We start from the raw sequence: 72,089 nt of genomic DNA on the forward strand, positions 1-72,089 counted from the left end.
AAATGATGGTTCAGCAAGGAGTCCAGCCCATACCATGGGAGGGTCCCCTCCCCCCCCCCCCAATGCCATGCACCTGGCCACCAAGGAGTTCCACTCAAATTGTCTATCAGCACGTTAATCTAATACCATGCTCTGGTCTGTAACTGCACAGAACCCCTGATGGGTGACAAGTTTAGGTAGGGACCGCGTCCCCACCCCCACCAATCTAGTATGAAGCAGCTACTGAACACAAGACCTCCACCCAAACGCAAAGATTTGTCATCGTCCATTGTCAGGGGGGAATGGAGGCCAATTTTAGGCAACAGACTTGAGCAATGGAAGCCTGAGTTAAGTAAAAGGGCCCACACTGACCACCAGGCTGAACGCAAATAGGCCCATTAGATGACCCACCTCGAAATATCCACAAGCCCTAGCTGATCAATGGGCTACTTACAACCAGACACAGGTACCAAAAAAGGAAAATTCCATATGTTCCCATACTTCTTCACCTTCCCCCCTTAAGTACAGCACCCGCCTCCCCACCATTGTCTCCTGGAAGAGTCTCTTTTGCTGCCCTGCCCACTGCTCCCTTGCATCTCCTTAAATAAAAAAAGGTGAAGCCTCAGAGGCTCTCCTGGTGGCCTAGAAGAAGGCAAAATGCCATGTTATCTGAGGAAGCAGCCACATGGCAAATACCTGAGAAAGGTCTCCAGGTGGGCGTCTCTAGCTGACAGCCAGTAAGAAGATAGGGCCCTGTCATACAGCCACAGGGTGATTAATTCTGCCAACAACCTGTGAGCTTGGAAGTGGACCCTGAGCCTCAGAAGAGACCCACCTCTGCCCATCCACTGCTTTTCAGGCTGGTGGCACTGAGGACCCAGCTAACCTGTACCCAGACTCCTGCCCTATGGACACTGCAAGACAATAAATATGAGTAGTTTCAAGCTACTAAGTTGGTGGTAATTTGTTATATAACAATAGGAAACTAATATAACCACGTATCAACAGGCCCTTAAAAATCTGGACAAAGGGGGTGCCTGGTGGCCCAGTCAGTTGGGTGTATGACTTTGGCTCAGGTCACAATCTCATGGCTTATGAGTTTGAGCCCCGTGTTGGGCTTTGTGCTGACAGCTTGGAGCCTGGAGCCTGCTTCGGATTCTGCGTCTCCCTCTCTCTCTGCCCTTCCCCCGCTCATATTCTTTCTCTCTCTCTCTCTCAAAAATAAACATTAAAAAAAATCTGGACAAAGGCTTCAGCCTGGTTCTTGTCTTCACTCATACAACAGCTCAGACAGACCTGCTTTGCTCCCAAGGCATTTAAAAAAATCACAGGGGCGCCTGGGTGGCGCAGTTGGTTAAGCGTCCGACTTCAGCCGGGTCACGATCTCGCGGTCCGGGAGTTCGAGCCCCGCGTCAGGCTCTGGGCTGATGGCTCAGAGCCTGGAGCCTGTTTCCGATTCTGTGTCTCCCTCTCTCTCTGCCCCTCCCCCGTTCATGCTCTGTCTCTCTCTGTCCCAAAAATAAATAAACGTTGAAAAAAAAAAATAAATAAAACAAAAATCACAGACTTAAGTGGAAAATAAAAATATATTTAGCAAACTATAGAAAAAATAGTATTAGAAGTTTCAGTCTAGTAAACATTTTTATCCAAAATCCATATGGGATAAATCAGTGTTGATCATTATACCCCAAATTTCCTACTGTAATGCCAGAAAGTATACCTCATTGGACCTCCTTTCCAAATATTATCCTAGCCTACTAATTTATGGCCTGAAGATAAGCATACGTTTGGCCAAAGTGATATACTTTTATTTGTAAAATTCACAACATGAATTTTCTTTACACTCCTAATAGTAGAAATCACTTTTGTCATTTTTTATTGAGTAATAATTAGGAATATTTGAAACCAGCTTTAAAACTTGTTGCTCAAAGCAGAAAAAGATTAGAAATGACCTAAACTGTCAGTAAGATCTGATGAATTAAGGCAAATCTATACTCCAGAATGATGTGTAATCATTAAAAAGGAGGCAGTAATATGTTTGACTTTAAAATCATTTTCAAGATACAATGAAAAGCCTACCTAAAGAGGCAGAACAGTGTTCACAGGATGTGACTGTCTGAGCATAAGTCTATATACATTTGCGTATGGATAAACATCTATACAAATATCTGTGAGAAACCATTACTAAGAAACAGAAATGGGACAACTACTTTTTACTGTTTACTTTTTGATTTTTTGAATTTTGTATTGTGTATATGTATCATCTATTTTGTAAAACACTAATTTTTAAAAAAGAATAAACCAACATCAGAAAAATCCGTTTTTAAGAAATATACAAACTATCTTCAAAACCTTAACACAAGTTACTGTTCTAATCTTTTTCTACTAAATTATTTATATCCCTATAAGAAAATAAAAAGTCTTTCCCCTGTAGATGCTAGTGATTCATCCCACAACTCTGTCTCCAGAAAGACAGATGTATATTTGTCTCTTATGTATATTTATGTGCAAAGGAGGGCTCAGACGCCCCTCAGGAAGTCTCTTGAAGGCCAGCAGAGAGCAGAGAGCTTGGTGACTAACACTAGCTTCATTTGAGGGCAGACTCCCAGGACAAGACTTGATGGCTCCATAGGGATGAGTTTCTTAACCTCCTATCCCTCTACAACTTGGTATATGGCCACCAACCAGGGCCTCCACCTTGCCCCATGTCACCCACTTGGCAGGGCAGGACACTAAATGTCAATAGAGCAAGCCAGAGAACTCCCAGCCAGATGTAAGCCTTCCCAGTATGCAGGAAAAGACCTACAGGTCTGTTCCCACGTGTCATCTAAGGAGATGCCTTGAGGTAAAGGGGAAAAGGTTTCTTTTTAAAGCTGTGGAAGGGAAAAAAAAAAAAACATGCATAGGGTACAGCCAACATAGAGACACACGAGGAATGATGGCCATGTGACAACAGAGGCAGAGACGGGAGCGGTGCTTCTACAAGCCGAAGAACACCAAAGATCCCTGGCAAACGCCAAGAGCTAGAAGAATCAGGAAAGGGTTCCCCCGGACAGGTTTCAGTAGGAAGCAAGGCCTGGCTGACACTTTGATGATGTCACACTTCTAGCCTCCAGAACTGTGGGACAATTTCTGTTGTTTTAAGCCACCCTGTTTATGGCACTTTGTTACTACAGGTGGTGCTCAGAAACACAGAGAAAAAAAGCCTTTCTAAGTCTTCACTAGCCTGTTCCCGAAACATAAACAGTGAAAAAGAAAAAGGTGCTCCACGTCCTTAGTCATCAAGGAAACACAAACTAAAACAAAAATGACAAACATTTCATGCTCGTGGAAAGACTGACGGGACCAAAAGCAAGGCAGGGTGTGGAGACACCAGAGCTCTCAGACACTGCTGCCAGCTTTATCAAATGGTGGTGCCACTTTGGCAATTCTTATTAAATTCAACAATTCTGTCCCTAGGTATTTACCCAAGAGAAATGAAAATGTATGTCTACAAAAGGACCTGAATAAGCAATCTTATAATAGCCAAAACCTGGAAAAAACCCCAAAGTCTATCATCAGGGGAACGGATAGCCTGTGGTATATCCATACGATGACCTTCCCTATAGCAACAAAAAGGAACAATCTATGCACTCAGGCAACAATAAGGGTGAACTTCTACAGCATTCTATGAAGCAAAATAAGATAGTCTCCATAAAATATATACTGCAGGATTCCACTTAAAAACATTTTTTTTAATGTTTATTTATTTTTGAGACAGAGACAGAGTGTGAGTGGGGGAGGAGCAGAGAGAGAGGGAGACACAGATCCAAAGCAGGCTCCAGGCTCTGAGCCGTCAGTACAGAGCCCGATGTGGGGCTCAAACCCACGAACCATGAGATCATGACCTGAGCCGAAGTTGGACGCTTCCGACTGAGCCACCCAGGTGCTCTCCCCCCGTTTTTTAAAAAATTTTTTAATGTTTATTTATTTTTGAGAGAGAGACAGAGTGTGAGTGGGGGAGGAACAGAGAGAGGGAGACACAGAATCCGAAGCAGTGGATTCCACTTTTTAAAAGTAAACATGCATTAAAAATTTTATTTAAATCACTATTAAAGAGGCAACCAGTAAAGTGTCACAACCAGTTTAAAGAACAATGCAAGCAAAGTCACACTTTTATTTTTATTTTATTTTTTAAGTAATCTCTCCACCCAACATGGGGCTTGAACTCACAAACACAAGATCAAGAGGCATACACTCCACCAACTGAGCCAGCTAGGCGCCCCCAAAGTCACATTTTTAAATCAGAAGTATTGAAATGAATGTACAAATCAAAACAAAACTGAATTCTTCTATACTGGAGAAGGGAAGTCAATAAAACCTCCACTGAAAAGAGTTTATTTGCATATCTATAAAAATTATCTTTAATCTTTTTTGTTGTTGAGGTATAAAGCACATACATTATTATTTGTTTCAGGTGTACAACACAATTGAGTATTTGTATATATTGTGAAATGATCACCACAATAAATATATACAATTCCATTTACATAACCTATAAAAACAGACAAAACTAAGGTGATAGAAGTCAGAAAGGGCTGGCGGGAGGAAGGGGAATGCCTGGAATATTCTGAAGTGACAGAAATGTCCATACCTTCTTTTGGGCGCTGGAACTTTGGTTTGTACAATTTTTTAAAATTCAGTAAACTGAACACTTAAGATGTTATACTTCAATTAAAAAGAAGGGACGGAGTTCCTGGGTGGCTCAGTTGGTTAAGCATCTGACTTCGGCTCAGGTCATGATCTCGTGGTTCGTGAGTTCAAGCCCCATGTCGGGGTCTCTGCTGTCAGCATGGAGCCCACCTCGGATCCTCTGTCTCCCTCTCCCCCCCCTCTCTCTCAAAATAAACTTAAAAAAAAGGGGGGGGAGGGCCCAATATAATAATTGAATCAGGCAAGAATCATCAGTGGACACTAAAACAATTAGGTCAAAGTTGTTGGGGAACAGGTATCTGCTCGATGCCAAAGTATCAAGCCTCAAGGGAGAAACCTACCTGCTCCAAGGCAGTAACCACCTCACCTTAAGGGACCAAGCACAGCAGCATTCCCAGCAGGACAACTGTTACGTGCCTTCTGATGCAATGCAATAGGAATTAGCACCATCTGTGAAATATCCTTGCCAAAATATAGGACTTGAATCTAATCAAGCCTCTAGACCAAACTTCTAGGATACAGAAAATATAAGGAATAGAAGAACAGTTACATGATGCCCTGAAGAAACAATCAGACAAATGCAGAAAAAGGTAAGTGGCTTAGATTCAAAGTCAGTATCACTGGAGGCGGGGGTGGGGGGGTGTATTCTAGATTAAAATAAACTAAGCACACATAAAAACCAAATGCAGGAGGCGCCTGGGTGGCTCAGTTAAGCATCCCATGATTCTTGAATTTGGCTCAGGTCATGATCTCAGGGATCAAGTCCTGGTATCAGGCTGTGCACTGAGGATGGAGCCTGCTTCAGATTCTCTCTCTCCCTCTCTCTGTGCCCTGCTTCCCCCTCCCCACCCCCCACAGCTCACGTAGTCTCTCTCAAAAATAAAAACTAAAATAAAATAAAAACGAAATGCGGCGCCTGGATGGGTCAGTCGATAAAGCAGGAGACTCTTGGAATCATGAGTTCAAGCCGCACATTGGGCATAAAGCTTGCTTAATTTTTAAAAAGGCGGAGAGAGGGGTGCCTGGGTGGCTCAGTCATTTAGGTGTCTGACTTCAGCTCAGGTCATGATCTCACAGTTTGTGAGTTCAAGCCCTGCATCAGGCTCTCTGTCAGTGTGGAGCCTGCTTTGGATCCTCTGTCCCCCTTTCTCTCTGACCCGCCCCACTTGCGCTCTCTATCTCTCTCTCAAAAAGTAAACTTCAAAAAAAAATAAAATAAAATTGGGGGCAGATTATTTAAAAAAATGCAATATACAAACCAATTAAATCCTGGCTTTTAAAAAAGGCCACGAAAGGGGTGCCTGGCTGGCTCAGTCAATGGAGTGTACATCTCTTAATCTCAGGGTTATAGGTTTCAGCCCCACATTGGGTAAAATAAAATCTTAAAAAAAAAAAAAGTCATAAAAGCTTCTGGGGGACAAATGAGAAAATTCAAATCAGGAAACCAGATATTAGATATTATAGAATTATTATTAATTTTTAAGGTGTGAAACTTTATCATAATTATATAGGAGAACATTCCCAGTTTTAGAGATGCATGCTACAGGCTTAAGTATTTAAAGGTAGGGTGTCATGAACTCTGCAACTTACTTTCACGGTTGAGAAAAAAAATTTATTTACACAGACATATGCACAACTTAAGAAATGGCAGAATGTTAACAATTCTTGATACAGAGTATATGGGTGTTCATTGTACTCGTCATTCAAATTTTCTATACATTTAAATGTTTCATAAAAAAAAAAACTGGAACATAATAAAGTTAAGGAGTATAAATGCAATGTGGTACCCAAAATAGTTCCTGAAACAGAAAAATGACATTAGCTGAAAAGCTGCTAAAACAAAAGTCTATAATACAGTTAACATTATTGTACTAATGCAAATTTCCCAGTAAAGGTACCATGGTTATATAAGATGCTAACATTAGGGGAAACTGGATAAAGGGAACTCACTGTACTATCTTCGGGAATTTTCTGTAAATCTAAAATTATTCCAAAATAACAAGTCCTTAAAAAGTGGCAACCAGTATGTAAAAGCTAGAAGTTTTCATTATATTTTAATATGTATATAATCAAACAACTTTGAGATCCAGTATCTGTAACAATGATCTTCCACAAACCTCCAGTTTGGAACAAAGAACCTCCAAACATGAAACACGTTGCCAGGGACCGTGTACTAGACAGAAGGGAAACACGTTCGCACCCACTGCCTGGACACCAGGATCAGACAGGGACCCGGTCCTCCAAGGAGGGCGAAGCTGCCATCTGGGCCGCAGCCACCTTGTTTTCCTAGCCCCAGGGAGCTTTCCTTAGTTCAGCAAAGACGTGGATTGAGCTGCCTGCCTGAGCAGCACTGACTGGAGATCTATAAAGAGGAGGGACATGACAGCATCAGTATGTGTCCCTCTTCCTGGTCTGCAGAGCCCCCAGGTGACTGACGCCTTCCAGCCACACCCACCTCTGCAGGAGGAGTCTGACCTAGCTGCAGCCCCAGCAGACAGACATATGTGTAATTCTTGGGGCGTCTTAAAAGCTGTTCATTAGGGGCGCCTGGGTGGCTCAGTCAGTTAAGCATCCAACTTCTGCTCAGGTTATGACCTCCCAATTCGTGAGTTTAAGCCCCGTGTCAGGCTCTGTGCTGACAGCTCAGAGCTTGCAGCCTACTTCCTATTCTGTCTCCCTCTCTCTGCCCTTCCCCCACCTTAAAAAATAAATAAACATTAAAAAAAAAAAAAAAAGCTGTTCATTCATATTATCTCATTTAATCCTGGCACCTGGTGCTAGCCCTCATCTTACAAAGGGCTAGAGGACACCTAGTCCCATCCCCACCTGTGCTGTCATAAACACTTCACCCAAAGGTCCCTCTCGATCAGCAGGAGAACTGGGTGCCTCTCCCTTTCAGGTACCCTAATACCTGACTTCCGCCAAGGCTGCCCCACATTGACCACAGCCACTCTTTCCTCAAAATCTCTGCAGCCCTTACACTGTGACTAGAAGGATGTGGTTGAAATCCAAGCAAAAGTCTACGACTTTTTGGATCGTGTGGTGAGTGAAAACACAGAGTGTGGAGCTTCACGGCTGGTGTGCAGTCGCCACTCCATCACGTACCACTATGTGACCTCATCCAGGCTAATCACCCTCTGAGCCTTGGGTGACTCATGTAGAAAACAGATAATCTCACTATTAGCCCACAAGGTTACTTGAAGACTAAATGAAATTACCTCAACGCCTGGGACACAACAGGAATTCAATACATGGTAACTATTACGGTTATACCTTGCAATGGCATGCTTCCTGTTTTCCTTTTTGTTTTTTTAAAAACTTTTTCTCCAGGGCACCTGGGTGGCTCAGTCGGTTAAAGCAGCTGACTTCAGCTCAGGTCATAATTTCACGGTTCATGAGTTCAAGCCCCCGAATCCGGTTCTCTGCTGTCAGCGTGCAGCCTGCTTTGGATTCTCTGTCCCCCACCCCCCACCTCTCTCTGCCCCTCCCCTGCTCGCTCTCAAATAAATAAGCATTAAAAAATATATACATTAAAAAAATGTTTTCTCTAACTATTAGTCCTGGAATTTGGGGATGAGCCGGCCTTCAGAAGCCAAAGAGGGCCATCTTAGGGGTAAGGAAAATTCTCGAAATTTCCTAAATGTGGTCTGTCAGATGAGGAACTTCAGAATTAGACACATTGTCTGGGTTCCCAGAAGGGTGGAAATCACTGACCTATGTCTATTCCATGTCTTGCCACCATTTTATAAAGATCTACCCTTTATACCACAACCACACCAATGTATATCTTGCAGAGCCACGTTTGACTAAAACACAGAGGACTGAAACTTATTTTTTTTTAAGTATACTCTACCCCCAACATGGGGCTCAAACTCACAACCCTGAGTTCAAGAGTCCCATGCTCTATCAACTGAAACAGCCAGGTGACCCAAGGATTAAAACTTTAAAATGGCAGGGGCACTGGGTGACTCAGTCGGTTGAGAGTCCACCTTCGGCTCAGGTCACAACCTCATGGTTCGTGAGTTGGAGCCCTGCACTGGGATCTGTGCTGACAGCTGAGAGCCTGGAGCCTGCTTTAGATTCTGTGTCTCCCTCTCTCTCTGCCCTTCCCCTGCTTCTCCTCTCTTTCTCTCTCTCTTAAAAACAAATGTGAAAAAAAATTTTTTAAATGGCAGTACGTTTCAAGAAAAATGTTTCTTGCAGGGCGCCTGGGTGGCTCAGTTGGTTAAGCATCTGACTCTTGATCTTGGCTCAGGTCATGATATCAGTCTGTGAGTTCGAGCCCGGTGTCGGGCTCTGCACTGGCAGCAGGGAGCCTTCTTGGGATTCTGTCTCTCCTCCTCTCTGCCCCTCCCCTGCTCATGCTGTCTCTCTCTCAAAATAAATAAATAAACTTAAAAAAAAAGGGGGGGAAAGAAAAATGTCTCTTGTATAAAGAACAAAGAGGGACAAAGGCTTGTTTTCCTAAGACCTGGGGCTTCAGCACCAAATCTCAGGAGAGAACTCAAACATAACAGTGAACTAAGAGGAACTCTGGGCAGCGCCTTTACTTAGGCTTGGTAAGCCTGAATGACTAGAAATGAAGTCAGCAAAATGCCTCCTTGGCTGCCTTCCACCTAAGCCAGAGTGCATCTCAGCTCTTACCACCACCTTTGGGCCTTAGTGGGGTTGGGGGCAACTTGAGGGCCTCTGGCCTCATGTCTCCCAGCCATACAGGAGGGAAGGCAGCATCAGAGAAGAGCTGGCCAGACCTGCACTGAGAAGGAAGACAGAGAAAAAGCCGTTCTTCCCGTGCAGCCTCTGGGCTGGGTATCAATCAGTCAGTACCTTAAATATGACCGGTCAGGTTCCTGTCCTTCTGCCAGGCAGCAGAGAGGCTGTGGGTCTCCTTGAGCCAAGCAGAAACAAAGCGCACACCTCTGAACGATGTCAGGGATACTCAGGCGCACAATTACACGACACTCAACCTCATTAGAAGATACTCCCTTTGCCAGCTTCTTGAAATCCTTCTGAATAGTCATAGTCAAGGACAGTTTCTAGTAGTGCTGGTGTCCCATTAACACCTCTCTGACCCTTAGTAATCTCCTTTCTTAATGTTTATTTATTTTTGACAGAGAGAGAGAGAGAGAGAGAGAGAGAGAGAGAGAGAGAGAGAGATGGAACATGAGCAGGGGAGGGGCAGAGAGAGACGGAGACCAGAACCAGAAACAGGCTCCAGGCTCTGAGCTGTCAGCACAGAGCCCGACGCGGGGCTCGAACTCACAGACCACGAGACCATGACCTGAGCCAGAGTCGGACGCTCAACCGACTGAGCCACCCAGGCGCCCCAAGTAATCTCCTTTCTTTTTTTTTTTTTTTTAAATTTTTTTTTTAAACGTTTTTATTTATTTTTGGGACAGACAGAGCATGAATTGGGGAGGGGCAGAGAGAGAGGGAGACACAGAATCGGAAACAGGCTCCAGGCTCCGAGCCATCAGCCCAGAGCCCGACGCGGGGCTCGAACCCACGGACCGCGAGATCGTGACCTGGCTGAAGTCGGACGCTTAACCGACTGCGCCACCCAGGCGCCCCAAGTAATCTCCTTTCTTAACCACAGAGCAAGTCTTAAGCGTAGAGACTGAGACAGGCATTAGTTTCTAGCAGGAATTTAGTGACACTCTTTTGCCTCTTGACATGTCCAATAGCCTAGAACTATTCTGACCATTACAGTAGCCACTAGCCGCATGTGACTACTATGTAATTATACATGACTACAGTCATTTAAATTAATTAAAATCAAACAAAATTAAAAATTCAGTTCCTCAGTCTTACCAGCCACACTTCAATAGCCACATGTGGCCACACGGCTGTAGAACATTTCCTCTGTCGCAGAAAGTTCCCACCGGACAGCATGACCCCAGAATGCCACTCACAGCTCACCTGCCTACTCACCTGGCGGTGGTGCTAGAAGGCCTGGCTTTTCCCCAAGTAGTGGGCGCTTCGCACGCTTGGGATGGGGGCATGGCAAAGGAACAGGTCTCCTGGAGGGGGCTGCTGGAAGCAGGGGAGGGACAAACAGACCTTTGGGGTTGACCAATCCTGCAGAGCACAGACACCAAAATATAAACAGGAAGATACAGGGTGAACCTGGTTCCAGCTGCTCTTCCCACAGGGACTTTTCCTTAATCATTAGAAAGGGCCGGAGGACGGAGCACCTGCCACACACACAAACCTCAGCTCCTCCGAGCTCTACCAAGTCCTCTCTGGGACCAGACTGTGCCTCAGTGGTTGTGCAGGGGTCAGCAAACTAGTGTCTGGGGGCCAAATCCAGCCTGCTGTATGTTTTGGTACAAACTGTGAGCTGAGATAGTTTTCTCATTTTTAAATGGTTATATAAGTATGTACATAATATCCTTGATTTTTGCTTCTTGGCCTGCACTAAATATAACCTATAACACTAAAAATAACCTATTTCTATCTGGCCCTTTAAGATGTTTGCAAACCGGGGGCGCCTGGGTGGCTCAGTCGGTTAAGCGACCGACTTCAGCTCAGGTCGTGATCTCCCAGTCCATGAGTTCAAGTCCCACATCGGGCTCTGTGCTGACAGCTCAGAGCCTGGAGCCTGCTTCGGATTCTGTGTCTCCCTCTCTCTCTGCCCCTCCCCTGCTCATGCTCTGTCTCTCTCTGTCTCAAAAATAAATAAAAACATTAAAAAAAAATAAAGAAAGAAGTTTGCAGACCCGTAGTCTAGTCCACGCGTGTCTTGACATCCTGGTCCTCTACCCTCACCTTTTCACAAGTGGGTTTAGTTTCAAATGTTCTGTTTTGACACTTGGAATATATTTTCTCAAACATCCGAAGCAGTGAGGTTCACAGGTCATAAAGGCAGATCTATAACGTACCTGAAGCACTCTGTTCCTGAGGATCGAACATCCATCCGCCCAGAACACTGGCCCGGACACAGTCACAGGGATCTAACATATGGTCTAGCACCCTGTCTCTTCTCTCTTGGGCAGTTGGTCTGCCTTGCCCAGTCCTCACCCTGTCAAACAGGGCTTTTTTTCCCACAGTTCACACCAAACCATTTCTGAGGGTCTGAAAGAATTTTGTTTTGAAACTTTTGGCAAGGATGAGAAGCAATTCAGAGCAAAAGATCTCCTCCTAAGCCCTTCCTTCTCTTCTTAATTCACTCACTTCTCACAGGAGCCAGGTGGTAAGAATGCCCAGAGGTGGACCAGGGGCTGGCCGAGGCACAGGGAGGCATGGTGAGAGTAGCAGAAGGAAAGAAGGAACAAACATAGGACAGCAAGAAAGCCCAGGCTGTGTCAGGAATGAAGAACACCTGAAACTATACTCTCAATCATCCTGAAGGTTGCCAGGTCAGACAGGGAGGGGTGCCCAGAAATATTCGTCCCTAGGGGCTGTGGATCTTCAGCAGAGACTGACTTTGCCAATAACAGATGTACATGAGTACCGCTACCAAAGCAAGAGGGCACATTCCCTCTATTCTGAGCCACAATAATACTCAAGGTGGAATAATACTATGCTTGTAAGAAAAATCTGGGGCTAAAATAATCCCTGCTCACATAAAAGACCAAAGCAATATTTGACTCATGCCCAAATGCATCCCAGGTCCAAGTTTTATTCGAGGCCCAAGAGAAAAGCCACCGTTCCACAGACTTCTCTGCCAACTTTGTCTTTAACATGGCAGACTTTCATCCATTCCTTCCCTGCTGCCACTGCTAACACACAAGGAGAACACGAGAGGAGACAAAAGCATCCAAACGTGAGGAACAGAGAAGGAAGTGACTAATTAGAGGTAGCTGCATCCCAGGTGCCTGCAGAGGAGTTAAAACTCTTTATCTTCAAGAAACAGGAAAGGCTCAGACACTCGGGGCCCCAGGAACCAGGGCCAGACACTGGGCTTGACTGGAAGTCTGTACCCCAAGTGGCTAGTCCCACACCCCGTGTCCTCCCAGAGGAAGAGATGCACGTCTGATGAACGTGCTTGAGCAGCAGGATCCAGTTCGGCCAGAAGTTAGTCAACTGTGGGGCTTTTCGGTTATGGAAGCCAGTCAGGTCTCCTTGTTTGAAGCTAACTGAGTTAGGTCCCTGTCACTTACGATGGAAAAAGTCCACAGTAATACAACCTCATTTTAGGCAGATGTCAGATACTATTTAGCACCAAGGGCTCAGAAAAGCCTCGAAAACACTATGGAATTCAGAGTGCTTCTTAAGAGAACTGCGTGTAAGCCATTCTAAATGTGGCCACCAACCCTGACAAGAGAGCTCCCTGTGTTAAAACTTGAACTTCGGCAACTCATTCAAGAGGAATTGCATCCACTGAAGCCCCAGGTGTCTCCCCCAGGCCTCTGAAATCCTAACACTCAGACTATGACAACAAACATGGCAATGGCTCTAAGCTGTCCTGCTCTCTCAGGGCGATGCCTGGAAAGGCAGCAGAGCTACTGCTATCTCTTATTCCTAGAGGGACGCACTGACCTGGTAGTGAAAGGAGGGCCCCTCCTGGTCTGTCCCCTAACAACGGGGGCCTGGCAGGAAAGGGGGGATGAGGGCCTGAGAAGGATCCCTTTCCAGGGGTTGGAAGAAGTGGAGGCGGCTTGCCCACCACTGGGGTATTCCTGCCTTGAAATGAGGGATGATCACTGCCAGCCAAAGACTTGGGCGTCTCAAAGCCTGGAAAAACGAAGAAAACAAGTGGTCACCAGAAGTCTGCTACAGAGGCCAGCAAGCTACACAAAGAACACTCCGGGAATTTAAGGAAGACCTTCGCTTGCCCTGATTGAGAGGTTTCTACGATCAAAGAGAAGCAGGATGTTAACTAGACTCACTGTGGTCATTAGACAATATATACAAATATCAAATCACTATGTGTACACCTGAAAGTAACAGAACATTAATATGCTTCTGTCAATCAATTAATCAATTACATAGGCACCCAGGGGAAAAAAAAAAACCTATTGTGTTATAAGTTTATGAGCCCCCCCACCCCTGAGAAAAGTACAATAAAAAATGTACAAAAGTAAAATACATTGTGAATTTTATAAGATGAAGGATTTCTTTAAAGTTTTAACATGGTCCTAGAACCTCAGCTGTGTTTTCCCACAGGGGACACGTGATTATTATCTTCTCCTCATACTTAACTCAAAACAAGTAAACTGGGGGCACCTGGTTGGCTCAATTGGTTGGGTGTCCGACTTTGGCTCAGGTCATGATTTCACAGTTTGTCAGTTTGAGCCCCACGTCGGGCTCTGTGCCGACAGTTCAGAGTCTGGAGCCTGCTTATGTGTCTCTCTCTCTCTCCCTGCCCCTCCCTCACTCATACTCTGTCTCTCTCTCAAAAATAAATAAACATTAAAAAAATTTAAAAAACAACAACTAAAAAGTCTCCATTTTAAGGAGTTTGGCTCATAACTGAAATGCACTTTACAATCTTCAAGATTAGGAACTGCTTCTTCGTGTTTACCATACACTTAATAATAACCTACAAATGTCTCAGTTAACAAGCTGAAACTTCGAATCACAAAAGTAAACCAACAGAGAAGAGAAATTATTTCCCACATGTCCACCTATATAGAGAAGTCATCCTATTTATATATTAGAAATCTGATGCAAAAGGAAATTTAGCTTGAGAAAAAGCATGTTAGCCTGTAAAAGTTAAACATTAACATAGTGTAATTCCTATGCGGAACAAGTTCATATCAGACACCTTTATATTACAGAGGTATATTCTCTCAATTAAATTAAAAAGTTCCTAGTTTTTTTCACATAGCAATTTGTAGAAAAGGATTTTCTGGGGTTTAAAATGGGGGAGGGGGAGAGACAGTGCCAAATACCTTTCAGTTGCCCTTTCCTGGTCTTCAGGTAGTCAATGAGCAGGTTTAACTCATTCCCATGCAAATGCTTTCCCTCAGTCAACAGGAAGACAAGGTGCTGAATGCCCAAAGGGACAGAGTAGCTGGGAAGGTGCTCCCGAGCCAAGAAGTCGTCCAGGAGATCTCCAGCCCGCAGAGCAATTCCAGCATGTTCCTGCTGCTCCCGTTTAGAGAAATATCTCCTGTATTCTTTAGCTACCAGCACCAGGGCATCTTCCAGAGGCATATGACGATGTACTGAGGACAAGAAAGAGCCGGCTTTACATCAAATGGCTGCCCTGATTTCGTTTAAAATCAGAAAATAACGTTAATCCAACTACATGTCGTCTAAACTGTGTCAGCTTTCAGTACGATGTGGTTGCCTATCGATCCGACGGTCTGGGACCCTCGGCAGCAGGTGCCCGGTCAGATTTCAAAATCAAACATTACATTCTATTTCAAAATTATAACATGTGTCGCTTGGTTTACCATTTCCACACAAACCCTCTTTTCACAGCTGGACAGCTTCATGCTACGCTGATGAGAGAGAGAGAGACAGACAGAAGGAAAGAGAGAGCAAACAGGTGCCATGTGTATCAATGGGAATTCATAACGCTAAGCAAATCTAGCCTAAAAAAAAGACAGGTTGTAACTTCAACCACTGCTGGCTACTAGGAAGGTTTAAGGGCAAAAAAATCCTAGAAGTGAAGGTGTCTGATTTGGTTTCAGTGATCAGGGTGGATGACTTGAGAGGAGTGTGATCCACAGAAGAAACAAGTAGAAGCAGAGAACAGAGCCTTTAGAGAGGAGAGCAAGTGTGAAATGGGGCTGCTGGTTTTCACTGCAAACCTTTTAGTGTTTATCTTTTAACTCTGTGTATGTAACACTTTGATAAAAGGCAGACAGACAGACACAGACAGACAGACAGACACAGACAGACCTGCGGTGCAGGGCTTCTAGGCTCTGCCACTGTAGCCTGGGGAGAAACCCACCATCGTCTATGTGGTTCTGCAGTCTGGCTCAGGCCCATGGGATCTTAAATCATGTTAAAAGCCTTTCCAGGTCAGGTCACATATATATCACATATAAAATAAGTTCTAGATACCAGGAATGGCTTTTAATGGCTACAGTCAATGCATAGGTGTTTTCTGATCTCTCCTAGGTTTACCTATGGAGAATATGACTTCTTCAAAGTTTAATTTTAGATGGAAGGCCCCACCCTGTCTTGCCACGTATCACCAACTTCTGAAAAATTTAGGGCCCAAGGGGCACTACAGAGCTACAATGGAGATTATGGTATTTGGCTAAATCCTAAGCAGTGTTTATGAAGGTTACATTTAGGACGAGATATGAATACATATTTGCCTTCACGTGCTAAAGTTTCATTGTCTGTCTTAAATGTTTGTCTCCGCACAGGAGCAGCTCCACGGGCTTCTGAATAACGGCTACACGTGAGGTATAAAACAAACTGTCAGCTCTAAAGCAATGTGAAAGAGAGGCCAGCAAAGACTAATTTTGCTAAAACAGATGTAGCTTATAAAAGAAAACAGAGTGTTCTTTTTACATATCATCTGAGTTCAATAATTAAATCCATGGATAGGAAATGAAATATGAACCTATTAATACTATTGTAGACATGAAAAAGAAACCCTTCTCACATGCTTTTTAAGTAGTGCTGGCTTTGTAAAAGTGTTTTCGTATCCGACCAATCATTCAACCTACTTACTTTAGTGAGGATTTCCTAAACCATCTTGCATGAACATAACACATGTGATTAGTCCTCTACACAACCTATTCAGATCAAGCCGTTCCCCACTCCCACCCCTCGGAGATGGGGATTCGTAATTTTCCGAACCTAAGTGTGGTTTAGTCTTATTATTTGTTTAACATAAATTAGACATTTTCTATGTTTAAAAAAAACCATAGTGGGAACAGTATTCTGCAAGAGCTGGCTAGGTGGGTGTGGGTTGGAACACAGCGTAAAAGTAAATGGAATGGTCAGAAAAAAAGACGTCCTAGCAGCCTCAAAACTATGGGAAGCCGAGTGTTCCTCACTGTTGTTTTTTCAGACTCAACATTACAGCTGGATTTTAGGACACCAATCTGACACCGACTTCTCTGAAGGCTCCAAAGTCACAGGCAGGATATAAATCCAGCTCCCATACTCCACTAGGTCTCTGCCGAGGAGAAAGGTCTCCTGACTTAGCAGTGAAAACCCTACGCTGCTATGGAGACACAGCTGGGATGGGAGAAGCCTGCCCAGCTGCTGCTCACCTGGCCACAGGAAGGAAGCAGGGTTGACAGTGCCTAGCACACATGAGGAACTCAGTAAGTGAGTGTGGACTGCACAGAATGGTGCCAAGAGCTTCTAGAAAGACGAGGACTAGAGCACCTAGGCTCGTCTGGATCTGACTCCAGAGAAGCTGCCAAGGGGCCCTTCACAAGGCAGATGCCTCTCTGGGAGCAGCAGCTCTGACCAGGAGGGAAAGGTGAGGGTGGTCTAGGATGCGTGCATCTGCCTAAGTCTATGTGTTTTAGGGAGGAAAAGAGAGTTCATTTTTGTGCACTCTCATGAGCCTAAGAATAAAGAAATGTTTGAGGTATCACAGGAAAGGCAGAATCAGCAGAAAAGTAGTCTAAGAGAATGCACAGGACAATAAACATAACATCTTTTAGACTTACCATTGAGCATAGAAAAGATGGTGGTGAGATTTGGTCAAAAACTTTAACGGAAGAGAACTGACTTGTGGGGGTGCCTGGGTGGCTCAGTAGGTTAAACGTCTGATTCTTAATTTCAGCTTAGGTCATGATCTCACGGTTCATGGGCTCGAGCCCCATTGCTTTGGGATTCCCCCTCTCCCTCTGTCCCTCACCTGCTCGCGCGCTCTCTCTCTCAAAATAAATAAACATTAAAAAAGAGAGAGAGAATTGACTTTTTACACAATATTTTGCACAATATATCCTGACAAGTAAGGAGCAATGAAGATGATTTAAGTTTCAATCACCTCTGATACACAGGAGAGTATTTTGTGATACCTATTCAAGTCACTGTTTCCTCAACTAGATCCAGTTTAGTTACTGACAAATGTGAACCTTCAAAGTGTACCAGCATACAAAGAAAAACTATTATATTTTTAAAGCAGGATCTATTTTAAGTGATAGTTCTAGATTAAGCTTAACTTACTTTTGATAGACTCATCAAGTATAATTACGGTGCAAGAGGAAAGTTCTACATTAGACTGTTCGACAAGAATGCAAAACGGGGACCCATCATCTTTAACTTCCTGGAGTGCTCGCGTAAGACTCGATTCCGAGGAGAGGTGAATCATTTCCACCATAAGGCCATGATCCTGCAACTGATGACCTATGCCTGTTGCGTAGTCCCTTAAAAACAAACAAAACGTCACACACACAAGAAACAGGTAGGTTATTTTCAATCAAACAAAAGGGAAAAAAAAATACGTCACCAAGCAGGTGTTCCATAGATATTTTGATGACAAATTTAAGTAAGTGAAGTGTAAGATACTATATTTTTACTGAACTTGAATAAGTGAAGTGAAAGATGCTGTAGTTTTTCAAAAATCATGCATGCTGTACAACTTGTTTTCATTCTTAGACACACTGAAAACAACCAAAAGTACATTATCTGTCTGATGGGATCAGTTAAGAGAACTGGAGGCAACTCTACCCAAAGGAAACTTTCCTTTCCGAAAATGTGGTGTCCTCAGATGGTTGACTATGTACAGAATTTTATAAAGAAAGCTAAGTATGTCAAAGTCGTGTTTTTGTATGACATGATACACTGCATACACACCACAAATGTGGTCAGCATTTTTCAAAATGGAATCGTTCCAGAGTTATTTGATGAAGTCATTTCAATTTAAAGTACATGAAAGAAAATTTAGGATTTATTGTAAAGAAGAGATAAGACTATTATCTTCAGAAAAATAACAGAATGCTCATTTACAATTAGTTCCTGGGACAGACCAGTATTTCTTAAGATCACTGCCACTGAGACAACTCCTTGCTGAAGAGTAAACAGATGAGGGGTGCCTGGCTGGCTCAGATGGTGGAACATGTGACACTTGATCATGAGGTTTGAGCCCCACATTGGGGGTAGAGTTTACTTAAATAAATAAGCAAATAAACAAACAAACAAATAAATGCATGTAAACAAACAAACAAATGCATGGCAAAGAAAAAAAAAAGAGAGAGAATAAATGGATAATGCTGGAGTTAACCATCTCAGTTAATATCAACCATCCCATAACCAACCTGGGATCAAACCCCAGAGTCATCTCATCTCCCATTTTCTCAGCCTCAGTCTTCAAGTCATAAAGAATCTACCCCAGACCTCTCCTTCAGGTTTATGCTTCCCCTGTGCCCAATACTTGCTCAGAAACCTGAATAGAGGGGTGCCTGGGTGGCTCAGTCGGTTGAGCACCTGACTCTTAATTTCTGCTCAGGTCATGATCTCACAGGAGTGAGACTGAGCCCTGCGTCAGACCCCTGGTTGAGTGTGGAGCCTGCTTGGGCTTCTCTCTCTCTCCCTCTCCCTCTTCCTCTCTCCCTCTGCCTCTCTCACTACCCCTCCCCTCCTCACACTGTCTCTTTCTGAAAATAAATAAACTTTAAAAAATTAAAAAACAATTAAAATGATGGCAGGAAAAAATGCTTTCCAGGCGATTTAGGAGAGTATAAATGATTGCAGAAAGTAAATTCAAGAGGAAAACAAGAAAAACAAGACATGGTTCATATTTACAGAGTGAGAGCCTATGAGTTAAAACTATCACAATAATAACTCATGCTGGAGGGTATCATTTGAAAATTAATTACTGTTTTGGAGTATAAAAGAATGAGTTTAGCCAACCAATATATCACTGCAAATCTTTCCAACATCAGAGTGACAACAGAGCAGGCAGTGTGGCCTAGTTCTCGGACTCCCTGGCAGATGCAGCCTGCGTGCGGCCGAGGAGTCCCTAAGCTGCACCCACTGAGGGTCCTAATCCATGGCTAGCTGCCAGAACTGCAGAATGCCGGGCGGAGGAGCGGTTTCTGAATACCACCCCAGATGGAGGGGGAGAAGAAAAGCAATCTCGAGGACTCCTCTCTACCACACAGTGCCGCACTCCAATCAACACCCAGCAGGCCTGGCTCTGAAGACGGGAGAGCGGCAAGGGCATCCGGGTTCGGGAGTTGAACGGCGCTGGAGCCCACAATTCTGAAAACGGTACAAGGCGCTACAGGTCAGACGTGACGCTTGCTACAAGTTCTGAGAAAACTGATTTAGTCAAAGATGAACGCAGTTTCCCTGGCTGATCCAAACTATTGTACCACAGTTGCTAAATGCTGAGGGAAAACCAAGCTACTGTGCATGCTGAGCTCTTACTGCCTCTCGTTCAAAACTGGTTTGAATTACCAGATGATCAGCTTAATCCAGGGCATGTCTGGTTGTCTTTCAATTATTAAAGGTAAACCCTATAATTTTCTAATGTAAAAGGAACTGGCCTCTCCCACCCTCCCCATGCTATGACTGACCTCACTTCTTCCAGGATGCTGTCCCTCAAGATCCAACCCAAATACCCTCCAAACGAGATGAAGCTGTAAGTTTGCTTTCACAAACTTCACCAGTAAAGATGCTATATCTACAAATAAGTTAGATTTCTGTAAAGCAGATATCACAGAATAAGCAAGAATTCTGAGTCATTTTAAGATTGCCAATTTTCTCATAAAGAAAACCAATGCTGCCTTATGCTGAGTTATGTTTTGTGCATGCCTGGTCTCCTGGTCAGGAATGATTAGTTATCATGTCTGGGGTGTGCAGTTTCACTCACTCAGTACCTAGCCTGGAGTTAAGTGTGTATGCTTCCAACCAATCATTTGTCTACATGCTCCTTGCCAAGCACTACGAAACCCGACATAATCCAGAGACACAATTATCATCACACACTAAGTCCCCTGTCTGCCTTCAAGTGCCAGCCAATGGTGCACAAGGTCAGGGCACTACACGGACCCAAAGGACAAGCTGGAGAGAGCCAAGAGAGCAGGTGACCAGGCCACAACTGCGCTTAAGTGGGCTGCCTGAGTTACAGGTATTAGGTGGCCTACACAAGTAACAAGTGTTAGTTGGCCTGCATGAGTTTCAGGTGGAGAAGAAGGATAAGGCATCCCACATTGAAGGAAAAACAGCAAGGATGCAGGCTGAAAGGAATTCAACAAGCAGCTAAGAAATGAAGAACCCTTGTCTGAAATTTCAGTGAGGCCAATTTGTGGCATCCTACACTAGACTGTCTGTGCCCCAAAGCAAACGTTTGTCTGTTATGTTCATTAAAGTATCCCCAGAGCCTAGAATAGCTATGCCTGGCACACGGAACCCAGCCCTGAAAATAGCCTTGGTTTTTTTGTTTTTGTTTTTTTTTCCTGATTATAAAATTGATAGATACTCATTATAGAAAAGTCAAGCAATACAGAAAACTGAGTAAGACAGTCATTGTCAGAAACCTCCCCATCCAGATGCCTCTGTCACCAGTTTGGTAAACCCAGCAGCACATTCTTGTAATTCATAGAGCAGTGTTCTAGCGACATTTTGAAAGTCTTTCAACTCTCAGTGACTTATGTATTGTAAGGCTGACTACTTAATAATTCCATTTGTACACATTCTCATTCGACAGGATAAAAAGAAATAAATATACACCTCTGTTCGTTGTTGATAGAAACAATAACGCAATCTGAAGGCCTCTCTTGATCACGGGCTTTCTGAACCACTTGATAAAAGTGCTGGAAAAGCTCTTCTTTCCATGTGTTCCTGCCGCTGGCATCCCCTAAAAAATATTGACATATTCATGTTTTCGCAAGGGCAAAGGCAATCACTGAAGGTTCTCAGGGTTTTTTACAAAAGTGGAAGTGAATGGCAACCCCTCTAGAAGGAACAGATGAGGAAAAGAGAAGTAGCTTCTCAGCAAGACTCTTACCTAACTGAGTGGACTGGTATCGCTCATGGTTCTCTTCATTCCTTTTTGAATAATCAGCCACATTCTGCCATAATTCTTTAATGCTATTGGATGAATGAAAATAGAATAGTTTGTGCAAACGTAGTTTCCCTCTATGAGTGTGTCCCCAAAAGCCAAAAAAATAAATACCAGGCCACCTAGCACAATCCATATGCACCAAAATAAAGGTTGTGTCTACACAGAGGTAAAAAGTCACTCAATAATCTGTGCTCATTTTAGAACACTGTGAGTTTCTGGGATTTTTCTGCTCCCTCCCATTCACTTCCTCTTGCCTGTTATGATGAAAAGTACTATATGGAGCCACCGATCTTTGTCAAGTCAGACCTATACAGAAAAGAGACAGACTCAGACTTCAAGGTGTTTATTTTAAAGGAGAAGAGATCATTTTACCAGATGTGTGTATCCTTTGAGGTGCTTATCTCTGAAGGTCTTCATTGGATATGGGTAAAAAAATGAGTCAACAAGATCTGCTCACTTTACTCCTAAACAGTCTACGGCTCCTGTGAGCAAGCTATTTTCCCATGCTAAAGGCATGCAAAATAGTGCACAGATGCTGGGTAATCTATTAGCCATCTAAAGTAGTCCCCTTTGCTGTGATTTAACAGAAGAAAGGGGGAATTCGGTGCACTCTACACCCTAAATCAGGCATTTTTACTGCGGCTCTCCAGCATCCAGACACCAATGTGTCTGTCCACAAGGAATGTCCTGCCAGGGAGAGAACCACCTCGGCAGGCAGCAATTAGTTCCTTTCTCACCAGGGGCATCACGCCGCATGGCAAAGCAGCCATGGAACACGCTCAGTCGAACCATGACTATTCAGCAAGCTGCCAGCAAACGTCAATCCCTTTGCTCTGCCCCTGTACGATTTTCATTCGGGTTCTTGTCCACATCCGATTTCCTGACACAGCAGAGACGTAGCTCCAGACTTTTAGAGGCAAAGCTTTTGCTTGAATCCATGCCTCTCCTACTGCTTGAGACTCCTGAGCTAGACAAGAATGTTTCCTCCCCTCAAGCAGGCTTTATCTTTGTCTACTATCTCTGACAAACACTAACCATTGACTCCAGAGGCCATTTCTTAAGCTGCCTGCTTTCTCCAACCCTTGCTAGGGTGTGTTCTTGCTGGCTTTCCCTCAAACTTCATACACTTTCTTTTAACGAAGTGGTATGTAAACTGCCCACCACCACGCTAAGTAATTAGACGGGGTTGGGGAGTGCCCCAGAAGCTGGTACGTGGCCACCCAGGAAAGGCAGTATGATGTTGAAATTTGCAACTGCCTAGGTAGGAGTCTCAGTGCTGTCACTTACTAATTGGGTAAGCTTGAACGAGTTACTTAACACCATCATGTCTCAGTTTCCCCACCTGTAAAATGGGGCTATTAGAACCCACCTAGAAGCACTGCTATGAAGATTAAATGAGTTAATGCAGGTAAATCCCTTAGAACAGAGTCTGATGCAGAGCAGGCCCTCAATAGATGTGAGCCACTATCACCCATTTCTGCCTTCAGGTTTCCTTCACACCAGAGCTAAGAAAACCAGTCCTTCCAAAGATCACCTACCAGTGCAAGTATTCTGAGCCTCACCGTCAGGAAATGTTACCTGAGAGAGACTGACCCCCATTAATAGTCACTCCTGAATTCTACACTTCCAAGTGCTTCCGCAGTCGAGGAAGGCATTTTTCAATTTTGAATTATTAATCTAATCTGACACAAATCTCATCTTTAATGCAGGCAAGAGAGAGGCCCTGTCAAGGTTCATACATATAAAAATCAATTCAAATACTGTTCAAGGAAAACTGCTTTTACCAAAACTACAGAGGTAGATCCAAAGCGAAAATCCTGAAGTGCCATGTTGATTTACCTACTTAGTTACTTAGAGAATCCACAGCTGAATATAAAAGACACAGGAAACTAAGTAAGACCACCTTCAAAACTGGTTTACATACTTTGGAATACTACACAGTGGTCAAAAACAATGAGGATGAATAATCCTCCCTCACATACTGTTATGTGAAAGAAACGAATTCCGGAACAAAATAGCACTGTGAGCCATTTCAGGTTAAAAATAAGGGGGAAAAGGCCGGGGAGGGTTCTGAAAGGGATTTTCACTTTTTACTATCAAACACTTTTACATCTGTTTATCTATTCCTTGGGGGGGTGGGGGGGAGTAAGCCATTTTTATGTGACTTTAAATTTTTTTTTTTTCAAAGTTTTATTTTTATTTTTGGGACAGAGAGAGACAGAGCATGAACGGGGGAGGGGCAGAGAGAGAGGGAGACACAGAATCGGAAACAGGCTCCAGGCTCTGAGCCATCAGCCCAGAGCCCGATGCGGGGCTCGAACTCACGGACCGCGAGATCGTGACCTGGCTGAAGTCGGACGCTTAACCGACTGCGCCACCCAGGCGCCCCTGTGACTTTATATTATACGAGAATACTGATTCATCTCATAATAAAGTAAATTTCCATATTCGGAGCACGGTTAGATGGTAGCACAAAAAAGGTGGGGCGGTGTGGAAGAAGGGAGTGAAGGGCCAGCCAGTCACCCAAATGGGGCTCCCCTGAGTGGCTCGGGTGCCCGAGTCCCATCAGCCTGCAGGTCTATTTTAGTTACTAGAGTCCAAACGACTATGGAGAGGGAGAAGTTAAAGCAGAATGGCTTAATATGATCAAGCTGACCTGAGGGACTTCCCAAAAAGCAAATATTAATAGCATCAATTTTAACAAACACATAAGTCTGCACAGTAAGAACACATCTAAATTACTACTAAAGCTTTTAGCAAATTGAGCCACAACAATAAAACTTTACCTTAGCATGTCTTCACCCTCCTCTAAGTAGCCCTCTTGGGGAGAATAAGAAGTCGGCAGCAAAGGTTTATACGGCTTGCTGCTAAAAAACCAACAAAGACAAAATTACACTTAAGAAGAAATTATTTCCCATAGCCCACACATTAGTTTCCACAGTCCTGGTACACTCAGAGGTGATTAAATCTTCAGTTAAACTGGATTTCAAAAACTCAAACAATGCTTTCCTCAAGACTTTTTTTTTTTTTTCTCCCAGAGCCTCTATTCTAGTTTGTAATGCTTATTTCTATTTTTGTCTAGTTTGTTTGCACAACTGCTTTTCCAGAGTGGACCACTGAAGGCACAGTTCTGTCACAAGAAAAGAAGACCATTATAAATTTACCAGCAGAAAGGGGCTTCAACATAATGAATGTGATTTGCCCCAGTGAACTGAATTAAAACTAAAAACAAAAAAAAACAACAAAAAAAAAGTAAGAATGTAATGTTGGTGGTGTTTGGTAATTAAAAAAAAAAATCGCTGTGGGTTTTTGTTTTTTTTTTTAAGATTCTCTTTGGTAGATGTTCCCACCAACATCACCATAAATTTTCATGAATTATCTGCCACCTTTAATGTATCTGGCACTAACTCCACAATGGTGCTTATGAAAGAACATGCTTAAATGATTTGTGTGCATCAATTCTAAGTACTAAAGGTCCTCTATTAAGACCACTGTTATGTTTACATACCAAATGCATTTGACACACGTCAACACTGTCCCCCTCATTTAAAAGTCATGTGGTTAACAAATAACATAAATCTAAATCTAAGACAAAAATAAGGGGCAAAACCTAAGAAGAAAATGCCTGTTCCCAATTGTTAGCTGAAAGAAACAAGGGGCTAAACAAGATTTAACTATTATGAATTTGGACCGAGAGGGTTAAAGAGTTATTAGAAAGCTTTCCTTTTCCAAAAAGGATCAGGAGCACAGATGCTCCACTCGACCCTCTTCTCAATGATCCTAGCCAAGTTTGAAGGCCATGAGAAGGAATAAGCAGATGGTTCAATGTGAGTAAGTCAAAAGGAAGTTGCATTTGCCTTATTCGGCTTCCTAGCAACTAGACTGAATGATGCCAAGAAAGCCAGCCGGCTCTAAGGAGAAACGCTGCAGGACACTTGGAACCCAGCGGTCGGGCAGGGGAGAGAAGCCCCCCAGACACCCTCACCTGGCAAAACAAATCCAGTGCCTACTGACACCCACACTTCCCGCCTCGCTGGGACCATCCCCTCCCCTTGCAGTTCCCACCCCAGCCTATCCCGGCCACACTAATGCCAACCACTTGACTACCAGGACAACCTTTCAAACTCCAGTAACATCAGATGAGCAGTCTGGCCAAGCCATCAAAGAATAACTTCCCACTTCTCGATGGGAGGGAAGGCCCCAAGCACTCAACGCACCTCAGCCAGCTGGACAAAGGATTCCGCAGGCCAAAAGGCCTGCGCTCAAACACTGAAGCCCAAGCACTGAGAGAGGCAGACGCGTACGCTGGCTGGGATCCCAGAGGCCTGAGAAACATCCGTCCCAGAGCCACGGTATGTTCCTTTTCTCCTCCTTAAAAACATCCCCTAAGTAGCGTGGAAGCTGGGGGTTCCCAAATGGACTGCTTAAAGGAATCACACTCAGGCAGGAATTTTCTTTGTGTAAGCACATAAACAGGCATGTGAAATATATTCACAATACAATGGCCAAAGGAAGGCTTGGATGTTATTAAATATGGCAAGGTTACACCAAGTCCTGGCAATGCCACTGTATTTCGCCATCTCCTCAGGGCCTCCCGCTAATTGGTGGCACCCATTAAAACTTCAATTCCTCTCCTACTCAGTGGGTAGAAGGTCAAATAGAAAATGGAACTTCTAATTACACATATATCTTGGGAAATGAATACAGTTTCCAACATGCTCAACGAAGATGCTTTCAAATGCATTATATTTAAGCCTTATAACAACCACACAAGCTGGATAATGTCAACCTCCCCACACTTTTTAGAAACAGATGAGAAAACTGAGAGTCAGGCTACATGACTTGCCACACACAGCTAAGCAATAAAGTCCAAATTCAAACCCAGGTGTGTCTGACACTAAAACCCAGGCTCCCTCTTATATCCCATAGCCCAGAAACTCTGGGATTAACCCAGGAGGTCTGCAAGTAAACAAAACAAGGCAAAACAAAAACAAACAGCAATAAAAGAAGGACAAATATAAGGGACAAAGATATTAAGTCATTCTATATTTTTATGGAAAGTAAACTCATGTAAGCATAAAAAATTCTCATTCGAGAACATACAAATATGGCAGAGGGTTCCACAGTGACACGGCTGATTTCTTTCCTTTCCATGCCTCTCCTGGCCATGTCCCAGCAGGCCATCCAGGTCTACCTTTGGATGGACCACCTAAGTAAGAGCAAAGACTGACGTGGAAGAACCAGAATTCTCATACGCCAATAGTCCGAAAGCAAAACGGTATAATCCCTTCAGAAAATCGTCTGGCAGCTTTTTAAAAAGTGAAACACATAATCCAGCCAGTCCATTCCTAGACCCGATAAAAATGAAAGCACATGTCTACACAAAAACTTGTGTATGAGTGTTCCCAGCATCTTCGTTTGTGATAGCCCAAAATGGGAAATGTCCAACAAGAGGATGGGAAAACAAACTGTGTATCCATAGTCTTAGCCTGCTTAGGCCACTGTAGCAAAACACCATCAGCTGGATGGCTAAAACCACAGAAATGTATTCATCAGAGTCCTGGAGGCTGGAAGTCTAGGACCAGAATGTCAGCATGGTCCAGGCCTAGTGAGAGTTCTCTTCCTGGCTTACTGGGGCCACCTCCTTGCTATGTCCTCACATAGCCCTGCCTCAGTGCATACACATGGAGAAAGAGATCACTATTCCTCTTTTTTTTTTTTTAATGTTTATTTATGGGGGGGGGCAGAGAAAGAGGGAAACACAGAATCCAAAGCAGGCTGCTCCAGGCTCCGAGCTGTCAGCACAGAGCCTGATATGGAGCTTGAACTCACAAACCACGGGCTTGAACTCACAAGCTGTGAGATCATGACTTGAGCTGAAGTCAGACACCCAACCCACTGAGCCACCCAAGCACCCCCACTATTCCTCTTCCTTTATAAGGCCAACAAACCTACCAGATTAGGACCCCACCCTTTTGACCTCATTTAACCTTAATCAGCTCCTAAAAGCCCTATCTCCAAATACAGTCAAGTTGGGGGTTAGGGCTTCAATGTATGATTATAGGAAACACAGTCCATAGCACCATAAAATGGAATAGTAATCATCAACAAAGAAATGATATACTGATCCGCCCACAGATATGGATGTATCTCAAAATAATTATTCTGAAAGAAACAAAAAAAAAGAAACCAGAAACTTCTCCTCCATGAAAATATACTATATGATTCCATTTAAATAATTTATATAAATTATATAATATATAATTCATATAAATTCCTGAAAAGTGCAAATTAATCTGTCGTGATAAAAGTGACAGATCAGTTGTTGCCAAGAGAAGGGGGACTTATAGCTGCAAATAAGGATACTTTGGGGGATGACAGTTGTGTTCATTATCTTGATTGTAGTTGCTGGTCTGACATCCACATGTCAAAACTCAGGTTGTACATTTAAAACTTTTTTTTTAATGTTTATTTTTGAGAAAGAGAGAGAGAGAGAGAGAGAGAATGCAAGTGGGGTAGGGGCAGAAAGAGAGGGAGACACAGAATCTAAAGCAGGCTCCAGGCTCTGAGCTGTCAACACAGAGCCCGATGCGGAACTCGAACCTGCGAACCATGAGATCATGACCTGAGCTAAAGTCTGGTGCTTAACCATCTGAGCCACCCAGGTGCCCCTCAAGTTGTACATTTTAAATATGTGCAGTGTATTATTATACATCACTATTATGCATCAATAGTCATATATCAATAAAGCTGAAAAAAATCCAAGCCTCTTTTCGGCTTCATTTTTTTCCTTCTTCAACATCACTGTTTTTTTTCTCTCTCTCTTTTTTTAAGTTTACTTACTTATTTAAATGTTTATTTACTTTTGAAAGAGAGAGAGAGCAGGGGAGGGGCGGGGAAGGGGACAGAGGATGGAAAGCCGGCTCTGTGCTGATGCAAGGATTGAACCACGAGCTGTGAGACCAAGACCTGAGCCTAAGTCGAACATTTAACTGACTGAGCCACCCAGGTGCCCTTATTTATTTTTAAGTAATCCCTATGCCCAATGGGGGGCTCGAACTCACAACCCCAAGATCAAGAGTCGCACACCATTCCACCTGACCCAACCTGGCGCCCCAACATCAGTGTGTTTTCAATGTGTTTCAAGTTTTGGTGCTGGTCAGAAATCATACAGATTCTGATGTCTTTATATGGAGAGAACTTTACACATCTATGGAAAGAGAATCTGTGGAAACACTTCCTCACTGTTTCAAATTAAATGTACATGTCACTCCCAAAGCCTCCAGGAATGCTGGTACGATTATTTTTAACTTGTTACTATTGTATCTCAATTACTTCAACTTATTAGACAGCTGATCTATTAAGTTCTCAGGGTAGGACCCACTGGGGATAAATTTTAAAATTAAAAAGATTTTTAAGAATCTACTCTTAGAAGTTCCATCATAATTTCAAATTTCACTGAAAACAATTTGAATTTTAACGCTCCTCTGGAGAAATTTCAATCAAGCCTCCAGAAATAGGAAGAGAGTAGTACCATGGCACTGTCAAAGGACCCAAACCAAAAAAAGTCATAGGCTTCTTTTATGATAGTCTCAAAAGCAGAGTGAATACACAGCTAAACACAGCGTTACCTTGTGATTCAGCAATCACACCCAACTGATTTGAAAACGTATGTCCACACAAAAACCTCCACATGAATGTTTATAGCAGCTTTATTCATAACAGCCCAAAACTGGAAGCAACCAAGACGCCCTTCAATAGGTGAAACAGATAAGCAAACTGTGGCACATCCAGACAATGAGTATTATTAAGTGATCAAAAGAAAAGAGCTACCAAGCCACAAAAAGACTTGGATAAATCTTAAATGCATACTGCTAAGTGAAAGAAGCCAGTCTAAACAGGCTGCGTACTATATGGTTCCAATTATATGACACGCTGGAAAAGGAAAAACCATAGAGATGGGTGAAAGGATCAGTGGTTGCCGGAGGTTTGACAGCATGGAGTTGAATAGGTGAAGCACGGGGTTTTTTTCCAGGCAGTGAAATTATTCTGCATGATACAGTGATGGTGGATACGTGACACTAAGCATTTGTCAAAACCCACTGAACTTCACAGCATAAAGAGTGAACCTTAATGTATGCAGATTTTAACAAATCATTTAGGAAGTCGAGAGGATCCCAGGGTGGAATACAAAATGTGACAAAACAATTACAAATTGTCTATGAATGTATGAAACAACCTCACGGAGAGGAGGGAGGGAAAAGGTACAAGCTCACCTTTGTACAGCTTTGCAGAGAACCCAGTGGGATAGGATTTGGCCCACGGCTGTAGTTTCCAAACCTTGCTCTAAAGCCTAACGAGGCCCTCAAGTGGTAACTTTCAGAAGCCTGTGAAAGGAGGGCCATGTGATGTGGGATCCATGCCACAGGGAAGAAGGCCAGGCCCATGGCTTTGCCCGCATCTGGTCCAGAGTCGATGCCAAAGTCCTGACTCGGACTTAAAAGATTCCTAATGCCCAGCCCCCACCCTTCTGACCTAATTCTCTGTTTCCACCTCCACTCCTGGGGGGCTCCCCCCATGGCAACCAGCATGCCTTTTACCTGCTCGTTCCAGGAGGCCCTTGCCCCTTGCAGGTCCCTCTGTCTTACACACCCCCTCACCCCAAATACCCAATGGCTACTCCCTCACTTCCATCCAGGGCTTTGCCCGATTGTCACTGCCTCTGGTGGGGCCCCCCCACTTTCCCCACAACCTGTGCTCCCTGCCCCTCTGACCCAGCTTCACTTTTCTCCATGTCACTCATACACACACACACACACACACACACACACACACACACACACATACACACACACACACGTTTTAAAAACAAACTTTATTTTTGTTTCTAGAACAGTTCCAGATTTTCAGAAAAATTATAAAGACAGTACTATGTAAGATAGTTCCCATATAACCTACATTGAGTTTCCCCTATTACTAACGTCTTACACTTGAGGTACATCTGTTATAACCAGTGAACCAATACTGATATGCTATTATTGAAAGAAGTCCATACTTTATTCTGATTTCCTCAGTTTTTACTACTGTCTTTTTTTCTGGTCTAGGATCCCATTCAGGATACCACATTGCATTTTGTCTTCAGGTCTCCCTAGGCTCCTCTTGGCTGGGCCAGTTTCTCAGACTTTCCTTGTTTTTGATGACCCAACAGTGTTGAGGAGCACTGGTCACATACTACATATTTTTACTTATTTGTGTCAACTCATCCCAAGCAGGAAGGTAAGCTTCTAGAAGACAGAGATTCTTATCTCTCTGTTTACCATTTCCCCAGCAATCGGAACAGAACTTGCCACATCATGAGTGTTTAATGAATAACTATAGAATGAATTTGCTAAAATGAATGATTTTTTAACTCTAAAACTCCACAGACCTTCAGGTTTCATACAGCCCAACCCTTCTCATTTAGCACATGAAAACAATGAAGTCTTGAGGGGTTAGGTAACTTTCCAGTTACAGGAACCAGAACTAGAACGTCCTCAGCGTTTTGTGACCACCATACCCAGAAGCCAGGACCCATCAAACACTGTCGTCCAACACTTCAAGTTGCCCACAAGGAACCTGGGAGCCCATACTCATTCTCAGCAACCTCAACAGCTTTTTCTGAATAACAGTGTTTATTTGGGTCAACAACTTGAATATTTTATTGCATCTTTATATACATCCTTTCTATAAACATAAGTGAAAAAAATAAAAGGACAAAATGTTGACACCAGTAATCAAAAGTCATCTAGCAGGTGACAAACAGGAGTGAGATCTTTTAGGTCAAATCAAATACTTTTTAGGCTTTAACTGATCACCTGAAACCAGCCCCAAGTGCTAGAAAACCCTATGAATGGTTGTGTGTAAATGGAGAGACATGAATACCCTGCCACATCAGATAGATGACTCTGTTTTTTTTTTTTTTTTTGAGAGAAAGAGAGAGAGAGAGAGAGAGAGCAAGCAGAGTGCAAGAAGGAGAATCTTAAGCAGGCTCTACGCTCAGCTCAGAGCCCAACAGGGGGCTCGATATCCCTACCCTGGGATCATGACCTGACCTGAAATCAAGAGTCAGATGCTCAACAGACTGAGCCACCCAAGCGCCCCTAGATGGTTCTGTTTTTAACTCAATCCTTCCTCTTTAGTATCTTTTCAGTTAAAGATATCAGGGATTGCCTACTCATTATACCTGTTTGGCAACCTTTCAACATGTGCTCAGGGACAACTAAATAAGAATCCAATTTCATTTATTGATAAGTAATTGCTGAGCACCTAAAATCTGCTAAGCATGAACTTCAAAATGTGTCCTTTCTCGATTCACCAAGAGCCCAGTAAATAGCATGCTCTAAATACTTACAGAACACTTTAGAAGGCTTCAATTCCTCAAATAAGAGAGTCCATCAATACTAACCCCACAGGCCTAAGGACAAGTTTACATAAGATTTTAAAATTCTAGCCCTCATGGGGTGCCTGGGTTGCTCAGTCAGTTAGGCATCTGACTCTTGGTTTTGGCTTAGGTCATGGTCTCAGGGTTTGTGAAATCGAGCCCGTGTTGGGCTTATAGCCTTCAAAAAAGCACACAACTAAGAAAACAATCAAAGTTACAAAGGCAACCCAGATCTTGAACTCAATTATACCATATACCATCTTTAAGAGGCATTCTTAGTGGGAATTAAGGACATTCCCAAAAAACAAACACAAATGGTAAAAACTGCTATAAACAGGTTTTAAAAAAATTTTTTTTAAGATTTTATTTTTAACCAATCTCTACATCAAACATGGGGCTCAAACTCACAACCCTGAGATCAGGAGTCACATGCTCCACTGACTGAGCTAGCCGGGTACCCTGAAAGTTTTAATTTTTTAAGGAAAAAAAACGAAGTGATTCAAAAACAATATGGGGGCGCCTGGATGGCTCAGTCAGTTGAGCATCAGACTTCAGCTCAGGTCATCACCTTGCAGTTCATGGGTTCAAGCCCCACATCTGGCTCAGTGCAGACAGCTCAGAGTCTGGAACCTGCTTCGGAATCTGTGTCTCCCTCTCTCTCTGCCCTTCCCCAGCTCGCACTCTGTCTTTCTCTCTCTCAAAAATATATAAACATTAAAAAAATTAAAAAAAAAAAAAGAAATTAACAAAATGGAAAGTACCCAGTGCTTTCAGATTCCTCTTCTGTGGTAAAAAGAGCATGACCTTAAACTTCAAGAACTATCTATTGTACCGTCCCCTGCTCCACAAAACTCAAACACAATATGACAATAGGATATGTGACCTGAGTCTTCAGTAAGAATGTTACTTCCTCCAAGGTAAAACAATTTCAAAGTGCCACTTTAAACATTCAGTTTACTCTCTGTTGTGGGCTGAATTGTGTCCCCTGGTACCCATGACTATGACTTTATTTGAAAAGAGGGTCTTTGTAGATGTAATCCAGATGAGGTCATGCTGGATTAGGGTAGATCCTAATCCAAACACCAGTCTCATTGGGAAATTTGGACATAAAAGGAAAATTTGACACAAAGACCCAGGGAGAGAACACCATGTGACTACAGAGGCAGAGATTGGAATGATGCAGCTCCAAGCCAAGAAATGTCCAGCACTGACTACACCGGCCAGAAGCTAGAAGAGAGGCATGGAACAGGTTCTCCCTCAGAGCCTCCAGAAGGAACCAACCCCGCCAACACCTTGATTTCAGACTTCTGGCCTCCAGAACTGTGAGAGTAAATGTCTATCATTTTGAGCCACTTAGTTTGTGGTTCTTTGTTATGGAGGTCCTAGAAAACGAATATATTCTAATTCTTTCAGGGTCCTGTGGGCATTTGCAAAAAGAACCTAAGATCATACTGGAGGAAGTATTGAAACCTGGTTCCAGTATTGGAAGTACTGGAGTGAGTGCCACACTCTTCAAAGCAGTTGCACGGTCATGCTTAACTCGTGGAAACTACTTTCATGAATTAATGTAACTAGAAACGTTATATATACACATAAACATGTGTGCAGGTATGCACATCCTCTACCATATTCAGATTATACTAATGATGGGGGTGCCTGGGTGGCTCAGTCGGTTAAGCATCCAATTCTTGGGGTGCCTGGGTAGCTCAGTTGGTTGAGCGTCTGACTTCGGCCCAGGGCATGATCTCACAGTCTGTGAGTTCGAGCCCCGCGTCGGGCTCTGTGCTGACAGCTCGGAGCCTGGAGCCTGCTTCGGATCTGTGTCTCCCTCTCTCTCTGATCCTCCCCTGCTCATGCTTTGTCTCTCTCTCTCTCTCTCAATAATAAATGAACGTTAAGAAAAAAAAAAAGCATCCAACTCTTGATTTTGGCTCAGGTCATGACCTCACAGTTCGTGAGATCAAGCCCCTTGTCAGGGTCCATGCTGCAGCACGGAGCCTGCTTGGGATTCTCTCTGCCTCTCCCTTGCTCATGCGTGCTCACTTGCTCTCTCAAAATTAAATAAATAAACATAAAAAAAAAAAAAAAAAGGAGAGAGATTACACTAATGAAGAAAATATCATCCCAAGACACTAAAAAATATTTCCGGAATACAAAATAGGGAATTTATCTTCATAAGCAATTTCTGATTTTATAACTTCTGATTTTGTAACTTTTCCAGGACTTCCCCAGGAAAAATCTAATCGCAACAGTTTTCAGATGGTTGGCAGTAAAGCCCAGGTTAGCTGAAAGGCCCCATGAGGTAATCTTGACTTTGGTAAAGGTCTGCATAGGTCTTCAGCTTTGCAGGTTCAGAAGCCAGATAGTCTCCCAAATCACACAGGTGTGATCAGGTCCAGGAAACAAGTTCACAACAATCCAACCCACAGATCCCAATTTCCAAGTTCAAGGAACAATTCATTAATTTTCAACATATCTTTCAGTGACCGGAACACTTAGACCTCCCTCACTCCTGATAACAAGTAACCAAAGAACTAAAATGGAAATCCAAAGACTGTTTGGCTAACATGTAATAAAGAGTCAGACATCCAATCTAGAACCTAGAACATTTGACTTCTTCCACCATAGAACATTTGACTTCCTCCCCCCGCCAATACAACACCTGCACAGAACAGTACAATCTTTATATCCACTATGCCATCTGTACCGGCTACACTCAGTAGGGTAGACAGAGACCTCTGTGTTTTATAGGGAAGTAAACTAATGTTAAGGAAACAAAGAGGGCAGTTTATCCATTCATTCAACACATGCTAACAAAACCCAACGTAACAAGGTAAACAGTAGGCGGCACTTAACTCCAATATCCTGACCCTCAGTCAAATGCTCTCTTCACTACATACCAGTCACTTCTGGAATGTACCTCCCCAGCAATGCACTCCTATCTGCCAGATCATGTGTCTCTCTTCCTTAGAATATGCTGCATAAACATGGAAAAATTACTTCTAGTGCTTTTACTCTTCTATATATTCCATGTAAATCCCAATATATTGATATATTACATGTATATAAACAAAACATATTACATGTTAGATATGTAAGATATCTTACATATCATACAGGTAACATATAAGATAGTTCACATACACACATAATGCCAAAGATTTCACTTTAAGCTTTTTCTTTTTAAAGTTTATTTTGATAGAGAGAGAGAGAGAGAGAAAGAGAGAGAACGCACACACATGGGAGAGAGAGAGGGAGAGGAAAAAAAATCCCAAATAGGCTCCGCACCATCAGCATGGAGCCCAATGGGGGGGCTCCAACTCACAAACCATGAGATTATGACCTGAGCCAAAGTTGGACACTTAACCAACTGAGCCACTCAGGCACCCCCACTTTAAGCTTTTTCCAATAAGCCTTTGTAAATAAAATGTACTAGACCCATCCCGTCCTTCTTTAATAACTGAAATAGTTTTTCATCATTTGTCTGTTTCTTGGCTACTCAAGGTCAATTATGACCACCACTACTGTATTTTTCTCAAATGTAAAACTTGCACTTTTTCATATCTGAAATAAGGGAACCTTCTTACAATAATATATACATTTAATGTTGTGCATTTTCCTTTTAAAAGGGACTATAAAGGGGCACCTGGGTGGCTCAGTCGGTTAAGCATCCAACTGTAGCTCAGGTCACGATCTTGTGGTACACGGTTTGTGAATTCGAGCCCAGCATTGGGCTCTGTACTGACAGCTCAGAGGCTGGAGCCTGCTTGGGATACTGTATCTCCCTCTATCTGCCCCTCTTCCATTTGCATTCTGTCCCTTTCTCTCTTTCAAAAATAAATAAACATTAAAAAAATTTTTTAATTAAAAGGGACTCTAAAGATGAATGATTTTTCTTTCCAATTGGAACCATATCTGAGAATAACCAAACTGTTTACAAGGGGGTATTATATGAGTAGTCCACCTAATAAATAATGAGAGAATAATCAAATAATAAATTATCTAACATCCTGCAACAACCAGTAAATGAATGGACACAGATAAAAATCAATGGTTGCTGGGGTGCCTGCATGGCTCGGTCAGTTGAGGGCCTGACTCTTGGTTTCGGCTCGGGTCACAATCTCTCAGTTCATGAGTTCAAGCCCCGCGTTGGGCTCGGCACTGACAGTATAGAGCCTGCTTGGGATTCTCTCTCTCCCCCTCTCTCTACCCTTTCCTTGATTGTGCTCTCTTTCTCTCTCAAAATAAATAAAAATGAACTTTAAAAGTTAAAAAAAATTTTTTTTTTTTAAATCAATGGTTGCTAACAACATATATAGAACAACTAGGCATTAGGTTCTTTTCAATAGAAGTGTATATCACCTATGGAATTATGTTGCCAAAAAAGAACCTGAATCCTGTCACACATCTATATCTGCCTATAATTTACAGGAAATACAAGAGGCAGAAAGACAAGTTAAATGACACCATAAGAGGCAACTGGCATAGCCTGTGGGAAACCCTAGAAAACAAAGGACCTGCTTCTTCAATAACAACAAAATATTAGAAAAAAAAAAAAAAAAAGATGAGGGAATGTATAGATTTAAGAATTAAGAGGCATCAACCACTATAGAACACTCAACCCAACAATAGCAGAATATGCATTTTTCAAGTACACGTTGAATATTCTTAAGGATATACCATGTTAGGTCACAAAACAAGTCTTAATAAATTTAAAAACATGGAGATCAGGGACACCTGGGTGGCTCAGTCGGTTAAGCAACTGACTCCGGCTCAGGTCATGATCTCACGGTTTGTGAGTTCGAGCTCCACGTGGCGCTCTGTGCTGACAGCTCAGAGTCTGGAGCCTGCTTCAGATTCTGTGTCTCCCTCTCTCTCTGTTCCTCCCCTGCTTGTTCTCTGTCTCTGTCTCTCAAAAATAAATGTTAAGAAAAAAATTAAATACATAAATAAATAAATAAATAGAAAATAAAAACACGGAGATCACAACAGAATGAAACTAGACATCAATAGCTGAAGAAAAACTGAAAAATCCATAAAAATGGGGAAATTCCCCCCCTCCTTTTAAACACCAAACGGTCAAAGAAACTACAGTGAAAATCAGAAAATACCTGAGACAAATGAAGATGAAAACACAACATAGCAAAACTTCTGAAATGCAGTGAAAGTAATGCTAAGAGAAAAAAGGAGAGCTGTAAACATTTACATTTAAAAAGATCTCAAATCAACAACCTAACTTTACCACTTAAGAACTAGAAAAAGAAGGGGCACCTAGGTGGCTCAGTCAGTTAGTATCCCACTCTTGATTTCAGATCAGGTCATGATCTTATGGTTCGTGAGTTTGAGCCCCATATCAGGTTCTGGGCTCCCAGCATGGAGCCTGCTTGGAATTCTCTCTCTCTCTCTCTCTCTCTCTCTCTCTCTCTCTCTCTGTCTCTCAAACATTAAAAAAAAAAAAAAGGAACTAGAAAAAAGAACAAATAACCCAAAGCTAGGAGGAAGGAAATAATAAAGATTAGATCAGAGATAAATAAAATAAAGACTACAAAAACAATTGAGAAAAAAAAAAATCAATAAAACCAAGAGTTGGTTCTTTGAAAAGATCAACAAAATTAATAAGCCTTTAGCTAAAAGACAAAAAAGAAAGAACATAAATAACTAAAATCAGATATAAAAGAGAGGACACTACTACCAGTTTTACATTAAAAAAAAAAAAAGGATTATAAGAGAGCACTATGAGCAATTATATACCACAAATGGATAACCTAGAAGAACTGGACAAATTCCTAGAAACGCACAACCTACCAAGACTGAATCATGAACAAATAAAAAATCTGAAAAGACATGTAATGAGCAAGAAGACTGAATCATTAATTTAAAACCTCCACAAAAGACTATACTTTCAGGGATCATTCCTAGAATTTGTTACTACAGAAGTTTCTCTGAATGTGTAGAGTACCCAAAACCATGAGAAGGAGGTATAGCATTCTCTCCTGAGGATGAAGGTGGCTCTGGGGGTTGCTTCTGCAGCTGTCTTTTGCTGTTGATGATCATTCTTCTCTTCCTTTGGGAGAGCAAGAGGGAGAAAACAAAAACAAACAAAAAACTCCCATAAAGAAGAGCCCAAAACCAGAGGGCTTCACCAGTGAATTCCACCAAAGCTTTAAAGAATTAACACAGATCTTTCTCAAACTCTTCCAAAAAATTGAAGAGCAGGGAACAATTTCTCACTCATTCTATAAAGCCAGCATTACCCTGATACCAAAACCAGATAAAGACACTACAACTATAAATCAATGTCCTTTATAAACACTGATGGAAAAATCTTCAAAAAAATATTAACAAGCAGGATTAAAATGATTATATACAGAACATTAAAATGATTATACACTGGGGCACCTGGGTGGCTCAGTCGGTTAAGTGTCCGACTTCAGCTCAAGTCATGATCTCACAGCTCATGAGTTCGAGCCCCGTGTCGGGCTCTGTGCTGACAGCTCAGCGCCTGGAGCCTGCTTCAGATTCTGTGTCTCTCTCTGCCCCTCCCCTGCTCACATTCTGTCTCTCTCTCTTCTCTCTCTCTCTCTCAAAAGTAAACATTAAAAAATTTTTTTAAATAAATAAAATGATTATACACCATAACTTCAATGCAAGGATGGTTCAACATATGAAAATCTATCATTGTGATACTCTGCACTAACAGGATGAAGGAAAAATTCACATGATCGTCTCAACTGATGAAGAAAGCATTTTGATAAAATTCAACACTCTTTTATAATTAAAAACAAAGAAACCACTCTACAAACTAGGAATACAAGAAAACAACCTCAACATAATAAAGGTTATATAGAAAGAGACCAAAGCTAATATGTTTAATGGTAAGATTGCAGGCTTTCCCTCTAAGGTCAGGAACAAGACAAAGAGGTCCACTCTCACCATCTCTTCCCAGTATAAGACTGCAAGTCCTAGTCACAACAATTAAGCAAGAGAAAGAAATAAAAGGCACCCAAATAGGAAAAGAAGAAGTAAAATTATTTCTGTTAATGGAATGATGTTATATATGTAGGGAAAACCCTATAGAGATTGCACCAAAAATAACTTAAAAAACCTGTTAGAAGGGGTGCCTAGGTGGTTCAGTCAGTTGAGCGTCTGACTCTTGATTTCAACTTAGGTAATGATCTCACCTGTGAGAACTAATAAATTAAGCTAAATTCCAAGACACAAAATCAACTTGCAAAAACTAGTTGCAATTCTATATACTAACAATTAACAATATGAGAGGAAATTAAGAGAACAATTCCATTTACAATATCAACAAAAAGAATAGACTACTTAGGAATAAACTTCAACAAGGAGGTAAAAGACTTGTACACTGAAAACTATGAAGTATTTTTGAAAGAAATTAAAGAAGACACCAATAGGAAAGATATCCCATGTTAATTTATTGGAATATTTAGTATTATTAAGATGTCAATACTACCTGAAGCAATCTGCAGATTCAAAGCAATTCCTACCAAAATCCCAACGACTTTTTATAGATGAAAATTCCATCCTAAAATTCATATGGAATTCCAAGGGACCCAAAACAACCAAAATAATCTTGAACCAAGTTGGAAGTTTCATACTTCCTGATTTCAAAACTTATTACAAAGCACTGTAATAAAAACAATGTGATACTGGCATAGAAATAGACATGTAGACCAAAAGAACAGAACAGAAAGCCTAGTAATATACCCTCACATGTAAGACTTAGATAATTTTTAGAAAGTGCTAAGACCATTCAATGGGAAAAGGACAGTCTTTTCAACAAATTGTGCTGGGAAAACTAGCATCCAATACAAGAGAATGAAGTTGGACCCTTTGATCTTACACCATATACAAAAATTAACTCAAAGTGCATCAAAGATTTATTCATTTTTTAAAAATTTGTTTTAAGTTTATTTACTTATTTTTGAGAGAGAGACAGAGAGAACGAGAAGGGGAAGGCAGAAAGAGAGGGCAGAAAGGCAGAAAGGAAGACAGAAAGAATCCCAAGCAGGCTCCACACTATCAGCATGGAGCCCAATGTGGGACTCAAACTCAGGAACCGTGAGATCATAACCTGAGCTGAAACCAAGAGTCGGAGGCTTAACCAACTGAGCCACCCAGATGCCCCAAAGTGGATCAAAGATTTAAATATAAGACCTGAAGCTATAAAACTCTCAGAAGGAAAGCTTTATGTCACTGGATTTGGCAATGATTTCTTGGATGTGATACTAAAAGCAAGGATGACAAAAGAAAAAAATAGATAAATTAGATTATACCAAAATAAAAAAAACTTGTGCAAATAAAAACTTGTGCAAACAGGGTGAAAAGGCAACACACAAAATGGAAGAAAATATCTACAAATCATATATCCAATAAGGGATTTATATGCTGAATATATAAAGAAATCCTACAACCCAACAACAAAAAACAAATAACCCAATCCAAAAATGGGCAAAGGACCTGAATAGACATTTCTCCAACAATATATACAAATAGGCAATCAGCACCTGAAAAGACACTCAATTTCACTAATCATCAAAGAAATGCAAATCAAAACCACAATAAGGTGCGCCTGTCTGGATAGTTCAGTAGAACATGAGAATCTTTATCTCCGGGTTGTGAGTTCAAGCCTCACATTGGGCATAGAGCTTACTTACATACACACACACACACCCACCCATGATATCACTTCATATCCTTTAAGATGGCTACTATCAAAAAAACAGAAACAAGTATTAGCGAGGTTGTGGAGCAGCTGGAACCTTTGTGTACTGTTGGCGGGATTATGAAATGGTGCAAGAGCTAATAGGAAAATAGTCTGGCAGCTCTTCAAAAAATTAAAATTAGAACTACCATATGATCCAGAAATCCCACTTCTGAGTATATATCCAAAAGAACTGCAATATCTCTCTAAGAGATATTTGCACATTCATGTGCATTGCAGCATTATTCATAATTAGCAAGAAGTGGAAGCAATCCAAATGTCCATCAGTGGAAGAATGGAGAACTTAACATACCATATTTGTTAGTTCTCCAGAAAAACACAACCAATAGGATGTATACCTAGAGATTTATCATAAAGAATTAGTTCATTTGACTACAGCGGCTGGCACATCTAAAATCTGCAGGATAGACTGGCAGGGTAGAGACCCAAGAGGGCCAGTGTTCCAGTTTGAGTCTGAAGGCAGTGTGCTGAAGAACCAGCAAGAAGTGATGTGGTAAATGAAGTCCAAAGGCAGTCTTTTGGAGAATTCTCAATTGCTAAAGAAGGTGGATCTTCTTTATTCTATCAGGCCTTTAACTTATTGGATGAGGCCATTCACATTTTGGAGGGATCCTTATTCAGAGCCCACCAATTTAAATGTTAATCTCATCCAAAATCACACTCACAGAAGTATCCAGAATAATGTTTGACCAAATATCTGGGCACCCCATGATCCAGCCAAGTTAATATACAAAATTAACCCTCACACATACAGTGGAATATTACGCTGCTTTAAAAGGAAGGAAATCCTGTCATATGCTACAACATGGATGAATCTTGAGGACCTTATACTAAGTGAAATAAGTCGGTCCCAAAAGTACAAATATTATATGATTTCACTTATATGAGGTAACTAAATGTAGAGTAAATGTCTGACATTAAACTTCTGATTGCCAAGGTACCCATTTTAAAAGATAGCCATCTTGAATAAACATATTGCCAGGTATATGACACAGCCACTAGGTAAAACAATCAGATTAGGAACTAGGTCACCCACACCCATTTAGTTCCCCTTACAGAAAGTCCTGGGTGACTTAGATAACTGACCGCTTGAGTGACCCTGCTTCCACTTTCCCATGCCCTAATTTCTGCTCTTGTGTTTCAAATTAGCCAATAATGAGTGACGCCACAAATTGCCAGACATCCCACCCTTGGACTTTAATAAAATCATAGCCCCAGCTCCCCTCTCTATCCCTCTCTCTAATTGCAACCTCACTTGTACCATGTACCCTCCAAGACTTGTGAGTAATAAATTCTGTTCCTCAAATTCCCTAATTATTTTTGAAGTGCATCCTGCAGTCATAAGAACCACAAGGATTAGTCCAGTCACATCACTGGCCCCTGTGGGGGAAATATCAGTGGGGCTCACTGCGGTTAAGACAGGCCCAGGCAACTGCCTCAGGCATTCCTAGCTGAGAGCATCACCATCAATAGGTTGGGCAGGACTCAACACCAGAGTAGTCAAATTTATAGAAATAGCAAGAATGATGGTTATTTAAGGCTGGGGTAGAGGCGCCTGGGTGGCTCAGTTGATTGAGTGTCTGAATCTTGATTTTGGCTCAGGTCATGAGCTCACAGTGGTAGGATTGAGCCCCAACACAAGCTCCTTACTGGGCGTGGAGCCTGTTTGGGATTCTCTCTCTCCCTATCTCTCTGCCCTTCCCCTGTTTGCATGCATGCTCTCGCTCTCTCTCTCTCTAAAATACATGCATACATACATACATTTTTAAAAAATAAAAAAAATAAAAGGTACTGTTTAAATTCTGTAGGATGAAGAAGTTCTGGAGATCTGTTTCATGGCAATGCACATATACTTAGCACTACTGAATTTTATACTTAAAAATGGCTGAGATGGTATAATTTTTTAAAAAGGACATTCTGATCGGGCTAGGGGGAGGGGAAGTGGGGAGTAAGTGTTTCACAGGGACAGAGATTCAGTCTGGGACAATGAAAAAGTTCTGGAGATGAATGCTAATGATGGTTGCACAACTATGTGAACATAGTACTACTAAACTATAATCTAAAAAATGGTTAAAATGGTAATTTTTATGATATATATATATACATGGAATATACATATATAATATAACTTACACGTAATGTATAAAAATAACAGTGCAGGGGGGAAAAAAAGTACAAAGATTTGATGGTATCTGTTTTGGTGATTACAGAGATAAAATGTTGAGTATACAATGAAGTTTGCAAACTACCCTCCAATATTTAAAAATTGAGAGGTTGGGGGTGCTTGGGTGGCTCAGTAGGTTGAGCATCAGACTTCAGCCAGGTCACGATCTCGTGGTTCGTGGGTTGAGCCCCGCATCGGGCTCTGTGCTGACAGCTCAGAGCCTGGAGCCTGCTTTAGATTCTGTGTCTCCCTCTCTCTCTGCCCCTGCCCCACTCACTCACTCTCTCTCTCAAAAAATGAATAAACGTTAAAAAAAAATTTTTTTTAAATCAAGAGGTTAGCTTGTTTACAGATATTTCTAACAATATAACAAAAAGCCTAAAGAACATATACTGAGTGGCAAATGCTCAGGGTTGGGGCACCAACCCCATAGAAAACCATAGAAAATTTGCACTTCTTTGTGTTGTGCATTTCAGTGTTGTCTGAATATTTAAAAACAAATTTACTGTACTTCCAACGAGTCTATATTCCAAAATTAAAAGCTGGAAAAAAAAATCACTACTAGAAGTAGTAATTACTACTAGATTACTACTAAATTACTAGAAGTAAATTGCTACTAGAAGATTTAAAAGAACGTCATTTTTTTTTTTTTTTTTTAATTTTTTTTTCAACGTTTATTTATTTTTGGGACAGAGAGAGACAGAGCATGAACGGGGGAGGGGCAGAGAGAGAGGGAGACACAGAATCGGAAGCAGGCTCCAGGCTCCGAGCCATCAGCCCAGAGCCTGACGCGGGGCTCGACCCCACGGACCGCGAGATCGTGACCTGGCTGAAGCCGGACGCCCAACCGACTGCGCCACCCAGGCGCCCCAAGAACGTCATTTTTTAAATTATATAAACTAAAATTAAAGTTGGGGCGCCTGGGTGGCTCAGTCGGTTAAGTGGCTGACTTCGGCTCAGGTCATGATCTCACGGTCCGTGAGTTCAAGCCCCACGTTGGGCTCTGTGCTGACAGCTCAGAGCCTGGAGCCTGTTTCAGATTCTGTGTCTCCCTCTCTCTGACCCTCCCCTGTTCATGCTCTGTCTCTCCCTGTCTCAAAAATAAATAAAAAACGTTAAAAAAAAAATTTAAAGTAAAATCAACAACAATCACCAAAATTAAACCTTCATATCTGGATTATGTCTTCCTATAATTTTGCTATTTTACTCTGAAAACATCTAAAGACCAATACACATATTTTAAGAATATTTCACTTTACCTTTTAGCTACTGAAGATGTTCCATATTGTCTTCTGCGACGCCTGGCCACTGAAGACATCTTAAGTCCTAGAAAGATAAATTGCTTTTTTTAAGGAATAAATTAGAAAACCATTCGCAGAGTATCACTAGCACTGTGAAACTTTTACAAGCAGCAATGCTTGCCTCTAACCCCCACCCTGCAATCCCATCATACCAATTTGCAAGCAAACACAACAATGAAGACCAGCTAATCACAACCCTGAGATGCCCTCCCAACTCTATTTCTGCTAAAGAAAATGTCTAAGTCAACGCAAAATCTAGAGATGATGCAGGAAGCACTGGCAGAAAGCCTCATGGGTTGGAAAAAAGGGAAAGAGGTAAGTGATGAGGGAAACAAAGGCAAGAGAAATGTAGCTTAAATTAAATCTCCTTACAGCTTGCAGCCCACTGACACCTGAAACACGCAGAGCATGACCTTGCTGCCAAGCAACTCATGGCTGCCTTACTTCCTTGATGTTTTTGTTTTATTAAAGACTAAAAGTAACCTTATCTTAACAGTAGCTTAACCTTATCTTAACAGCACCCCTAAAAGTCTTGAAAGGTTTATTTTCAAATTCCTTAGAGACTTACATTCTCCCTAACCCCCACTAACTTAGAAGTATATACCCGGTCACTCTTCACAACGCCAGTGCAGCTCTTTCTGCCCACGGGTCCTGTCCCCATACTTTAATAAAATCACCTTTTTTGCACCAAAGATGTCTCAAGAATTCTTTGTTCTCGGGCCATTTGCTCAAGAACCCCACTGGTAAGTATGAACTAAAATTCACGGTGGCAATGTGTAATGAAACAAACAAACAAATATGAATTTTATTTCACTGATTTCAGTTCCACTTTGGTGTCCCCTCTTCCTTTAGAACCACGTGCTGCTTGGTAAGGAGACATGGCAAAGCCAAAACACACTGTCCAAGGCCAAATTTGGGGCCAGCAAGGATGGTTTCCTTTTCCTTAACAAATTGATTTGTGCATTTGTCTACCTCCAAAAAGATGCTGAGATGTCTATGACTAAAAGGGAGAACCAGTAAAGCATTAAAATAAAGAGGAAGGAGCAGCACCAAAATAAGGAATTTTTCCATTATTTTAAGTGATATAATTCATACACCATAAAATCCCCCCCCCTCCTTTTTTTGAGAGACAGAGTCTGCATGCACTTGTGCGAGCAAGGGGGGTGCAAAGGGAGTGGGAGAGTGGGAGAGAGGGAGGGAGAGAGAGAGAGAGAGAGAGAGAGAGAGACAGAGAGAGACAGAGAGAGAAAGAGAGAGAATCTAATAAGCCAGGTCCACACTGAGTGCAGAGCCCCATACAGGGCTCCATCTCACGTTCATGAGATCATGACCTGAGCCAAAAGTATGAGTTGGATGCTTAACACACTGAGCCACCTAGGCACCACTAAAATTCACCCTTGTAAAGGTAAATTTTAGGGGTGCCTAGGTGGCTCAGTCAGCTAAATATCTGACTTCCACTCAGGTCATGATCTTGCAGTTTGTGGGTTCGAGCCCCTTGTTGGGATCTGTGCTGACAGCTCAGAACCGGGAGCCTGCTTCAGATTCTATGTCTCCCTCTCTCTCTGCCCCTCCCCCATTCACGCTGGCTCTGTCTCTCTCTCCCTCTCAAAAACAACATTAAAAAACATTTTTTTAAATTTTTAAATAAAGGTAAATTGTACATTATGTGTTTTTTTAGTACATTCACAAAGTAATTCCAGAACATTTTCATCACTGGTTCCCTCCCCCAAATTCTAATAGTCACTCTCTATGCTCCCCTCCTCCCCACCTCTGACAATCACTAGTGTACCTTCAGTCTCTTTGGAATTGTGTATCAGACATTTTATGTAAATGGAATGTCCTCTTTTGTGTCTGGCTTCTTTCATTTAGCATACTTTGGAATGTTGTGGGATGCTTCAGTATTTGTTCCTTTTTATGGGTGAATAATATTCCAGTGTGTGGATATACCAGTGTCCATTCATTCACCACCTGATGGTCATTTGAGTTGTTTCCACTTTTTGGCTATTATGAACAATGCTGCTAGGAACATTTGTGTAACAGTTTTCGGTGAACATGTACTCAGTTCCCTTGGGTATACACTTAGGAGTGGAATTGTTGAATGGTATGGTAATTACGTTTAACTTTTTAAGGAACTGCCAGACTGCTTGCCACATATGCTATACCATTTTAAATTTTCAGCAGCAATACATGAGGGTTTCAATTTCTCTCCAACCTTGCCAACACTTCATATGAATCTTAAGTAGCAGTCTTCAAATTGGGTACATGGACCTGGGGATAAGAAGACCTTCCGTGGGGATCATGACTTTGAGCATGATGGATACTCTGAAGACAATTTCAGGCCCTCTGCTTCCGTAAGAGCTCTTTCCCACATATACTTGATCTAGCAGGCTGAGAAAATGCCTATGACCTCCTTCCCCCCTCTTGCTCAATCACCCTATGCACTGCACAAAAGAAGGACCAATTACTCACCACCCAGAATCTCCTTTGATCCAGTGCATCACCCCAGTGTGAAAACTTCAGAATGAGATTAAGGTAAATGGAGAAGTCAGAACAATGCAAAGAATTTCAACAAGAGACACTAAAGGAAACAGAGCCTTATTTCATCCAATTCCCAGCATGGCTCTAAGTATTGTCCATCCTAGAAGAGTGGAATGTTCAACACAGGGATGGACCCTAAAATGTTTGATTACACCATAGCCAGTAATCAACTAAAAATGGATCACAGACCTAAATGAAAGAGCCAAAAGTATAAAACTCTTGGAAGAAAACATAGGAGTAAATATTCACAACCTTGGGTTAGAGAAAGATTTCTTAGATATGGCACTAAAAGCACAAGCATAAAAAAGTTAGGAGTGCCTGGCTGGCTCAGTAGTAGAGCATGTGACTCTTGATCTCAGGGTTGTGAGTTCAAGCCTCACACTGGATGTGGAGTCTACCTAAAAAAAAAAAAATAGAAAAAAAAATGATAAGCTGGATTTTATAAAAATTGTAAAATTTGTGAAAAGACACCATTAAAAACATATTTACAAATCTCATATCTGATAAGAGTGTCTGGGTGGCTCAGTCGGTTAATCCTCTGACTTCGGCTCAGGTCATGATCTCAACGTTTATGAGCTCAAGCCCCGCGTTGCGCTATCTGCTGTCAGCACAGAGCCCGTCTTAGATCCTCTGTCTCCCTTTCTCTCTTCCCCTCCCCTGTTCTCTCTCTCTCTCTCTCTCAAAAAGAAAAAACATTTAAAAAAATGTTTTAAAGAAACTCTTGCATCTAATAAAGAGCTTACATTTAGTACATACAAGGAACTCTTACAATTCAATAATAAAAAGAAAAATAACCCAATTTTAAAATGGGCAAAGGGTGCTCGCTTCGGCAGCACATATACTAAAATTGGAACGATACAGAGAAGATGAGCATGGCCTCTGTGCAAGGATGACACGCAAATTCGTGAAGCGTTCCTTATTTTTATGAGCACTGGGTGTTGTATGGAAACCAATTTGACAATAAATTTCACATATTAAAAAAAAAGAAAGAAACTAACTACATAAATAAATAAAATGGGCAAAGGATTTGAGTAGACATTTCTTCAAAGAAGATGTACGCACGGCACAAACCACATGAAAAAGTGCTCAACATCATCAGTCATAAGGAAAGTGCAAATCAAAACCACAATGATATCATACCCATAAGGGCCTCTATCAAAAAACAAAACAAAACAAAACAAAACAAAACAAAACAGGTGTGCCTGGGTGGCTCAGTCGGTTAGGCATCCGACTTCAGCTCAGGTCATGATCTCACGGTTTTTGAGTTCGAGCCCCGCATCAGGCTCTGTGCTGACAGCTCAGAGAGCCTGGAGCCTGCTTCAGATTCTGTGTCTCCATCTCTCTCTGCCCCTCACTCACTTGTGCTCTATAAAAAAATAAATAAAATGTAAAAATTAAAATAAATAATAATAATAAATGTTGGTGAAGGTGTGGAGAAATTGGAACCCTTGTGTACTGTTGGTGGGCATGTAAAATGGTGCAGCCCCTATACAAAACAAAATGGCAGTTCCTCAAAAAATTAAAAATAGAATTACCAGGTCATTCAGTAATTCCACTTCTGGGTATACCCCAAAATGAATTGAAGGCAAGGTCTCAAGAGACATTTGTATACCCATGTTCATGGCAGCACAGTTCACACGTAAGAGCTAAACCCAATGGTCCGTCATGGAAGAACGAATAAACAAAATGTGGTATGTCCATACAGTGGAATATTAACCAGCCTTAAAAAGGATGGAGATTCTGACGTGCTACAACAGGGATGAATTTTGAGGACATTATGCTAGATGAAATAAGCCAGACACAAAAGAGCAAATACTATAGGATTCCACTTACGTGGGGTGCCTAGAATAGTCAAATATATAGAAAAGGAAAGGAGAACGGTGCTTGCCGGAGGTTAGGAAGAGGGAGAATAGACAGTTGTTGTTTAATGGGCAAGGAGTATTGGTTTAGCAAGATAAAAAAGTTGTGGAGACTGGTTGCACAAGAAGGTGAATATACATAATACCACTGAACTGTACACTCAAAAATGGTTAAGATGGCAAATTTGTCATGTGTATTTTACCGCAGTTTTTTAAAATTCAAGTATAGTTGACATACAATGTTTCACTAGTTTCAGGTGCACCACATAGTGAATAGTGAGTGACTCAACAAGCCTATACATTATTCTGTGCTCACCACAAGTGCAGCTACCTTCTGTCAGCAGACAACACTATTATGGCACCACTGACCGTTGGCTATATTCTGTTTGTTTTTTTAAACCACAGTGAGATAGCACTTCCCATTTAGTAGGACGGGTATAATCAAAAGGACAAGTATGGGTGAGGATGTGAAAAAACTGGAACCCTCATATATTGCTGGTAGGAATATAAAATGGTACGACCACTTTGGAAAGCAGTTTGGCAGGTTCTTAAAAAAGGTAAACATAAACAGCAATTCAACTCATCCACCCAAGAAAAGTGAAACCTATGTCCACACAAAGATTTGTGTGCGAATGTTCATAGAAGCATTATTCACAATAGCCAAAAGATGAAAACAATTCAAATGTCCATCCCTGGTGAACAGGAAAAAGTAAAAAAAGTCGTACATCCATACCATCAAATACTATTCAGTGATAAAAAGGAATTAAGTACTGATACACACCACAAAATGGATGAATCTCAAAAACAGTATGCTAGGGGCGCCTGGGTGGCTCAGACGGTTGAGCGTCCGACTTCGGCTCAGGTCATGACCTCGCAGCTCGCATTCTGTGTCTGTCTCCCTCAAAAATAAACAAACATTTTTTTTAATGTTTGTTTATTCTTGAGGGAGAGAGAGACAGAGTGCGAGTGGGGGAGGGGCAGAGAGAGAGAGAGGGAGACACGGAATCCGAAGCAGGCTCCAGGCTCTGGGCTGTCAGCACAGAGCCCCACGCGGGGCACAGACTCACGATGCGAGATCATGACCTGAGCCGAAGTCGGACGCTCAACCGACTGAGCCACCCAGGCGCCCCTAAATAGACATTAAAAAAAAACCAGTACACTAAAATGAAAGCCAGTCACAAAAGGCTAACATCTTAATGGTGGAGGAGGTCATTGAGAGGACATGACCACCGGCTGACCTGTGAGCAGATCCCAGCAGCCGGAGGCTCCTTACTCCCTCCCCTATCCTTGGACCATGCCTCCCGCTTGCCTTTCACACTCCCAGAGACTGCCCTAAGGACAGAGCCTTGAGATAGCGATGTGGTACTAAGGCCATCTGGACGGTACACATTACTGAACGCAGGTAAAATCTCGATATAAACGTTTACGATTTGGTGGGTGGGTGTGGAGATCTACTTGTGCCGTAGCCGCCCAAGACAAGGTATGTGTTATACCTACCACCTACCAATCTGCAGTGACTTCCCTCTTTCTTCAGAAACGCTGCTCTCGGGGCGCCTGGGTGGCGCAGTCGGTTAAGCGTCCGACTTCAGCCAGGTCACGATCTCGCGGTCCGTGAGTTCGAGCCCCGCGTCAGGCTCTGGGCTGATGGCTCGGAGCCTGGAGCCTGTTTCCGGTTCTGTGTCTCTCTGTCTCTCTCTCTCTCTCTCTCTCTCTCTCTCTCTGCCCCTCCCCCGTTCATGCTCTGTCTCTCTCTGTCCCAAAAATAAATAAAAAAAACGTTGAAAAAAAAATTAAAAAAAAAAAAAAAAAAGAAACGCTGCTCTCTGTCCTCTGCCAGTTTCAGATTACACCCAGAAGCTCCCAACGAGCTGCCAAACCAACAACTATTGATGCCATTTATATGAAATATCTAGATAATATAAATGCATAGAAACAGAAAGATCACTGGGGTAGAACGGGAAGCATGTTTCTGGTGTCACAGAAATGCTCCAAAATGGACTATGGTAATGGTATCTGTCAGGATGTCCCTGGAACCACAGTGGAGGGGACGGCCATCTTGCCAGCGCAACCCAAGGGAAAGCCCCAAGCGGCGCGCCAGAACGAATCGAAGGTCAACCAATCACCGAGCGACAGCACGACCTGGCGCGAAAAAGGCCCACCCGGACCTAAACCCGGAACCGCTGCAGCTTGAAAAAAACCCACCCCACCCCACCCAGGCGCGACTTCCCTGACTCCTCTCTCTCTCTGTCCCTGAGTCACAGAACCTCGCCCAAGACCTTAGTTCCCAATAAAGCCTTTGACTGCTAAAATTTTTTAGCCTCTGACTCATCTTTACCCTGCCCGATGCCTGACCTTAACAGTATCATGTAATTCTACAAAAAATCATTAAATTTAAAATGAGTCAATTATGTGGTATGTCAATTATATATACCTCAAGGAGCTGTTTTTAAAAAGTAAAGTCAAGGGGCGCCTGGGTGGCTCAGTCGGTTAAGCGGCCGACTTCGGCCCAGGTCATGATCTCGCAGTCCATGGGTTCGAGCCCCGCGTCGGGCTCTGTGCTCACAGCTCAGAGTCCGGAGCCTGTTTCAGATTCTGCGTCTCCCTCTCTCTGACCCTCCCCCGTTCATGCTCTGTCTCTCTCTGCCTCAAAAATAAGTAAATGTTAAAAAAAAAAAATTTTTTAAAAAAAAAAGTAAAGTCAGGGGACACCTGGCTGGCTCAGTTGGGAGAGCACACAACTCTTGATCTTGGGGTTGTAAGTTCAAGCCCCAAGTTAGGTCGTAGAGGTTTTATTAACTTAAAAATAAATTCTTTAAAAATAATAAAATAAAATAAAAAGTGAAGTCATTCTTCTGGGTTGGACAGTGAGGCCCAATTTGGCCAGATAGGTGCTCTGCCATATAATTTCCATAACCCGAGTGAAATCTACACCTCCTAGATTTTACTCAAAATAGGATGAAAACATGCATATGAAAGCCACAGGATAGGATGGTAATGGTATCTTTTGCAACTCTTTACAAGTATAATAAAAAAAAAATACTCTAGTTGTCAATTTACAAATGGGTAAGGAGGACATAAATTCTTCCACCACAAGCTTGGGAGCAGGGTCACCCCACAAGTCCACGTGTCATGGGAACTGGCAAAATAAAACCTCACCCTAGAAGCTAGTGGTCACCCACCCAAATGGAGGAGCTGAGGATTCCAGCGCATTCTCAACACTTAAATAAGCGCAGAATTAGAAAGCCAACACTGAACTGCAGTAGCCTGCTGTCTGCTCTCGCTCTTCCACTATGGCAGAGCCACGACAGGAGGCATTTACGTTGCGAAACAGGAGGTAGCCACGTGGCCCTCACTTCACTGCTCCTGGGACTGGGACAAAGCTGGAATACAAAGATGACCAAAAACAAAACAAAACCCATAAATTTCAGTTTGCAGCTTTCAAGATTCAATTCCTTCAAGAGTAATATTTTTTTAAGTGTATGTATTTAAGTAATCTCTACACCCAATGGGGGTCTCAACCCCAGGACCCCCAAGATCAAGAGTCACATGTTCCTCCCAATGAGCCAAGGCAAGCACCCTTCTTTCAAGAGTAATATTGACCTTAACTGATATCGCCCAGACGCTGAACTCCCCAAATAAGACCCAACCTAGCCATACTTGTTCAAATGCCTCTTTCAGACTGAGGGCACAACCATCTGGATCACCCCTGTACGCCCAGCCTAGCCAGTCCTGGCTTCAGGCTGCTCCACACAGGGTGAGCAGATAAGAGCACCGTCCTGTCCTCCTGGGAATAATTTATTAATCAAACATTAAGCAGTCAAGTAGGTTATCACTGAAGCAAAACTACAATTGCGTGGTAACAGGCTGAGAAGCGGAGGCACTTTGGAAATGTCGCAACAGGAAAATATATCTGCTCTAAACCTTCACATTAACTCATTTATGGTAGGTTCTGTTATTACCCCATTTGGGGGATGAGAAAATGGGGGCACGGAGAGGTAAGGTAACTTGCCCAGGGTCACACAGCTCATCAGTGGTCCACCCAGATTCACACGCAGGTCTAACTCTAGAAGCCTGGTGCAATCACCAAATTGGCTGCAAGGGTAAACAGCGGAGGAAAAGCATGAACTGGAGCCAGCCACAGCAGATGAGCAAGTTTTCCCACGAAGGTAAAGGGAGGCTAGGGGAAGGCTGATCCAGAGAGCTCCGACCTGCTCGTGATGAGGACACGCCAAGGCGGGAAAGCAAGAGGATGGGCAGGGAGGCTATAAAGGAGGCAGGAGAGGTTGCTGTAGCTTCCCGGTTGATTGTAAGGCAATGCGTCCAGCCCACCTGCCCACTTCTCAAGTGGGGAAACTGAGGCCCCCAAGGAGGGGGAACACAGGTTCCCAGGCACCAGCCCGCCTCAGCCTCCCGGAACTCCCCATCCAGGAGATAGTAAGGGGCATAGGGACTGCAGTGAGGTGGCGCGAGGCCTCCCTGCCCTTGGCGGAACACTCACCGAGGTGCACTACCACAGCTCCCTCAGGACACCTCCCGCGTTCCTTGCCTCCAGCCTCTCCACTCCCACCTGGCCCTGCGCGCCCGCAGCTCCGCCCCCAGTGCTCCCCCCCCCCCCCCCCACAGCCCGCCCTGGGCAGCACAGGCGGCCCACAGCGCCCCCTTTAGGCAGGGAGGCGCGGGCCCACGCCCTGCCTTGTAGACTGTTCTTTTCCCCTTACTATTTCTCTTCCCTGTCGCTTGTTGCTGTTCGCTCCCTCCCCCGCCTTCCCTTTGCCTTTCATGTTTTCAATCACAAGTCGCTCTTTCATTCATTCTTGGTTTGTTTGGTTTTTTTAAGTCTATTTATTTATTTTGAGAGAAAGAGGACGGGGGATAGGGGTAGAGAGAGAAAGAGAGACTTTCCAGCACGCTCCTCACAGTCAGTGCAGAGCCCAACACGGGGCTCCAACCCACGAACCATGAGATCATGACATGAGCCAAAGTCAAGAGTCAGGTGTTGGGCCACGCAGGCACCCCTATTCATTCTTACACTTAACAATTATGTGTGTGCCAGAAACTGCTCAAAACATTGGGGATAGGGGCACCTGGGTGGCTCGGTCTGAGCACCTGACTCTTGATCTCAGTTTACGTCACGATCCCAGGGTGGTGGGATAGGACTTTGTAATGGGCTCCAGGAGCCTGGTTAAGAGTTTCTCTCCCTTTTCCTCACCCTCCACCTCATAATAATAATAATAATAATAATAATAATAATAATAATAATAATAAAGTAACGCTGGGGATAAGGCAGAGAAGATAGAATTCCTGTGCTCATTAGCTTACATTCTAGTAGATGACAATAAATGAATGGCTTTCCAACTTTGTCACCCCACCCACAGGTGCAACATGTTTTACATCACTTTCCAGTATACCTACACACTCACACACACACACACACACACACACACACACACACAGCACCCATAAGACTAACACTGAGGTTTCACAAAGCCATACTTACCTTGTAGATTGGCAGCTCCTAAAAAGACAACCAGAAAGAGCGCCAGAGTGGCTCAGTAGGTTAAATGTCCTTTGGCTCACTCAGGTCATGATCTCACAGTTCATGAATTCAAGCCTCAATCTCTTCCTCTCTCTCTCTCTCTCTGCCCCTCACCCCCAATAAATACATAAACTTAAAAAAAAAAAGACAATCAGAAAACTTGTGACCAAGCAAAACTAACTTTGTTAGATTTGCTGCAGTAATGGAGAATGCTATCATGACAATCTTAATAGTATGTCAGAATGGGGAGACATGGAAAGGAAATGTATAGGGCTGGGGTCTGGGCTTGAGTAGTTCAAGAAGGTCTTTCAAGACAAGAATTGATTGGGAGTCTGTGAGACCTAACAGGCAAGAAAGATGTCACAAAGCAGGTGGAAAGATTAAATTTTAGAAGGACATTTGTATTTCCTTTAGTTTATTGGCTATCAATGATTGTGTTTAAAAGGCTATAGAATTTCACCTTTAGTAATATAGCTTTAATGAAAAACACCCTCTTAATTTTAAAGAAATGTTAAATGTCATTTCCTTGATATTTATGGACTAAATAAATTATAAATTTGAATTATTTTATTTTTTAAAGTTTACTTATTTTGAGAGAGAGAGCGAGCATGTGAGCATGCAAAAACAGAAGAGGGGCAGACAGAGAGTGAAAGAGAATCCCAAGCAGACTGTTAGCACTGTTAGCACAGAGCCCGACACAGGGCTTGAACTCATGAACCTTGAGATCATGACCTGAACTGAAGTCAGATGCTTAACCGACTGCGCCACCCAGGTGCCCTGACTTGTTTTAAAAAACAGGAATTGGGGCGCCTGGGTGGCGCAGTCGGTTAAGCGTCCAACTTCAGCCAGGTCACGATCTCGCGGTCTGTGAGTTCGAGCCCCGCGTCAGGCTCTGGGCTGATGGCTCAGAACCTGGAGCCTGTTTCCGATTCTGTGTCTCCCTCTCTCTCTGCCCCTCCCCCGTTTGTGCTCTGTCTCTCTGTCCCAAAAAAAAAAAAACAGGAATTATTTGGGATTGGGCATATGTCTTGATGTAAATTTTAGCATTAGTGAGCACAGCACAGCAAGGGTCTTAAAGCAAGTTTTAATAAGTATACTGCTGTTTGATAAGTAACTTGATTTCCCAAATGGACAATCTTGATGGGATTCCTTCCCAATACGAGAGCCCATCCTGCAAACTGTCCAGATAAATAGGTTTGAATGAAGTCCCTAAACCAAACGTTTATTTGTTTATAGCTTTAGCTTACTGAGCACAGCATCATTTTTGCTGTGTTCTACAGGTCAAAGCAACAGGAAAGAGCACCCAGACTCAAGGAAAGGGGAACAGACCCCACCTCTTAAGGATTGTCAAAGAATGTCACCATCTTAAATCCTACACATTTAAGGGCATCTAGCTGGCTCAGTGGGTAGAGCATGTGACTCTTGATCTTGGGGCTGTGAGTTCGAGCCCCATGTTGGGTATAGAGATTACTTAAAAAATAAAATATATTTTTAAAAACTCCTCCACATTTGGATTACTTGGAAAATAAGGAGTTACTTTTTTGGAAAGAAAGAAGAGGGATATAGGAGAGGCAGGCCACATGGATTGGCTGACCATTGCCAAGTAAACTTTCCTTCTGGCATGGAAACCTAAAAATAACTTCTCTTGCATTCTCTGGTGCCAACCTTGGGTCTCAAGATTGGGTCCAGTATCACCAAACACATTTTCCTTTTCTGCAAACCACATCATAACATGAATTAGGCTGGGATTCCTTAGGTCTATGACTATATTGACTTCCAAAAAGTCATTTTCCCCCATGTTTTTGTCTCTGAAAAGGTGTTTTGGTTACCTGTTTTGGCTAGGGAATGGGGAATATTGGAAAGTGACCAGCATGCAAAGCAAAATGGACACATGCATAGTGATCAGTTTTTTCTAAAGATTGGGTATTGAGTGAGCCATTTGTAACTACCTATAATATCATAACCAGAAAAAAAAAATAAGCCTTAAAAAAAAGGTTAACATAAAAGCAATTCTTTCTGTCTTTACAAAATCAGCAGAGAATGAACAGCAGCCTGACTTGAATAAGCCAAAGAAGATTTGAAGAGCAAAACCGGAAAGAAAAGTGAGATTTTGATTTGGAATTTTGCATGGGAAGTATTCTTCAGTTCATCTACTTGGTCTGAAAGCCTCAGAGTAGCTATTTTCCATCTCATACTGTTTGCTTCTAGGGGAATCTGAGAATCCTTAGATGGTAGTCCAACTGTCAAAGGGTAATGAAAGCATAACAAAACGTGGTAGATAAAGTGGAATATTATTCAGCCTTCAAAGGAAAGGAAATTCTGACGCATGCTACAACATGGATAAACCTTGAGGACAAGATGCTAAGTGAAATCAGTCATTCACCAAAGGGCAAATACTATTTGATTCCACTGACTATTTGATTCCACTGACATGAGGTACTTAGCGTCAAAATCATGGAGACAGAACATAGAATGGTGGTCACCAGGGACTGGGGAGAGGGGGAATTAGTGTTTAATGGGTACAGTTTTAGTTTTGCAAGATGAAAAGTGTTCTGAAGATAGACGGTGCTGATGGTTACAACAGTGTGGATGTACTTAATGCACCAGAATTGTACACTTAAAAATAGTTAAAATAAAAAGTTAAAATAGTATATTTTGTTATGCTTATTTTACTATAATAAAAAACACATTTAAAAAGGCAATAAAGGGGGCACCAAGGTGGCTCTGTTAATTAAGCGTCTGACTTCGGCTCAGGTCATGATCTCATGGTTAGTGAATTCGTGTCCCGCATCTGGCTCTATGTTGACAGCACAGAGCCAGCTTCAGATCCTATGTAATCCCCTCCCCTGCACTCTCTCTCTCTCTCTCTCTCTCCCTCAAAAATAAATCAACATTTTTTAGAGGGAATAAAGGGGCACCTGGGTGATTCAGTCAGTCAAGTGTCTGACTCTTGATCTCAGCTCAGGTCATGTCTCAGTTTGTGAGTTTGGTCCCCACATTGGGCTCTACACTGACAGCACAGAACCTGTTTGGGATTCTCTCTCTCCCTCTCTCTCTGCCCCTTCCCCATTTGCACTCTCTCTCCCTTTCTTCCTCCCTCTGTCTCAAAAATAAATAAATATTTTTTAAAAGGCAATAAAACCCTTAAAATGAATTCACCTTCCTTGCTTTTGTGTCAGGGTAAGAATCTAATCTATTTTTATAGGAAATAGTCTCCAGAACAACCTTTTCAAACATCTGCAGCTAGACCCCTTTGGGCATCCTGTGCAGTTTGGGATCTTTTAGGTCATCTTCAGGGTTGTGAAAATTAACAAAGGGAAATCTCACTAAAATAAAGCCAGGAGGCCAGAAGGGGGAGCTCTCATGCCATACCGCAAGAGGTCAATCACAGGAAGAACCGTCAATTCACAGCAAGAATCATCAATTACAGGCCCCAGCAAGGAAAGATGGGATTTCTACAAGAAATCCACCATCTCAGCAACTCAGCCAATGAGAAAGCATCATTACCCTGAAATCTTGCTTTTCTCAATGGACTTTTCTTCAAAACAACCCTTGCCAGCTTCCTCCTTATTCTCCATAAAAATATCATTTCTCAGGGTGCCTGGGTGGCTCAGTCGGTAAGTGTCCAGCTTCAGCTCAGGTCATGATCTCATGGCTTGTGGGTGCTGACAGCTCGGAGCCTGGAGCCTGCTTCGGATTCTGTGTTTCTCTCTCTCTCTGCCCCTCCCCTGCTCATGCTCTGTCTGTCTGTCTCTCTCTCTCAAAAATAAACATTAAAAAATTTTAAAAATAAAATAACATCTCTCTCCTTTGTTTGTTGGACTAGCTTATGGTTTTTGCCATAGCTTGCCTGTCCAGAATTGCAATTTTCTGCTATTCCCAAATAAACCCACCTTTCCTGGTAAAATTGTTTTAAGGATGTTACTTGATGTCTTAAGTGGGATCCAGAGAGAATGTGCGTGAGCCTGCCTACACACACACACACACACACACACACACACACACACCCAACAATTCAAGGTTGGTGAGACTCACAGAGCCCACTGAGCTCACTGCTTTCTTGCTGACCCTAGAGTTTGAGGGTAAATCTCTCCTGAATTTCTAACTCTGCTCCCTATGCATTTTGAGCTCCTGGCCTTTATTTGGGATCTGTTTGAAGTCTTTGTCCTTTTCCGAGAGTACTCATTTGGCCATTAGTCTGACTCCTTTTTGGAACTATACTGTTTCTATCAGAACTATGCTAGCCTTTGCCCTGATTCCTTTTGGAATTGAACTATTCCAATTGGAGCCATTTAGGAATTTTTCTTTTTACTCTAGGGAGTAAATCTCTAAGGGAAACCTGACTGGCTCAGTCAGTAGAGCATGTGACTCTTGATCTGAGGGTTGTGAGTTTGAGCCCCAAGTTGGATGTAGAGATTACTTAAAAATAAAATCTTTAGGTGTGCCTGGGTGGGTCACATCTGGGTTGGACATCTGACTCTCGGCTTAGCCTCAGGTAGTGATCTCACCGTTCATGGGTTGGAGCCCCACATTGGGCTCTGTGTTGACAGTGTGGAGCTTGCTTGGGATTCTCTCTCTCTGAGCCTCCTTTGCTGGCTCTCGCGCATTCTCTCTCTCTTTCTCTCTCAAAATAAATAAATAAACTTAAAAAAATAAAATAAAATAAAATAAAAATCTTTGAGAGGTGCCCGAGGTGGCTCAGTGGGTTAAGCATCTGTCTCTTGATTTTGGCTCAGGTCATGATCTCACAGTTCATGGGATTGAGCCCCGTTTTGGGCTCTGTGCTGACAATGTGGAGCCTGCTTGGGATTCTCCCTCTTCCTCTCTCTCTGCCCCTCCCATGCTCTCTCTTTCTCTCTCTCAAGAATAAATTAATAAAATTTTTAATGTAAAAAAAATAAAATAAAACCTTTAAAAAAAAGGAAGAAACCTCTAAGAAATGGGATTCCAGTCATCAAAATGCTTTGAGGCACCCCCATGCCCTGGGACTACAGCCAGTTTTATATTTAAAAACTGTGGTCCCTTGGGGTACCTGGCTGGCTCAGTTGGGAGAGTATGCAATTCTTGATCTCAGGGTCATGAGTTCAAGCTGCACATTGGGTGTGGAGGTTACCTTAAAATAAGTAAACTTTAGGGGCACTGGGGTGGTTCAGTCAGTTGTGTCTGACTCTTGATTTCAGCTCAGGTCATGACCTCAAGCTTTCATTAGTTTGAGCCTTGCATCAATACTCTACATTACCAGCACAGAGCCTGCTTGGGATACTCTCTCTGCCCCTCACTTGCTCACAGTGTCTCTGTCTCTTTAGAATAAATAATAAATAGGGGTGTCTGGGTGGCGCAGTCAGGCAAGCTTCTGACTCTTGATCTTGGCTCAGGTCATGATCTCATGGTTTGTGAGTTCAAGTCCTGCATGTGGTTCTGTGCTGTTGGTGCAGAGCCTGCTTGGGATTCTGTCTCTTCTCTCTCTGCCCCTCCCCTGCTAGTGCTTTCTCTCTCCCTCTCTCTCTCTCTCTCTCTCTCAAGATAAATAAATAAACTTAAAAAAATAAATAATAAAAATAAATAAAACTTTAAAAGCATAAATAAATAATAAACTTTAAAAAAGTAAATAATCAACATATAAGTAAACTTAAAATAAACATAAACTTAAAATAAATATAAATAAATAAATAGAAACTGGTCCCTTCTCATACACATTTCTAACTAAATCGACTGACTTAACCAAAAGGAATTTCAAACACCAATAGCCATTATAGGGAAATTTCAATCTCTCCAAACTTATGCTTGTCAAAACTGAATTGGACAGCCAAGGCTTTAAAGTCATCAAAGCTGAATGGGAAGTCTATTTGGATTTTGAAGCTTCCAAATGTTATCTTGAATCTAAAATTGTCCCTCTGTAAAATACAATTTCTAGACTGAGGCAAACAAACCATTAGAAAAAGACAAAAAGGCTTCTGAGGGACAAAACAAACCCCACATTTCTTATGTTCCCTGGACTAAAGCTGGATTGTGAGCCACAGAGTTTCCTAAAGTGAATGAGGACCCCCGTAGGTTCGCTGAAGAATTTAACATATTTACTCAGACTTACCAACCTGGTTTCTCAGATTTATATCACTTAGCCCACATGCCTGTTGGTGAGAGCCAGGCCAAACATTGGATGAAACTTGCCCATGGGAACATGCTAACAGGATTTAGAAAAACAAACCCTTAAGTTTTGGCAAAATACTAAAAACACATGCTGAAAACCTCCACTGAGCAGTTGTAGTAGCTTTTTCTAAGCCTGTTGATAGGAACAAAATTCAGGCTTGCATGCACAAACATCTGATGAACCTGTTTATGACTATTACACTTGACTTCAGATTGTTTTCAAAGAAAATTCTGGTCTTCATTTAGTTGTTGAATCCACTTGGGTACACTTTTTCTCCATATTTATGAATGGGCTGAACTAAGAAATTTCCCTTATAGTAAAAGGACAAGCATGAAATGGGAAACTGTATCTATTCCAGATTGAGTTAATAATTTGGCAAACCACCTCACCTGCATGCTAGAAGAGTCACCTAAAAGACCACTAAAATTCTTAGTTTTCAACTCTGGCAAATGGAGGCCCCTAAACAAAACCAAAAACCTCCTGGTCTCTGCTGTTGTTGCAAAGAGCCAGAACATTGGGAAGAAGATTGTTACCAATTTAAGGAACCTGTAGCCCTATAGTCAGCCTTCCCAATGGCCTCCTAATTTCCAGTGATGGGGATCTTCCCAATCCTCCCTCTTGTTCAACATAGAGAACAAACTCTCAGATTAGGAATGAATCTCTCTCTGTCCTTACTGACACCAGAGCTACAGTCAGGCTTAACCCCACTGCTATAAAGCAGGCCCTGCCTCAGAGTACTAAAATTGAGTTCAAATGGAGGGGGGGGGGTGTCTCTAGTAAACCTCAACAGGTTCCTGTTTCTGAGCCTGTTCCTTTTCCTTTAGGTGCCTTAAGATACGCACCCTATTATGGGGCATCTCGGTGGCTTAGTCAGTTATGCATCCGGCTCTTGGTTTAGACCCAGGTCATGATCTCATGCTTCATGAGATCGAGCCCTGCATCCAGTTGTGCTCTGACATGCAGAACCCACTTGGGACTCTCCCCCTCCCTCTCTCTCTGTCCCTCTCTCCCACTTGAATGCTCTCTTTCTCTCTCTCAAAATAAAAAAACTTAAAAAAAAAAAAAAAGATACCCACCCTTTTCTTCTTAGTTCCCCTGCCCCTATTCATCGACTAGGCAGAGGTTTCTTAGAAAAATATCATGCTGGAATTTCTTTCTCCCAAAAGGGGGAAATAATTCTAGAATTTGACAATAGTAATCAAAATTGCCAACTAGGTGAATTAAAGAACGCTTCCACATCTTTTATGTGCTCCATCTCTGACAGAACTATGCTCAAGCAGAGGACGCTAATCATTTGTCCTTATTGGATAAGCTACCATCCTGTTTATGGGCAAAATCTTCAAATAATATTGGCAGAATCCACAGATCTCCCATAGATCACTCAAAACCTCTCCCCAGAATTAGTCAATACTCTATAAGTACAGAAGCCCTTCAAGGCATCAAGTCCATAATAGAGGATTACAAGAATCTGGCTCTCATTATCCCCTGCAGTCATCCCTGTAATACCCCTATTTTACCCATGAGAAAACCCAGTGACTGAGGATGAAAGTTTTGTCCAGGATTTCTGAGTAATAAATAACATTGTTATCCCTTGGCACCTCATTGTTCCTAACCCCCATGTGCTACTGACATCCATTCCCACTGAAAGCAACTTTTTGCTGTAATTGATCAACACAGGGCATTTTTTAGTATTCCAGTTGGTAAGTATACTCAATACTCTTTCGCTTTCACCTGGGAAGAACAGCAATACATCTGCACAGTAATGTCTCAAGGTTTCAGAGTCCTTACTTTTCACAAATCTTCAAGGTGATTTGCATGATACGAAGTTTTCTGCAGGCTCCATTTTGTACAACGTACAGACTGCTTCTCTGCTCCACTTACAAACCTCTTTACAGAAAGACCACATCCACCTGTTAAGCTTTTGGCCTTAAAAAAGACATAAAGTCTCTAGGGGCGCCTGGGTGGCTCAGTCGGTTAAGCATCTGACAGGTCATGATCTCATGGTCACCAGTTCACGCCCGGTGTCAGGCTCTGCCCTATAAGTGTGGAGCCTGGTTGGGATTCTTTTTCTCTGTCTTCTACCCAACCCCCTCTCTAAATAAAAAATAAACATATAAAAAAACAATTTAAAAAATTTAAAAAATAGAGAGAATTCTGATTTGGCCAATCTAGCCCTTCCAGAAATTCTAAAATTCCTACTACTTACTGCTGTATGTGAATTAAACCACTAGTTTACTGACAAAATGACAGCATCATGAGCCAATATTGGTGGAAAAAATACTAATAAGGCTGAAAAAAGCACCTACCTCTCTTCTCCTACCTGTCCAAAGCTCAATCCAAGGAAACCTGTTCAATCTGCACCCAGACACTTTGAACTGCCAATGGCCCATTCAAGGTTTGGAGAATCGATTTCCTCTCATCTCGTGGATATAAACATGTTTCAGTCATGGTTTGTATGTTTTCTCACTGGTCTAAAGCTTTCATCTGTAAATGGGCCACTGGTTCTTCTATGGCTAAAGTTCTGTTAAAAAAGACTATCCTTGGGGCGCCTGGGTGGCGCAGTCGGTTAAGCGTCCGACTTCAGCCAGGTCACGATCTCACGGTCCGTGAGTTCGAGCCCCGCGTCGGGCTCTGGGCTGATGGCTCGGAGCCTGGAGCCTGTTTCCGATTCTGTGTCTCCCTCTCTCTCTGCCCCTCCCCCGTTCATGCTCTGTCTCTCTCTGTCCCAAAAATAAATAAACGTTGAAAAAAAAAAAAAAAATTTAAAAAAAAAAAAAAAAAAAAAAAAAAAAAAGACTATCCTTGGGGTGCCTGGGTGGCGCAGTCGGTTAAGCGTCCGACTTCAGCCAGGTCACGATCTCGCGGTCCGTGAGTTCGAGCCCCGCGTCAGGCTCTGGGCTGATGGCTAGGAGCCTGGAGCCTGTTTCCGATTCTGTGTCTCCCTCTCTCTCTGCCCCTCCCCCGTTCATGCTCTGTCTCTCTCTGTCCCAAAAATAAATAAAAAACGTTGAAAAAAAAATTAAAAAAAAAAAAAAAAAGACTATCCTTGGGGTCCCTGGGTAGTTCAATTGGTTACGTGACCAACTCTTTATTTCAGCTCAGGTGATGATCTCGCAGTTCTGTGAGTCCAAGCCCTGAGTCCGGCTCTATGCTGACAGTGTGGAGTTGCTTGGGATTCCCTCTCCCTCTCTCTGCCCCTCCCCTGCATGTGCGCTCTCTTTTTCTCAAAATACATAAACTTAAGAAAAAAAGACTATCCTTACCTGGAGAACCCTTGTTGCACTCCACAGTGATCAGGGAACCTTTACCCATCAGGAGCTTCAACGAACCTGCACTGTTCAGCCAGTTTTACAACACTTTCATAGTGCATGCCACCCTTAATCCTCAAGTTTACTTGAATGCAGTAATAGCACCATTAAGATTCAATTCGTAACATAACATTTGTAGAAATCATCCAAATACTTTGGCCAAAAGCATTGCTGTTGGTCCTTCTAAATCTCAGATCCACTTTTTTGGGAACTCACGGAGTCTCATCCTTTGAGACAGTCACAGGACGTCCAATGCATTTGGTCCCTGCCTCCTTTGACCCACAGTTGATAAAAGATATACTTCAATAGTGTAAAGGCCTAATCGCTTCTGTTAAAAATAACCATGTTGGGGCGCCTGGCTGGCTCAGTCAGTACAGCATGTGACTTTTGATCTCAGGATCGTGAGTTCAAGCCCCATATTGGGGTGAGGAGCCTACTTAAAACACACACACACACACACACACACACACACACACACACACAACACAAAACCATGCTTTGGTAGAGCAGTCTTTTTACAGTGTGCCCTCAGTAGATCTTAAAGCATCACACGGTGCAACCTGAAGATTTTATCTGTTAGAAAAGACACCTCCTGGGGGGCCTGAGTGGTTCAATCATGTAAAAGCGTTTGACTTCAGCTCAGGTCATGATCTCAAGGTTCGTGCATTGGAGCCCTACATCAGGCTCTGTGCTGACAGCTCAGATTCAGATTCTGTTTCTTTCTCTACCCCTCCCCCACTCACTCTCTGTCTCTGTCTCTCAAAATATGAAAACGTTAAAAAAAATTTTTCTTTTAAACACACCCCCAAAAGACTCCTCAACCTCACTAGAAAGGCCCCATCAGGTTCTGCTAACCAATCTTGTGTCACCAAATTCCAGCAAATAGACTCTTGGAATTGCATGACATATTTAAAGAAAGCACCAAATCCTGACCGGACCTGCACACCAACTAGTGACCAGAAAGTAAAGATTTCCCAGAACTGTGGGCAGCTGAGTGGCTTTGTCCATTAAGCGTCTGACTTCAGCCCAGGTCATGATTTCATGGTTTGTGAGTTTGAGCCCTGCACCAGGTTCCTCACCAGACCCTGTTTAGGATTCTCTCCCTCTCCCTCTCTCTCCCCAACTTGCGTACATGCATGCTGTCTCTCTTCCTCTCTCTCTCAAGATAAATAAATAAACTTAAAAAAAACAGATTGGAGCACCTGGGTGGCTCAGTCCGTTAAGCTTCCGACTTCAGCTTGGGTCATGACCTCACAGTTCGTGAGTTCAAGCCCCGTGTCGGGCTCTGTGCTGACAGCTCAGAGCCTGGATCCGGCTTTGGATTCTGTGTCTCCCTCTCCCTCTGCCCCTCCCCTGCTCACACTCTGCCTCTCTCTCTCTCTCTCTCAAAAATAAAGTTAACATTAAAAAAAAAAAAAGATTTCCCAGAATTAAAAACATTTGGGGATACCTGGGTGGCTCAGTTGGTTAGGCATTCAACTTCAGCTCAAGTCGTGATCTCACAGTTTGTGGGTTCGAGCCCCACGTCAGGCTCCATGCTGACAGCTCAGAGCCTAGAGCCTGCTTCTGATTCTGTGTCTCCCTCTCTCTCTCTGCCCCTCCACCACTCACACTCTGCCTCTCTCTCTCAAAAATAAATAAACATCAAAAAATTTTTTAAAAAATTTGATGATGGGGCACCTAGGTGACTCAGTCAGTGGAGTGTGTGACTCTTGATCTTGGGGTTCTCGGTTCAAGCCCCACGTTGGGTATACAAGTTATTTGAAACAATAAAATCTTTAAAAAAAAAAAAAAGGGCATCTGATGAGAGGACATCTAATAAGCCAGTTTTCCCAAAATTCCAGACCAGGCCAGTTAGAAGGTTCAGGATTCAGGGGCACCTGAGTGGCTCAGTCGGTTAAGCATCCGACTTCTGCTCAGGTCATGATCTCACGGTTTGTGAGTTCAAGCCCCGCGTCAGGCTCTGGGCTGACAGCTCAGAGCCTGGAGCCCGCTTCAGATTCAGTGTCTCCCTCTGTGCCCCTCTGTTGCTTCCACTCTGTCTCTCGCATTGTCTCACAAATAAATAAACATTAAACAAATTAAAAAAAAAAAAAGAAGGTTCAGGATTCAAAGAAGTCTATCTTTTCCATCTGGGCTATTACCTAATTCAGGGTTCTTATGCAAATTCCTGATTTCTGTATTTATAACTTTACAGACTGTGTAATTGATAACACATCTGTTTCCAAACAGTTATTTTGAGATAACAATACTGTTAAAAGGTCTTTGAAGTTTTGATGTTTTGCACAAAGTTCATCAGCTATTGCTCATGTTTATACCTGCACTGTATCTTCCCAAAGACACTCACTTGATTCTTTCCTGTGCTTTTACAGTACCCACTATTCTGCTTTCATGGCTGCTTTATACAGGGACTTCCAGGAGACATAGATGATTCCGGGTTTGCCTCCATAGGGAGAACTTTTCTCCTCTAAGTCAGAACAAGTGCCAATAAATATTTTCAATTGGCTACTTTCAAACCCTGGGTCCTGGCTTAGAACCATCATACAGTTTGGAATTGTCACTTTTAATTCTGTACTTATTGCTGTTAAACCTTTGTAAAAACAATATACCCAGGTCGCCTGGGTGACTCAGTCACTTGAGTGTCCAGCTTTGGCTCAGGTCACAATCTCACAGTTTGTGGGTTCAAGAGCCACATTAGGCTTTGCGCTGACAGTGAGGATCCTGCTTCAGATTCTGTCTCCCTCTCTCTCTCTGCCCCTCTACCACTCATTCATTCCCTCTCTCTCTCTCTCTCTCTCAAAAATAAACAAACATTTTTTTAGGGGCGCCTGGGTGGCTCAGTCAGTGTCCGACTTCGGCTCAGGTCATGATCTCAGGGTTAGGGAGTTCGAGCCCCGTGTCAGTCTCTGTACTAACAGCTCATGGCCTGGAGCCTGCTTCGAATTCTGTGTTTCCGTCTCTCTCTGCCCCTTCCCTACCTGCAGTCTGTCTCTCTCTCTCTCTCTCTCAAAAATTAATTAACATTTAAAAATTATTTTTAATTTTGTTTAAAAACACTGCACCCTGGGGCGCCTGGGTGGCTCAGTCGGTTAAGCAGCCGACTTCGGCTCAGGTCCGTGAGTTTGAGTCCCGCGTCTGGCTCTGTGCTCACAGCTCAGAGCCTGGAGCCTGTTTCAGATTCTGTGTCTCCCTCTCTGACCCTCCCCTGTTCATGCTCTGTCTCTCTCTGTCTCAAAAATAAATAAACGTTAAAAAAAAATTTTTTAAATAAAAACACTGCACCCAAGAAGACTATCTCCAATGCTAATGATCTTGATAAATATGGATAGTAGATGGCAAGTGCCTGAGAGTTCCTCTTCCTACCCCTCCTTATTGCACTAATGTGACCTCAGTAGGTTTCTAATCTGTACTATTTCCCTCCAGCATGGGACATGACACCCAAGAAACGTCCCTCCTGGGGACAAAAAGCCTGTAGATTAAGAAAACCTGACTCTTGATCGTTCATGTTTTCCCAGAAAGATCTTGATCAAAAGGAGGAAATGTAAAAATTAATAAAGGGATCCATCACTAAAATAAAGTCAGGAGGCCAGAAGGGGGACCTATACCACTCAGAGTCAATTGTAGGAAAGAATGGTCAATTATAACCCCCAACAGAAAAAAGATGTACATTACATCTCCTACAGGAAATCCACTACCCCAGCAACTCAGCCAATGAAAAACCATCATTACCCTGAAATCTTGGTTTTCTCCAATTTTGGTTTTCACTCAAAACAACCCCTCCAAACTTCCTCCTTCTCCATGAAATAACTTTCCTTTGTTTACTAGCCTAGTTTATGGTTTTTGCTGTATTTGTCCTAAATTGCAATTCTCTGCTATTCCCAAATAAATCCATTTTTTGCTGGTAAAATAACTGACCATTTTATTTTTTAAGACAAGGGGCTTTCCTGATGTAACTTTTCCATCCAAGTTTTGCAGCCAAGCACCTAACCAACATATGAACCAACTGATAAAGATCTAGTCGGTGGAGCATGTGACTCTACACTTTGGGGTTGTAAGTTCAAGCCCCACATTGGATGTAGAGATCACTTAAAAATAAAATCTTAAAGGGGCGCCTGATAAATGTCCGACTTCAGCTCAGGTCACAATCTCACCTGCGTTCATGGGTTCGAGCCCCGCATCGGGCTCTGTGCTGACAGCTGGGAGCCTGAAGCCTGCCTCGGATTCTGTGTCTCCCTCACTCTCTGCCCTCACCCACTCGCACTCTGTTTCTCTCTCCCTCTCTCTCTCTCTCTCTCAAAAATAAATAAACATTAAAAATTTCTTTTGACAATAAAATAAAATCTTTAAAAAATACTGACCTAGATCTAGAAGCCCTGGACTATACGTTCCTAGAACTATTTCAAATTCATCTGTAAGGATTTTTTTCTTTTTATAATTTTAATCTTTTATTCCTCAAGCACTCTGAATACAAGGGAATCTATATGCTTTTCATGTGAGTTTTTTAATTATTATCTTTAATTACAGTAAAATTATAGTAATTATAAGTAGAATATCTTTAATTATAGTAAAATATGTATTATTATACATATACATAATGTAAAATGTACCACATTTTTTTAAGTGTAGAGTTCTGGCCAATAAGTCCATTCACACTGTTGTACAACTTTCACCACCACCCAGAACACTTTTCTTCTTATAAAGCTGAAACCTCATACCCATTAAACACTAAGTTCCGATTTCCCCCCCATCCCTGCAGGCTCTGAAAACCACCATTGTACTTTCTGTCTGTATGAATTTGATACTCTGAGTATTTCATATAAGTGGAATCATATAGTATTATCTTTTTGTGACTAGCTAATTTCACTTAGCATAATATCTTCAAGATTCATCCATATTGTAGCATGTGTCAGAATTTTCTTTCTTAAGGCGGAATAATATTCAACTGTGTTACAGACTGAATATTTGTGCTGCCTTTGCCCTGGCCACTTCATCCGTGAAGCCCTAACCCCCACTGTAGCTGTATTTGGAGATGTGGCATTTAAGAAGGTAATTGAGTTAAATGAGATCATAAGGGTGAGGCCCTGGTCCTACAGGAAGAGATATCAGAGAGCCCGCCCTGTCTCTCTCCTAGCCCCCACCCACCCATCTTCCCTCCACTGCCTGGGGTGTGCACACACACACACACCAAGGAAAGGCCACATGAGAACATAGCGATAAGGCAAACTGTCTACAAACCAGGAAGAAAGTTCTCACCATGAATGAAATTGTCTGGAGCATGAGAGCAGAGTAATCAGACCTATATCCATTCTCTTTACTATGAACTTTCTTTTACAGACTCCCAATAAAAAGTGATGAGAGGAGGGGCACCTGGGTGGCTCAGTAGAGTGTCTGATTCTTGATTTCTGGTCAGCTCATGATCTCATGGTCTGTTGGATGGAGCTCTGTGCTTGGCTCTGTGCCATCAGCGCAGAGCCTGCTCAGGATTCTCTCCCCACCTCTTCTGCCCCTCCCCCATGCTAACTCACATGCACGTGTTCGTGCTCTCTCTCTCAAAATAAATAAATAAACATTTTTAAAAAGTGATAAAGAGATAGCAATCACCCAGTAATGTTGTTAGTAATAAGGAAGTTTTCCACCAAGTAGAAAAAGTTTCAAATCTGATCACATTACCAGATTCCTGAAATGGTCACCATGAGGAAATGGAATGGTTCAATGAGAATACAAGAAGACAAGATAAGCTTAACATTTAGGAGTTCAACAAAAAGGAATCCGATCCATTGTGAGATGTAGTTGACCATCACACTGCAAACACCTCTGAGCAGGAGGTTCCAGAGGCCTTAGAGGAGTACGTTGTTTCCTCGTTTAGAATCTAAAATGGCCAGTGAGGGCGTCTCAGTTGGATTTGGGGAGACTCTCCAGAAATATTGAACGTCAGCTCCTGAAAAGATCGGCAGAAAATCTGTTGACCAAGCACTGCTAGAAGTATTTAATGCTAAATGTGAGATGATACCATCTGATAGTCTTAGCTGTGTCCCAGTAGGGGGCAGACAAGAGAAAATACATATGGGGCTTGGGGATATGGGCTCAAGTGGCTCAAGGCAAGACTTTCAAAGGAGAAACTGATTGGAAGTAGACAAAATTCAAGGCATAAAAATTTAGGAATGGTAACTGCACAGGTAAAGGATTTTAAAGGGGGTCGTGTTAAACACTGATGGACGAATGAGCTATTTGCCCATATGAACAAACTATCTGACCAGACAAATGGGTTTATAGGAATTTCTTCAAGCAAACAGTGGAGTTATTTATTGACCTACAGCCTTATCTTCCTGGTCAAAATTTCCCAGCAACAATAACTAAACCATGTGGCCTCAATTCTCAGTCCTGATATTCAAGCTGTACGGATGCAGGTGATTTCAGCTTTCCCTTTGAATATGGGTGATAGGTGCCAATATTTTCTATTCTATTTTTTTTTCATTTGTTTTTAAATTTTTACTTGAAAAATTTATTTTTTTTTTATTTTTTTTTTAATGTTTATTTATCTTTGACAGAGAGACAGAGCATGAACGGGGGAGGGGCAGAGAGAGAGGGAGACACAGAATCGGAAACAGGCTCCAGGCTCCGAGCCATCCACCCAGAGCCTGACGCGGGGCTCGAACTCACGGACCGCGAGATCGTGACCTGGCTGAAGTCGGACGCTTAACCGACTGCGCCACCCAGGCGCCCCTATGTTTATTTATCTTTGACAGAGAGACAGAGCATGAGCAGGGGAGGGGCAGAGAGAGAGGGAGACACAGAATCTGAAACAGGCTCCAGGCTCTGAGCTGTCAGCACAGAGCCCGACGCGGGGCTCGAACTCACACTCACAGACTGCGAGATCATGACCTGAGCCGAAGTCGGACGCTCAACCGACTGAGCCACCCAGGCGCCCCTTTACTTGAAAAATTTAAATGCTTGTCCAAACCCACTACTTTTCATAGCCCACTGATGGGTCATAACCAGCAGTTTCAAAGCACCAATAAACTAGAAGGAGCATTTCATTCCATAAGCATTCTGGAGAAAAATGAAAGCATGTAGTGGGTTAATGGTGGCGCCCCAAAATGTATGCCTGTATATATACCTGTGTAATGTATACCTGTGAATGTGACCATATCGGAAAAAGTGTCTTTGCAGATGTAATTAAGGCTAAGAGCCTTGAGGTGAGATTATTCTAGATTATCCAGGTGGGCTCTAAATCCAATAACAAATATCCTTATAGGAGAAGGGAAGGAGAGAAGACACATAGAGAAGGTGATGTGGAGGCAGAGGCAGAGATTGGACTGATGTAGTTACAAGCCAAGGACTGCCAACAATCCCCGGAAGCAAGCGGAGGCATGGGAGACATTCTCCCTCAGAGCCTCCAGAAGGAACCAATCATGCCGATAGCTTGATTTCGGACTTTGAGCTCCAGAAGCATGAAAAAAATAAATAAATAAGTCGCTGTGCTTTGAAGTCGCTCAAGCTTGTGATAATTTGTTATAGCACCCGTAGGCAATGAATGTAGAGGAATGGGAAGGTAGAGATATTTTAGATGGACAGGAAGACTTTTCTGAGGAGGTAACACTTAAGTGAAGTTTAGGATGAAAAGTTACCAGTCTTTTGAAGAACCGGGGGAAAGGAATCCAGGCAAAGAGAACACCAAATGCAATGGCTCTGAGGCAGGACAGGCTTGATATGTGCCAGGAGCTAACAGAAGGCCCAGTGCATCTCAGGGATGGAGATAACTCACTCCGTGAAGAAGAGAAGGATGTGAGGAAAAAGCATTAAACAGAAAAAAGTTGGCCTCATCTGAGGGGTCGGAGGTAGAGGTAAAGACAAGTAAAGGAGTAATTAAGAAAAAGTACTGTGGGGAAGAAGTAAATTCCAGGCTGCTAAGGAGCATGTGCAAATGCCCCAAAGCAGAAAAAAAGCAGAAATGTGGAGGAACGCATGCTCAAAGTGATTTTCACTGGACCAGACTCAAACATGCCCACACTCATAAACTATTGGAAGAGAGTCCGCATCTCTGTTAGGTTGGCGGGTGACACGGGTGGCAAAGAATTGCACAGAAAGTAGAGCAACAAGCAGGACAAAGTTTATTCACTCTCCAAGGGAGGAGAGGTGCCAGACATCTAGAAATGTCGGTTCTGAGTTCCTGTCAGGCTGGGCCCTTTAGGGGTTTTTAAAGGTGTGAGAGGATTGCAGCTGGGCCCCTAGTGGGAGGTGTGAGGAGGGGGTCCCTCCTGGCAGGGCGGAGCAGGTTGTGGTCAGGCTAGAGAAGAATACGTTTTGTAGTTGGGGCCTACTTCCCAAGAATGTAGGGCACTGTGACCTAGAAAAACAGAGTTGGGGCCAAGTGCAGACACCTGTGAGTTTTGTCTGTAAGCGTGGCTGGGGTGGGTGCGGGGGGGGGGAGGGGGGGACTTTGAATAGATTCCTTTCACTCTCAGTCTGCAACTCCTTTTTTTTTTAATATCTTTAAAATTTATTTTTGAGAG

General features: G+C 42.6%; 1 protein-coding gene and 2 non-coding genes across 3 annotated transcripts; 2 read left to right on the forward strand and 1 right to left on the reverse strand.

The window, feature by feature from the left end:
• Positions 1–6,281: 6,281 nt before the first annotated feature.
• Positions 6,282–44,198, reverse strand: LOC124511858 (nuclear receptor coactivator 5-like). Its single transcript, XM_047079249.1, has 9 exons — positions 44,146–44,198; positions 24,340–24,420; positions 21,497–21,579; positions 21,220–21,346; positions 17,710–17,909; positions 14,508–14,783; positions 13,153–13,347; positions 10,603–10,749; positions 6,282–7,033 (listed from the first exon to the last, which is right to left on the reverse strand). Exons 2-9 carry the CDS (start codon positions 24,345–24,347, stop codon positions 6,978–6,980), a joined length of 1,092 nt encoding a protein of 363 aa, XP_046935205.1. The 5' UTR covers positions 24,348–24,420; positions 44,146–44,198; the 3' UTR covers positions 6,282–6,977.
• Positions 37,864–38,072, forward strand: LOC124511972 (small nucleolar RNA U3). The gene has a single exon (XR_006962009.1). It is a non-coding gene; the product is annotated as a small nucleolar RNA U3 (small nucleolar RNA).
• Positions 44,199–47,542: 3,344 nt separating the features above from the next.
• Positions 47,543–47,649, forward strand: LOC124511978 (U6 spliceosomal RNA). The gene has a single exon (XR_006962015.1). It is a non-coding gene; the product is annotated as a U6 spliceosomal RNA (small nuclear RNA).
• Positions 47,650–72,089: the final 24,440 nt, after the last annotated feature.

This window comes from Lynx rufus, unplaced genomic scaffold (assembly GCF_022079265.1).
Source record: "Lynx rufus isolate CCGP_SWC_20201006 ecotype Redwood Valley unplaced genomic scaffold, mLynRuf1.p SCAF_16, whole genome shotgun sequence".
In the NCBI taxonomy this organism is placed as follows: domain Eukaryota; kingdom Metazoa; phylum Chordata; class Mammalia; order Carnivora; family Felidae; genus Lynx; species Lynx rufus.

Coding starts and splice junctions, on each gene's coding strand:
- LOC124511858 (XM_047079249.1), bottom strand. Junction 14,784..17,709: donor ACTTGATGAGTCTATCAAAA/GTAAGTTAAGCT, acceptor TCTTGTCCTCAG/TACATCGTCATATGCCTCTG. Junction 7,034..10,602: donor CCTTCTAGCACCACCGCCAG/GTGAGTAGGCAG, acceptor TCCTCTTTATAG/ATCTCCAGTCAGTGCTGCTC.